The sequence below is a fragment of the Nansenia antarctica genome, assembly GCF_963989245.1.
Source record: "Nansenia antarctica genome assembly, chromosome: 16".
NCBI lineage: Eukaryota > Metazoa > Chordata > Actinopteri > Argentiniformes > Microstomatidae > Nansenia > Nansenia antarctica.
The window spans coordinates 14,067,913-14,133,468 of NC_137686.1; the positions used below are offsets into that span (position 1 = coordinate 14,067,913).

At 44.5% G+C, this 65,556-nt stretch overlaps 5 protein-coding genes across 5 annotated transcripts in view; 3 read left to right on the forward strand and 2 right to left on the reverse strand.

The window, feature by feature from the left end:
- The window catches only part of tnn (tenascin N), a gene marked incomplete at both ends in the record, with an annotated part of 28,468 nt that extends 24,834 nt beyond the window's left edge, over positions 1-3,634 (reverse strand). Inside the window, 2 exons of the mRNA XM_080546892.1 lie at positions 2,262-2,636; positions 3,211-3,634. Of these exons, the coding sequence (XP_080403018.1) occupies positions 2,262-2,636; positions 3,211-3,634 (799 nt within the window). The remainder of the gene's footprint in view (positions 1-2,261; positions 2,637-3,210) is intronic.
- Positions 3,635-21,408: 17,774 nt separating this feature from the next.
- mrps14 (mitochondrial ribosomal protein S14) lies at positions 21,409-23,681 on the forward strand. The gene is made up of 3 exons (XM_080546360.1): positions 21,409-21,483; positions 22,139-22,303; positions 23,354-23,681. The coding sequence occupies exons 1-3, from the start codon at positions 21,415-21,417 to the stop codon at positions 23,534-23,536; spliced, it is 417 nt and encodes a 138-aa protein (XP_080402486.1). The 5' UTR covers positions 21,409-21,414; the 3' UTR covers positions 23,537-23,681.
- Positions 23,682-24,169: 488 nt separating this feature from the next.
- On the forward strand, positions 24,170-32,473 carry cacybp (calcyclin binding protein). The gene is made up of 6 exons (XM_080546732.1): positions 24,170-24,270; positions 24,937-25,144; positions 28,547-28,643; positions 28,956-29,055; positions 30,992-31,086; positions 31,810-32,473. Exons 1-6 carry the CDS (start codon positions 24,253-24,255, stop codon positions 31,979-31,981), a joined length of 690 nt encoding a protein of 229 aa, XP_080402858.1. The 5' UTR covers positions 24,170-24,252; the 3' UTR covers positions 31,982-32,473.
- Positions 32,474-33,826: 1,353 nt separating this feature from the next.
- On the forward strand, positions 33,827-40,986 carry plk3 (polo-like kinase 3; the record flags this gene model as incomplete). Its single annotated transcript, XM_080546792.1, has 15 exons — positions 33,827-34,048; positions 35,131-35,238; positions 35,374-35,490; positions 35,622-35,751; positions 36,006-36,093; positions 36,274-36,369; positions 36,727-36,925; positions 37,334-37,460; positions 37,776-37,885; positions 38,436-38,556; positions 38,955-39,038; positions 39,327-39,489; positions 39,856-39,985; positions 40,138-40,251; positions 40,783-40,986. 15 exons carry the CDS (start codon positions 33,827-33,829, stop codon positions 40,984-40,986), a joined length of 2,013 nt encoding a protein of 670 aa, XP_080402918.1.
- Positions 40,987-42,959: 1,973 nt separating this feature from the next.
- dynlt4 (dynein light chain Tctex-type 4) lies at positions 42,960-43,727 on the reverse strand (the record flags this gene model as incomplete). Its single annotated transcript, XM_080546893.1, has 1 exon — positions 42,960-43,727. One exon carries the CDS (start codon positions 43,725-43,727, stop codon positions 42,960-42,962), a length of 768 nt encoding a protein of 255 aa, XP_080403019.1.
- Between the last annotated feature and the right edge of the window lie 21,829 nt (positions 43,728-65,556).

A 65,556-nucleotide genomic window follows, 5' to 3' on the forward strand; every position in this document is an offset into this window, starting at 1 on the left:
TCGTCAACACCCCCTCCCCGCCCCCCTCCAAGAGACCCGAAACCCCCATTTATCAACCCAACCCCACTTCACAGTGACTCGCTCGCACACTACCTTGTTTTCACACTGTCTGCCATCGCGGAAAGAACATTAAGGTCCAATTCAGGAGGTGAAACTCCAAAACCGGATTCCCCGACCAAATCCTCCACATCTGCATGTCATTGATCCGGCAGGCCATTGATCCTCATACGGCGAGACTAACGATAACACCCGTTAGGTTTTCTTTTGATGATTTATCTACACATGCGTGACTTATTTATCGTTGCGAAAACAGTTCTGATCTGGAGGCCGTGCCCCTGTACGAACTCCTCACTCAGTTCTAGCGAAACGTGAACGTGGCTGCCAGGGGTTTCCTCCCTGGGTGGTTGAAGACAAACATCAGCTGCTGATGGCCTACCTCAACATCTCATCGTGTAACTCAAACACAAACACGTGGGAGATAGATTAGTGTAGGCCTATGCCATCTATATATGTAATATATGCCATGTCGCTGACGCTTTTATCCAAAGCGATTTACATTGCAGTGAGCGCATACATTTTTCAGTGTATATTGTCCCGGCGGGAACCTAAGCGGTGTTGGCTCCGTGCTCCATCATCTGAGCCACAGAGGACCGAAAGGCATCCTTGGCACAGGAGGGAGAGAACCAATTTATTTCTCATCTCATAGAGCCCATTTCAGCTCTTTGTTCTACTGCTCTTCCACACACTGTACCTAGCACCCAAAATCAACACATCCCTCTCGCTCCCTCCCCTCTCTCTACCTCCCCTCTCTCTCCCCCCCACTCTCCCTCCCTCCCCTCTCTCACTTTCCCCTTTCTCTCCCTCATCCCTCCCCTCTCCCTCCCTCCCCTCTCTCTCCCTCCCCTCTCTCTCATTCTCCTCTCCCTCCCTCCCTCCCTCCGCTCTCTCCCCTTCCCCTCTCTGTCCCATTTACATTTACATTTTTGCCATTTAGCCTTTACCCAAAGCGAAATACATTTGACTAAGTAAGTGAATCATCTATCCACCAGTCATAGCAGGAAAAAGTAACGCTCAGGCCAGGGACCATTAGCAGTCGTCATGCTAGAAGAAGGATTGTTTATTTATTTATTTTTTCCCTTTCTCTCTCCCCTCTCTCTCCCTCCCCTCTGTCTCCCCCAATCCCCCACAACCCTCTCCAACTCCCTCGGACACCTCTCTGTTGGTGTTGGGAGTAAATCAACACCTCTTCTGTGTATGTTTGGGTAAATCTTTCCATATTTCACAGCTTGAGGATCTGGAGCTCACTTGACGGTTTTAGTATCACCTGCTACTGTGTTACGGGGGAGGCCCGCGAGGCCAACTGGATTTGGAGCAAAGTAACACCTTTAGACCCCTTGAGTGGCAGGTAAATGGCAGGTAAATCTACCCATTACTGTCACTCTCAGACGTGTGGATGAAGTGTGCTAAGCTGTCAACATGTTTGACCTCTTTCTTTTCTGCCTTTTCGTGAAATTGCTTTAAGTGTGGATGACACCTCTAAACCCTGAGGCCTCTGGCGCAGACACATTCTCTGCATTCCATCCCTGTCAATCACTATGATTAGAGTATAACTAGAGTTATTGATAGAATGTGATAGGACATTAGTGTGTCAGGAATAATATAATGTGATTGACAGGACATTAGTGTGTCAGGAATAATAGAGTGTGATAGACTGAGTGTGATAGATGGATAGAGGTGTGGTGGCCGTTGACCCCACCTGGTCAAAGGGTAGACATGTCTAAGAGAGACAGCAGCACTTACCACTAGACAAACCAATGATGTTTACATACATCAGGGGAGGCTGGGGGAGGTAGAAATTGGAAGACAGGCTCATTGTAATACATGGAATGGAATGAGGAATGGTATCAAATACACAAATGGTGTTTGGTACCATTCCTCATTCCGCCCCATCCATTACAACAACCCTGTCCTCTGATTTCCACCCCCACCTGCCTCCCAACCCTCCCAATATCTACTATAATTATGTCCCCCCAATATCTACTATATGTGACACGGTCTGGTGAAAAGGTCCACATGTAAGCAATTCTCAAATGACCATTTTCTTTTTTTTCGTATCACAAAAGTTTAACTGTTGAAGAGCCCAATCGATATACCAAACAGACATATTATGTGCTATATCATGACATATTCCAACATCTACTATGCCCCCCCCCAATATCTACTATATGTCCCCCCCAACATCTACTATTCCTTGAGCTCACCCTGAGAGCAGTCGTCGCCGAAGAACCCGTCGTCGCAGACGCACATGCCGTCCACGCAGCGCCCGTTCCCCACGCAGTCGTTGAGGCACCGCTGCACGCCGCAGTCGTCGCCGCTGGCGTGGGCGAAGCACACGCACTTGCCGTCCACGCAGTGGCCCTTGTCGTTGCAGTTGCCCGGGCAGTCCTGGTGGCTGCAGTCGTGGCCCGAGAACCCGGTGTGACACACGCATTTGCCGTCCACACAGCGGCCGTTGTCGTTGCATTCGTCGGGGCAGGTGGAGACGCTGCAGTCGGGGCCCTCCCAGCCGGGGTTGCACTCGCAGCTGCAGGTGTCGTGCAGGTAGGTGCCGTGGCCACTGCAGCTGGTGTCCACACCTGGGGGGGATTAAGGGGGGGGGGGTTAAGTGTTTGTGGGGGGGTGGTTATGTTAGATGTGAAGCTTCATGTGCTTGGAGAAGTTGAAATGCTTTTGGTGTTTTGGTGTCAGTCGTTTTAAAAAGGGGGTTAAACTTGACATGAAGTTATCTGTATAACTGTGTTGTGACTCAGTCACTAATAATGATCTTAATAATAGTCTATTAACATGCTGTTACATCGTGTATAGCTTTATAATGACATAGTAATAACACAAACTACTCGACTTGGTAATAGTACACCATGCAATTGCCCGGGACTATTGTGGAAAACTGTTAGATGTATTGCATTACTTAGACATGTGCTATTCTCTCATAGTGATGTCGAACCACACTCCACGAAAAAGTTTTCCGAAAGGGCTATTCAGCTGTCCTTGTGGCGGAACCCTTAAAACAACCATTTTTTGGAGTTCCATATAGAACCCTTTTCCCCACGGAACCCAAACATTTTCAAACGGTTCTAGAACAGGCAAAGAACCCCTTTGGGGTTCCAGGAAGAACACTTCCTTCTAAGAATGACAGTTTAACATCTATACCTCCTGCTCCTCCTTTCCCACAGCAGCCCCCGGCGCACTGGGTCTTCAGGTAGGTCACCTCCTCCTCCAGCCCGTTGACCCGGTACATGAGCTCCTTGAAGCTCTCTGACTCGGCGCAGTCGCACGTGGGGGTCTGGAGACGGATGTTGTGCCTGAAGACGATGTCATTGTCCCCCTGGATGGTGGTTGCCCCCTGGACAAGCTCCTGAGGTAGGCCCGAGGCTTGGTCCTGGGAGGGGAGGGTCTGCATGGCTAGTTTACAGTCACCGCTGTTGGGAAGGTCGATCTTGTAGACGTGACTGAAGGTCACGCCCTTCTCGGGGGCCGCGGCGGGGGGAAACGTTGCTGCACAGAAGTGGGTGAGGGAGCAGAGTATGCCTAAGAGGCATAGGGCTCGGACGAGCCAGGGGAGTCTAGTGGTCATGGCTAGAGGGAGAGATGGCAGGGAGGGAGGGAGAGGGAGGGAAGGAAGGATGGGAAGAGAGAGAGGGATGAGGGAGAGGGTGGGAGAGAGAGGTAGTGATGGAAAGAGTGAGAGAGAGATAAAGAGAGAGAGTGGGTGAAGGATGGAGAGAGAGAGAGAAACCGGTTAAGACTCTCATATCTCAATGTTGAGAAGCGCTGTGCGCTTTGGTGCTTTTTCTAGGTCTATTACACTTTTTTCCCCAGACAGGGCATAACTTTTAATTTACAAGCAGTTCGATTCAGACTGCTGTTTAAGAGGTTACATTACAGTCAATGAGCCAAGCTGCAAATTAACAAAGGAACGATGAAGCATGTCTTCATCCAGCTCTCCTTTTCCTTCTCCTCCGGCAGAAACCCTGCAGTCATCACTTTAAACTAAGCACATTTCATCTGAACCATTAATTGTGTTCAGCCGACCGTGAGCGCTTCAGGAAAGCATGGAACCTTCGTCTGCCCTCAGAAGATGATGTCATGTCTCATGGCAGTGATGTCATACGCAGACTTCTTTTCTACTTCCCCCCCCAGAAAAGAGAAATTATAACCTATCAAAATAACAGGTCAGATATATGTATATATAGACTACTTCACGACTACTTCATTTCGTTCCAAATGTGGTGAGGTGAATTTTTTTCCTTTTTAAAAAAAAACGTGACCCTGTTCTTTGAGCGTGTCAGAATTAACCGTTTTGGTCTTGGAGCGTAATCCTTCCGACGGTGGTGGAGGTAACCTCTAGTTGAGGTCTGACCTTGTGTGGTCTCTGGAAAACTTCAACACCAAAGTGAAGTGACTTTACTGTCGGTTGCATTCAATGCCTCCCAGAGTCAAATGAGAGGCCACAGTGCTTGACAAGTGGAAACTGCACTCTAATAGCCTCCATGTCTTTAATAAATTGCTTGGGGTTACTTTAAAGGGACTGAAGGTTGGTCAATGAAATATGCATGTACTGCAGAAACGCTAATGTGGTGCAGCACTATTGCAGAGTTGTGCTGTACATAGCAACTGACATGGTTGAACAAGACAGTACTCATAGATATCTACTGATCAACTGCAGGGGAGGCTGGTGGAGGTTGAATTCGGAGGACGGGTTCATTCCGTTCCATGCATTATAACAAGTACGTCCTCCAATTTCTACCTCTACTAGCCGATCTACATTTGGATTGTTTTGCTCTTTTTTAAAACGATTTTTTTCTCGTGTGTGTTTATCTAACACTGCCTTGAATGATGGAGGCAAAAGTGATCAGTTGGAACCCAAGAATCAAACCAGGGCTAAGCATCGCTGAGCATCAACGAGGAGAAAAACAGATGTGGAATCTAGAAAATGCTGAAAGAAACAGACTTCGGCATCCCCGCTGGACACAGAAGTACAATTGGCCGGAAGATCAAAATGTCAACCAGCTTTCTGGAAGTGTGCAGATCTTCGCAGCACAATTATCGGATTATCATCCTGCAGTGAGAGCTAAGTTAGCCAAGGTGGCGTGTGTTAGTTTAAATGGCAAACCTTACCCTAAACGGAAACCGTTTATGCAAGCCAAGGTGATAATACGTATTTGAATTGCTAACATTAGCCTAAGCAGAAACAGCTATACTAGCCTAAGTAGCTAACCTTGATTTGAATGGTTAACACTAGCCTAAACATAAACGGCTAATATTAGCCTTAAGTGCCACAACTGAGGGTCAATTTGCTCTCATTCAAATAAACTTTGTCTTGCATGGGCCTCCCTGGATCCTCCCTCAACATCCGCTCTCTTTGGACTCCACAGGAAGAATAAAGCTCAGGAACCAACGGTGCAAGTTTAATGAATGATTCTGTATCATTCTGTGTTGCTATTGATTAGCGATTAAACATGTCCAACATGTCAACATTGAATGCGATGATTCAATGGTTTGTTTGACTAAAAGAGGGAAATCCTTGAGGCCTTCAGAGCGGTCTTTGATACCATTCCTCATTTCCTACCATGCGTTACAATGAGCACTGTACTAAGATTCCGACCTCCACCATCCTCCCCAGCACCCAGACCGTGGAGCCAGACCATGACATCATCTCCTTCTCCGTCCATACAGAGCCCCATTGACTCTCTCAGAGTAATTACAGTAGCTGGTACTTTATCACGGGTATGCGTACCCTACATCAGGCGGGGAGGGGAGGGGAGGGGAAAGACCAGAGGCTCAATGACAGGCTTACAATAACCCACATCACAGACAGGATACGGGAGAGGTGGAATGGCACCAGAACTTGTTGGCGTACGGGGGATCCCTTAACGAGCCTGTTTATAGCACACTGTTAGGGGTTTTATTCGGAGCTCCTCGCTGTGTTCTTTTTATTTGTCTTGGAGGGGATTCTACAGTGACCTTTGCTTCCAGCTTAGTGGAATCTCTGCTACTGTCTCCGCTATGAATTCTTCCTCGTTGCGCGGGCTAGGGTTAGCGTTGAGCGTTGAACGCGGAGCTTCGGATTGGCTGAGAGAGTTGCCTCCGTGTTGGCACCTGATGTTCTGTGACCAAATGACAACATTCTGATTTGCATTCTAAGAATGTTTGTTTGTCTTGGAATGCCAACATGGGGATCAGCAGTGTCCTAAATGTCAAACTGTTGAGTTTGCGAAAGCGGTCTCAGGAAAGTTAGGTTTCTCAGCAGTCAACCAATCCACGCCAAGCATTAAAGACTTGCACAGTCACAGAAAAGCTTTTAGCTGCCTCTCTGTGCTTTCGGAACGCAGCATCTGCATTTAACATTGGCAGGGACACAGAGGAATTCCTTCACCCCCCCCCCCCCCCCCGACCCCCACCACCACCCACCCCCCAGGTAACAAGGGTTTCACACAGTCAGACACTAATAACATCCTGCCCTTTTCATCCCTCTATTCACAGCAGACTTGTTGGCAAGCTGTGAAGTCTCACAAGCTTGCCCGGGAAAGTCCTGAACTGAAAGCACCTGAGCGGTTCCATTGCAGTGTACAGACACAGGTAGTATAACGGCTCAAACACACCCAGACTATATTGGTGAAGGTTCAACAAGGAATAGAAAGAGAAAAACGAAAAAGTTGGAGAAGAAGATGCTGATTTTAGCTAATAGCATGCCAGAAGAGCGGTTTAATGGAACCAGTTGAAAGCTCCCGTCGCTCACTAAAAATAAATACGTTTTATGGTTTTATGGTGTGTGTGTGTGTGTGTGTGTGTGTGTGTGTGTGTGCGTGCGTGCGTGTGTGTGTGTGTGTGTGTGTGTGTGTGTGTGTGTGTGTGTGTGTGTGTCGGTCGCTCACTAAAAATAAATGCTTTTTAACGACTGGGAATCCCATCAGGCCTCTGGTCCTCACAGGGACCACGTTCTCTCTCTGAGATGATGGAGACGGGAGAAGAGGGGAAGAAAGGAAACAGAGAGAGAAAGAGAGAAGAAGAGGAAGGAAGGGAAGGTCAGACTGTGTGCAAATGCCGTGTCATCTCTCCAGAGACACATTAATAAACAGACAAAAGGTGGTCTGTTCCTTTAAAGGACGTTTGGAACAACAAACCTGGGTTGGGAAGACCAATGCACTGAAAACGGTGTGTGTGTGTGTGGGTGTGTGTGTGTGTGTGTGTGTGTGTGCGTGTGCGCACACGTGTGAGTGTGTGTGTGTGTGTGTCTGTGCATATGTGTGTGTGTGTGTGCATATGTGTGTGTGTGTGTGTGTATGTGTGTGTGTGTGTGTGCATATGGAACTTTGTGTGTGTGTGTGTGTGTGTGTGTGTGTGTCTGTGCATATGTGTGTGTGTGTGTGTGTGTGTGTGTGTGTGTGTGTGTGTGTGTGTGTGTGCATGTGGAACTTTGTGTGCATATGTAAGTGTGTGTGTGTGTGTGTGTGTGTGTGCATATGGAACTTTGTGTGTGTGTGTGTGTGTGTGTGTGCATGTGTGCATGTGGAACTTTGTGTGTGTGTGTGTGTGCATGTGGAACTTTGTGTGTGTGTGCGCATATGTGTCTGCATCTGTGCATGTCCACGGGCTGCCTGTCTGTGCGTGTCTGTGTCTGTGTCTCATGTCTTTTATATGTGGTTGGCAAACTTGCAACGTTTGTTGAATTTCCCTTTACTTGCAAGCAGAAGGAGCTGAAAGCAATTACAGCTAAGTCTGAACTAAAGCTCATATCCAGTCTGCTCTGTCTCCTTCTCCTGTCGTCCAAACCGCAGAAACCTTGATAAGGTTCGGAGAGCCCGATAGTCCCTCCATCGCCCCTTCTGTAATTCTCTCATATAAACCACCCATTCATCACTGGCTGCAGGCTACGTTATGTATCCTACATCTGTTGTTCGTTTGAGCGCAGCTTCCGATTCAGCTCCAAGCCAGTACGGTAGCGTTACAAGCTGAGCCGTCGGATCATGCGCCAGACAGGACTCGAGTGAGTTTTATTCTCGGGCAACAGAACTATATTATAGCACCTTGGGATAACAAGAATGATTGATTGGGGAGGGAAAAGAGAGTAATTATTGCTCTAAATCTGTACGCAATAACGCCGTAGGTCTCGGCCGGTGGAGGCTGGTGGAGGTAGAAATCAGAGGACGGGGCTCGTTGTGATGGATGTTTTCCATACAGCAGGGGGAGGCTGGTGTTTGACACCGTTCCTCATTTACGTTCCATGCGTTACAGTGCAGCCCTGTCCTCCGATTTGTATTTCTACCTCCACCAGCCTCCCCCCTGGTCTAGAGGTCATTAAGACATGTCTGACACCGTTGGAAGACGGAGTACAACGGCATTCTGACACCTCAGCCATTACTCTCCAGGGGCCCTGTTTTTTGATTGACAGGAGGGGTTGCCTGGCTGAAATGCCTGGGGCGCCATGCCTGACTGCCCCTCGGATCAGTCTAAGTCGGACGGACCACGTTCAGGAGAGAGACTTAGGAGAGAGACTCACTGGAGGATGAGTGTGAGGAGAGATTGACAGGAGGTCCGGGATAAGTTAGAGGAAGAGAAGAAGAGGTGAAGACATACGCAAATAAATCTCAGATGAAACGGAAAACCGTTCTGGAAGTTTGTGGAAAATAAACAAGGACGTACAGTAGAGGTCGTTAAGTACCGGGTTTCATGTGTGACTTGTATCCCAGCTTGCCATCATAAGCCGACTCCATTATAAGCTGTTTATTTATGTTACAGTCGGTGATGAATATGACAGGATTGGCAGAAGGCAAGTATAGAACACAAGGAGAGGGAGGAATTTTCCTCAAACAATTCTAGAACTTTAGAGCAGAATGTAAACAAGGAAATGGGGTGCAGTGCATACTGGGTCTGATGTCTTACTTGTCTAAACAATTCATGTTGGTTTTTTCAGATTGATGACAATATCGAAATAACTACAGACCACTTTCATAGTAACTACAACAGACCGCTCTTTCATTTCCTTTGCCTGAACTGTACTTCTTGCAGTTGTCAAAACTTACACGTTGGTTTACTGTCACATGATATCTTTAAGGGCTATGTAAATATGTCTACAAAATTGCTCTGGTGAAAACCACATGCTGTTAGGACTACAGGGGAATACTACACATGAATGTAATGTGTCAGTTGTCATTATCAGTAATAAGCAACATTGTAGTCTATAAATGCTTTTCTTAAAATATATATATATATATAAAAATAAAAAAATAAAAATTATAAGCAGGGCTCTGCTGAAAAAGACACCCCTCTTAAAATAAAGGTTTAATACAAATAATAATAATAATAATAATATAATTGGTATTTTCAATATGAAATATAGATCACACAGCAGATTAATCAAACACATAATGCATAATGCTTTGAGTCAAATCAGCTGCACATAATGTAGAAGTCTGAATTATGAACAATAGCAGTCTGATTTATAATTTGTGCAAAATAAAACAAACCCTTTCAACTACATCAAACTATTAAATAACAGTAATAATAATAATAACAATAAAATAAAAAAATAAAAAACTGCTTTCTCTTACCGTTGCAGTTCCCTGGGACTACCTCCACCGTACAGCTCTCTTGAGTTCTTCTTCTCTCTCTTTGTCTTATTCTTCTTCTTCCTCTTCTTCTTCTTCTCCTGACACCTGTTGACTGGACCAGCTCTGGGGCAGGAGTCTGGGGGCCCTTCTGGAACTCTCACTTCAGTATGACACTGCAGAACTCTCCCTCCTTCCCCTAGTTAAATCCCTCTCTGAAACGCCTATGGCCAATGGGGCAGTTTGGGTGTGTCTCTTCTGTTCTACTTCTCCCTAAATGATGGGATGAAAACGGAGAGAGAGAGAGAGAGAGAGAGAGAGAGAGAGAGAGAGAGAGAGAGAGAGAGAGAGAGAGAGAGAGAGAGAGAGAGAGAGAGAGAGAGAGAGAGAGAGAGAGAGAGACAGATAATGAGTGACGTGTTTGTTTTGTTCTCTCTCTCTTTTTGTTTGTTTGTTTTTTGTTGTCAGGCATTTATGACATTCTTAAACATGACCCCCAACTCAGGTTGCTAAGTCCAGTCCAGTCCCACCCCCCTTCTCTCCTGTGCCAGCTTCTAGAAACGCTTTGTTATACGATGTGCTTCCTGTTGCAGAAGCAGAGAAGGGAGGCAATTAATCACTTTAGCTGGCAGGAGTCTTACTCACAGCAACAGAAGAAAGTTCGGATTAAGTGGGACCTAGCCAAGAACAACCTGGGCTGAGGGGACACAGAGTTAGCTACAGGGTTGGGTTCATATCTGAGAAACAGATTAATTTCAACATCAGATTAGTCTAGTCTTATTATTTTATCTGTTTATTATTCTCCTCTTGATGTATTTTTTTTGGTTTAATACTTTGATTTGCCCCTGTTGTATGAAATGTGCCTAGTCATCAAAGTGTCAGTTTCCGGGAAGATGTGAATTCAGATTTCCAGATGAACTTCAGTGATGGTTGCATAAGAATCGAAAACAGGAAACCAGAACAAGTGGTGATCATTAAAGTACTTGGTCAGAAATAAAAGAAAATTGATTCTACAAAAAGCTTTATTTAATCCACATACATACTTGTGAAAGCCTCACATTGACTGGTTTAAGACAACAAGAGAACAAAGAAGCGACATGCTGTGAAGAAACAAGCGTAAGCCGGCATGAAACCACAACCCTCACCATCAGAAACAGAAATAGCCAGACCATGTTGTGCAACCCTTCAAGAATATCATGGCAATAATATCATCATTGCGTAGCGTGAAATTTGGCCTGTTTTGGATTGAACATGCACCCATACACAACCAATTGAGACACTGAAGAAAATGCATAGCCTATACTGGTATACTATCATAAACATGTTAAATGTCCCTCAACCCCCTCACACACACACACACACACACGCTTGCATGCGCATGCACAAACATGCTCACACACACACTCTTGTCTCATCGACAGGCAACATCACCAAAGACTGCAGGTGTCAAGGTTGGTCATATTTTTCTTTGGCATCTGTTTGTCTCTAAATAAACATCCATGGTCTCACATTACTGTGGCGTTAGGGGCTAACCGTCTGGGGGAATACTTCTAGTGAAACTGGAGAGGCTTGGCCTAGCCAGGTGTAATGGTCTTTAAAGGACGAATAGTTATTTATTACTGAACAAGGTTGGGGTCAGTTGAACTTCAATTCAGTCAATACAGGAAATGTATGTTTTTCAAGTCAGTGATCGCAAATAGAAAAAGTTGTTTTGGTTTACATGGCTTTTTACACTTTTTTTTTTCTTTCTTTCTTTTTTTTTTTTTTTTATAGATTCAAATGACTTCCTGGATTGACCCCCAACTCTGCTACTGAAATCACGGGACAAAAATGCCAAAAATTACAGATCAGATAAAGGTTAAATAGACCTTCCCTGTGGAACCCTACAGGACATAATGGCTGCCATTACAGGCAGTTAACACTTCCTCTAAGAAAAAGCACTTTGAGAAAAACACTAAAAATATCCATCTTGAACATTTCATCAGCTTTCCGTGGAAGACATGTCAGCATGTACTGCAGAGGAGGCTGGTGGAGGTAGAAATTGAAGGACGGGCTCATTGTAATGCATGGAATAGAATTAGGAATGTTATCTAACATGCCTGTGAGCGTGCATGCATGCGTGCGTTTGCTTGGGTCTGTCTGGAGTGCCAGATCAGCATGGTTCGCAATTTAGAGAGAATTCCATCGGCTACATTTACGCCAGGCGAACTCAATCAAGCACCGCAAAGTATTTTACTGGAACTGACGTCAAATACTATTTGAACCCAGGTCCGCAGGGTGTCGTAAACCTGAGGCAGAGGTTTCACCTGTGAACAGGAATGCACCACTAAAACTCTAACATGACGTAATGTGGAATTAAGACTGCTAATTTAGCCACGATCTCAGCGAGGGGTCTCCGGGTCGCAGCATGCCCACTGAAATGAGAATGTTATGATAGAAGACTGGGCATGTGGGAGGTCTGGTCCCAGAGGGCCATGCAGGGAAGAGAGAGAGAGGAGAGCTTCATTTCATTCACGTTGAAATACTCACAAACATGGGCTTCCATTTCTCTCTGGTGTAGCCTGAAGGAAATATCATTGATTTAAGGTGCCCCTGTATCTGTGTAATAGGGCACTGTGATTTTTTATTATAATAATTATAATTATTATTATTGCCTTATTATTACATTACCTTAGCGTCAGGTTACATACAATACTGTTTTGGCAGGAGTGGAATATTCGGTTGGATAATATTGTACTTGTATTGTCTGCTTGCTCAGAAATTTGCTCCAGCAAGATAGAAAAGTACTACGTAAAACGCACCGTGACACGTCAACATATTAACACACAGGACACATAAGCGCATTCCAGGATATACACCCACATTGCATTCATATGCACAATCAGCAAATATATCAAGCCAATCACTATACAGGTCAGTTATTTCACATTGTACGGCCCATTATAGTCCTTTGGTCAGTTAGGGACTTGTCTGCTGATAACTGCAATGGAGGCTGGTGGAGGTAGAAAACGGAGGACGGGCTAATTGTAATGCACAGAAATAGCATCAAGCGCATGTGTTACCATTCCTCATACCTCCACCAGCCTCCCCTTGTTTACTTGACTTTTGAGGCGGGTTGCTGATTGAAGGCAAGTTATATTGTATACTCTATTATAAACTCGAAACTCGCAAAAAGGTCAATCCACTTCCTTGACGTTTGAATGAATCCTGAGTATTTGCAGTTGTGGTTTATAGAAGCTCATTTGAATCGTGTGAATCAGTTGCAGATGGTTCACCTCTCTTTCCTCTCGCTCTCGCTCTCTCTCTCTCTCTCTCTCTCTCTCTCTCTCTCTCTCTCTCCCCCTCTCTCTCTCCCTCTCTCCCTCTCGCTCTCGCTCTCTCTCTCCTTCTGCCAGTACCACTGAAATTAAAATAGTCCTTAAGTAGGTGATGAGAGTGGATAACAGGCCCACTATGCACAGCCTTTTTAACTCTGAATAGCAACATGTAAACCTAATAGACCTAGTAGACATTTGAGACCTTATATTCAGTAAGTAAGATTTAACATCCTCCAGCCTGACTCTGATCATCCAGATGGAGACAGCCGGAGGAGGAGTTGTACAGTGTTATTGTGGCACGCAGAACATATCTCCTATAGCGCTCCTATAGAGAGAATACACTTCAGAGGAGTCGCTGTGTCTCGTTTGATGTTTTGTAGTTCTTGGATGTTGATGAGTCCCAGTCAAACAGCTAGAGAGAAGTTCTGCTCTCTGTCAGTCATAACTTAGGTCAACAGTGCATATCTGGGGGCGAATCTTACTTAATATCCTGGAATCCATATTGCTACGCTTTCTCACTTAAATGTGTACGTTTTCGTGTGGCCTGTAGTCGATTTATCCCATGTTCTGTTCATTGTTTGGTCATCATTGCCGTCTCTTTTGATCTCCATGCCGCCCAGGGCTGCGTGAGACTTTGAATCTCAATGCGACGACTAACATAAATCAAGGACAGAAGTTGGCTGCTAAGCAAATATACAGAAATATAATTTATTAAACACCTTATGTATGCTTTCCCCAGAACTTTTTCCCCCCCCAAAAGGTTTCACTCCCCTGGAAGATAAATAGCGAGCCTCTTGGTGGCAGTATATTTCTCGTTAGGACAACCACATGTGGACAACTACTGCAAAGATGATTTCGAAATAGGCAGAAATTCAGTGTCAGCCGTTGCAATGTATCAAGAACATCTATCACCATACAAAAACTCTCCAACAAACCTCATAAATTCAGTCAATTATTGTTTTGTGCAGAGTTTCAAGCTTGCAAACAAGATGCTCATTCCTGATATACTGTCAATTAAATTATGAGTTATTATTATTATTATTATTATTATTATTCTATGGACTTTATATGATTCTATGAACCTGGGTACAGCTTTCCCAATAGTTTCAAGTTTCAAATGTATTGTTAAGTCACTTTACACGTGTTACAAGACAATAAGGCATAATTAAAGATAATTTTAAAAAGTGAAAAAAGGACATAAGTGACAAATAAGACAGGATACAACTCGTGAGCTTAGAATGATAAGGTTCTATCTCCGTTTAGGGCAGTTCAGAGATATTGAGCGTCAAAGTTTTTACATTCCATTATGTTTTGTGAGATGGAACCTTTGTATTTTATGAATTACTAACTAAAACATTTCAACAATTTAAAAATAACACCACACAGGCATTAATAAACACCTAATGGATCAGATTATGTAAAAAACTCAATTTTGACAAAAATGGAGATAGAACCTTATAATTCTAACGTCACGAACTAGCAGTATCCAGACAATTTGCTGACAATAGGGCACTAGGCATAATTCAAGATAATACAAAAAAGAAGTGTCAGTAGTACAGGACAATAGGTAAACCCAGCAACTAATGCTGGCCTCAGGAATATTTATCTGTTGCAAACCTTTAGATTACATTGTCATCCAGCTGAGTGTTAAACAAATAGCAATATGCTGTTTAACGTGATCAGCCTGTCTATACAAACTACACATGCTAGCAATCCATCTAAATCCCAACGTAAACCTGAAAAACCCATTAGCTGTTCTCCTTAGGATGCTACAACAGATTAGCTGTCCTTTGGAAATTGATCCCATACATTGTAAGGCTGTGGGCCATGATGCGGTCACTGGCTGGAGTGAGAAATTGAAACAACATTGATTGCAGGGCCATGTTTCCCTCAGGCGTGGACATCTCTGCTTAAACACTGATTGGGGCTGAAGGGAGGGTGGTCTGATGAGCTGCATGCTAAATGGCGGCTGACAGAATCATCCAAACAGCCCGGACAACATTTAACCTAAAACATCGCATTGTTGTGAAACAAGGCCAACATTTTTGAGGAAAACAAAGCAAAAACAAACTTGGTGGTGGCTTAAGCGATGTCAGTGCCATGCTCTACCAATTTAGCCACTGGGGAACACAAGTGAGGGTGTTGTGTCTTTGTGTGTCCTGTTAAAGAGTAGTGGTGGTCTACTGTGGTGGTCTAGTGGATTTACTAGAGTTGATCTACTGGAGTTGGACAGGTGATCGAAAGGTTGTGAGTTCAAATCCTGAGTGAAACACCACCAGCAGTGTGCCCTTGAGTAAGACACTTAGCCCTCAATTACTCCAGGGGGAATATCCCTGTAATCTGTCATTGTAAATTGCTTTGGATTAGAAGCGTCTGCTGAATGGCAAATTCTAAAGGGTTCATTTGATGTACTCTACAGTGGTCAATGTCTTGTTTGTGATGAAGCAATACTGCTATCCTCTTGTCAACACAGGACACAGAACCAAACATGCGCGGGATACTTTGTGAAACATTAAATTAGAGAGATCTTTAGTCTGTAGACAAATCAACAACAAATCATCAACATCTCATATATTGCTACAGTCTGTGGACTCATAACTAATTTGAACAAGTTTAACTGAGAAAATGATTTCAAAGAAGTAAAAGGCACCTCAAAATACCCTACACCTGATTCTGGTGGTATAGAGTTTCCATCCTGGGTCTTCCTGAGTGACTCAACAGATGTCCCTCTCTCAAACTATCTAGAAGCGTTACGTTCCTCTTATCATTTTGTTTGGCATTATCAATCAAACTAACAAAGCAGTGCTTTGTTCACTGTTTTGATGGTATTAACAGTTGAAGTTCAGGAATTATGTTTTATTGTTATGCTTGGCTGTGAGATTGCGGCTCCCGAATATATATTTTTCGTCGTAATGGAAAAAACAGGTGTGGTACAGGGACAAAACATTCCTAAACTGATGCTTGTGAATGAACCGATGGAGTGCCAACAAATGGTCCAACCAACATAGCAACAGTGGGTTGAAAAACAAAACAGTCTCTGTCAATTTCGCAAAAATTATGTTCTTATCAATAGAGCATAGTAATACCAATGGTTTATTGGAAATCTAGACATGACCCATCAGTTTTACTAGGTCCCGTAAAAATGTTGCATGCATGATATCTTTTGTGACAACACGTTCAAAGCATGTTAACGTTTTATATGCATATCATAATGTGTTTATGCTCTGTACACTCTGTATGCTCGTCAGAAATACTGACTTCACCATAGGCATACTTCAACTAAATCCACTTGTGTCACTAATACAGAAATATATGTATATGTTACGGTACATGTGTAACTAGGGTTAGGGTTAGGTGCTACGTCGATTTGGTACATGCTGGCATGTCTAACCCTAACCCTAATCCTAACCCTAACCCTAACCTTAACCGTAGCACCCTAGCACCTAACCCTAACCCTAGTTTTCCCACATGTACCGTAACACATATATATATATACCATTTAGCTGATGCTTTTATCCAAAGCGACTTTTATTGCAGTGAGAGCATACATTTTTCAGTTTATATGATCTCATCAGGAATCGAACCCACAACCTAAGTGTTGTTAGCGCCACGCTCTACCTTGATAAAGGATCTGTCACTTGAGGAATACATAGGTTTGAATTGATTATATTGTGTAAATTGACTTCCTAATTGATATGTAATTAATGAATTATTATTATTATGTTTTTAAGTCTGAATGTACTTTTATCTGTTTGATATTTTTAAGCAGGACTTATGGAACCTTCCCTGCCTAAATAAAGGTTTACTGTCATTAGAATCAAGAAATTAGAACATTGATACTATTTTCTACACATATAAAACGTGGCTTTAGTGATCCTCACAATCCCATCCGTTCCTGAGAAGCTGACTTTGTCTCAGTGTCAATCATCCTGACAGACAGGTCACGGTGTGATTTCTCAGGACTAATAAACTGAAAGGATCGAGGGGGGGAAAGTGTGTCTTTGAAACCCTGTACTGATTACAGAGGAGGAATCTGACGTCTGGGATCTGTTAATTGGCCTGGGGGGTATTCCATCAACGTCGCTAAAGGACAATCCAGGCTTATTTCCAGGCTTATTCATTTTATTCAATCCAGGCTTATTCTCGCAAGATTAACTCTCGCAAGATTTATCAAAATAAGCCTGGATTTTCCTTTAGTGACGTTGATGGAATGCCCCCCTAGTCTCTCCAGGGTGATGCAGCACATTCCACAGGTAGGCAAGGAGGCCACGCCCCCCCCCTGATGGGGCTTGGCAGCCTTATACTGAACGCAGTGGAGGCTGGTGGAGGTAGAAATCGGAGGACGGCAATGCACAGCTCTTGATTTAGCATTTCACCCACCAAACAGAAACAAACAAAACCTCTTGTTGACATCACTGTTGATATGCTGTGTTGTTGTTGTTGTTGTTGTTGGTTATACTGTATGTTAAAGAAAGGCACACACTGGTGGTGATATAGATTTTCCTCCCCGCTATTAATGAATGGGTTGCTTTGTCAATGTTTTATTGAAAACCTGCAAATAGTCCTGCAGTGTTCCTTTCGTTTGGCAGCCGGTCTCCGGGAGAGACATCGGGATAGGATGGAAATAATGTATGACTGTGTACAGTAGCGCAGCAGACCGGGAATCTTAGGAGCTTTACGACCTCCTCCTCCTCCTCCTCCCCCAGAAAGACACATTTGTCTGACTGTACCGAATCGACATCGACAAATGTGCTCCACTGCCACAGCTAGATTCCCCCTGTATTACTCAGCTGTGTCAGTTGGCTCTAGCTTCTCTGAATGGTGTTATATTGCAGGAAGTCGGCCTTATAGAAACAGCAGCATTACGGTATAGGCCTACGGTACAAGGCCTATGTATGAATGAACCGGTTGAAAGAGAAAGTTAAGTGGTGGATTTATGGCGGACTGGTGTTCTACTTAAAATCTCCTCTATGCATCGACCGGGGCACGCAATTGGGAAGGCCTGCGTTTGTGTAGAGCTAGGTGCATGATTTAATTAAGAGACGTCGCTGCAGAATTGTTAACCCTTTGTGGAACCGCCTATTGTACACATAATATAATATGATGTATATATTATACGTAATGCACAGCTGCACGTTCGCTCAGCGAAGCCACTCAAAGGTAGCTAATGTTGTTTCTGTACCTGCAGGTTTGGTTCTGGGTGGTCTGGTCTGGTCTGGGTCGATTACACCCCGCGCACCGTCTCATGCTGTGTACATTGATGTCAGACCTTACCATGCCCACCCAGCTAGGAGGAATTTTCATTCAGTGTGGACACTCCACTCCTGGAGGCCCGTGGAGGCTGGCGGAGGTAGAAATCGGAGGACCGGAACAAAGAACGGTTTCCTTTGCTTTCTACCTCCACCGCCAGCCTCCCTCCTCTGGTCTTGAGGACCACTGAAGAACGATAGGCTAATTGGTTTCATATGCTACGTGCCTCAGGTTAGCGTTAGCATCCCGATGAAGACAAAGGGGTACAGTGAATATAGACCGTAGCATTCCTGTGTGGGGGACCTGGCGGAGGCTTCTCTGCCATTATCACCATGGGAACAATGGTCAGGCCTGTTCTTCTTTCTACTGTGTTTTCAGAGCAGCGGTCAGGTAGGAATGTATCATATGAGCAGATACCGTGATGGTTTTGATTAAGGCCTCCGCAGGTTCATGACCAGACACACACACACACACAAACACACACACACACACACACACACACACACACACTGTGAAACCGGCCCATTAAGTGTTTTATCCCACGATAGTCACTTACATTTATTGCCACACAACCTAGGTTGAATAACAACCTAGAATTAGTTTTCAGTACAGCAGGATGGGGAACATTACATTTACCGTTTACCATTGTTATTGTTTGGTAGCCCAGAATGCATTGCAGTCTACAGTATTATATTGTCAAATTACTAAACAGTATATTGCTGTATGATTTTTACTGTAATAATTACAGGAATTTGTTACTGTGTAGTTGTTATAAGTCGCTTTGGATAAAGGCATCAGCTTAATGGATAAAATGTAAATGTAACACACACACACACACGTATGCATGCACACACTAACACACACGCACTCACTCATGCATGCATACATGCATACACACTCACGCATGCACAAACGCACGCACACACACACGTATGCATGCACACACTAACACCTGCACAGACTCACGCATGCATACACACGCACACACACACACACACACACACACCTGTAAACTCCACTGTTGTTAGGAAACTCAGACAGTGGGTAGGGAGAGAGGGAGGCTCTGATGTTTTAAGATGCTTGTGAAGATTAGACTGAATGTTTGCGCTACGCATCTTGTTTCCTCCCTCATCAGCCTGTTCTGCTGGGAGGGATTGAGAGGCTGTGGCTCAGTTGGTAGAGCATGGTGCTAACTGCACTTAGGTTGGAGGTTCGATTCCATATATACAGAGAACCATATATACAGAGAAATATATGCTAAATCGCTTTGGATAAAAGCGTCAGCGTCAGCTAAAAGGTATTGATGTCAGATTGTCTGGAGATATAGATAGTGCTGCACTACCACCGTCCTAGGGCCCTTACTGTTCTCCCTCTCTACCGAATCTCTTGGCTCTGTAATTTCCTCACATGGTTTCTCTTACCACTGCTACGCAGACGACACTCAACTCTTCCTGTCTCCCCCCCCCCCCCTCTGACTCACAGGTGGCAGCACGTGCCTCTGCGTGTCTGGATGTCATCCCACCACTTCAAGCTCAACCGTAACAAGACTGAGCTATTCCTCCTCCCTGGAAAAGCCTGCCCTCTCCAAGACTTCTCACCGTTCTCTACTGTGACCTCCTCCCAGACAAGAACCTTGGGGTGGATCCTCGACAACCGCCTATCCTGTGCAGCGGATATCACAGGAGTGACAGCACACTCCTGCAGATTCTTCCTCTACACAACATCAGATGGATACGTCCATTCCTCACCAGAGAAGCAGCTCAACCATTGGTCCATACATTGGTCATCTCCCACCTTGATTACTGCAACGCACTCTTGGCCGGGCTCACCGCCTCCTCCACCAGACCTCTGCAGCTCATCCAGAATGCTGCCGCATGTCAACCTCCACAAATTCTCCCATGTTTACCCCTCTCCTTCGCGCACCCTTCACTGGCTCCCAGTAGCAGCTCGCATCAGATTCAAGACCCTGGTGCTCGCCTACCGGGGATCAAAAGGGAACTGCCCCCTCCTACATGTAAGCAATGGTCAGCCCCCAAATACCTGCCCGTTCACTCCGCTCTTCCATCTCTGCTGGCTAACTGGCACCACCGCCTCTACGGGGATGCCGCAGTCGCGCTACCCGGTCTCGACTTTTCACCGTTCTGGTGCATTATACAGTATGAAAGAAAAGTAATAATGCTAAATGCTAACTTTGAGTGAGTGTGGGTGGGTAGCTGGAGTCTACATCTCATTAAAAGAGACATAAGGCTACAGCATGAGTTTACTGTACTGGCATAGTTAGACCTGTGGGCTATTATAGATTGAAGTTTGTCCTCATAACGTGGCTTTTTATTGAGAAGGCATGGCAGTTTGGCATGTGTTTGTATTTACCCAGGAACGCATCTTTCAAGAGTCTCCTCACAACGATGATTGCCTGGGAACACAGTGAAGGAATTCACTGGGCCTATTGTTTTATGAAAGCTCAAGGACTTGTGTTCTCGACCACTGTGATGCGAAAAGAAGAAAGGACATCAGTGTTGTGGTCCTGATGTCTTTGTGTCTTCGGTAGTTTGGGTTTTAAAAGACGAAGCCTGTCGTGAAAGAAGACTTCCTGGGGTTGTCGCGTGTGATTCCGGCTTGTGATGCTGAACAAACCTCAAAGGTTGACTTCCCGTGGAACACGAGGGGGGACGGGGGACATCGATCTCAGTGTCTCTGACCTGCTGTCTGCTTTTGATTGTGTGTGTGTGTGTGTGTGTGTGTGTGTGTGTGTGTGTGTGTGCGTGTGTGTGTGTGTGTGTAGAGTGTCAAAGGAAGACTTATAGAGGATATAAGGATAGGGACAGCACAGTAGAGGGGTCAAGGGAGGGGGTAAGGTAGGTCAGATGAGGTTAACAGGAGCGCAGAGAGAGAGAAAGACAGACAGAGAGAGAGAGAGAGAGAGAGAGAGAGAGAGAGAGACAGACTGAGAGAGAGAGAGAGAGAGAGAGACAGACAGAGAGACAGACAGACAGACGGACAGACAGACAGAGAGAGAGAGAGAGAGACAGAGACAGACAGACAGACAGAGAGAGAGAAAGAGAGACGTCCCAACATGACTCAACACACAGAGGTACACTGCCATCCTTAGGTGAATGGGGGTTCTGCATGGGGCTCGGCTCTCTGAAGGGCAGTCAATCAAATCATCGCCCTTCACCGCCGGGCCGCTAGGTGGCAGTGCTGCGCACGTTTTTGGCATTACGAGGTCAGCCTCATCCAACATGGCAGCGTACAGGGCTGCGTTGACGGGGTTAAATGTTCTTCACTCCTCGTTTTGCGCACCTAAACAGGTATGATGTGTTTCAAATGTTTCTCTATTACGGATCTCTCAGTACATGGATGTGTTAGTACGTTAAAAGAGAACGATCGACTGTTATTTGATAGATAGATCATGGTCAGTCATGGTCAGTGATCCCCCTGGCTCTGGCGATCCATAGGAGGTGCTTTGGTTTTAATGACAGTCCAGTGATCTAGGGACACTTTTAGGACTTCTGTGTTAGTACTGGGCTGGATCTAAAGCATTTGGGGCAGCAGTCAGCACCCCAGGTTTCCCAGGTAGAGGGCATTGTCTTGCGTTAGTTATCTAATCAGCGTGGATGTAACTAGTATACATTTCATCATCGCCTATTCAATCCATACATGTTTGGCAGTGATAGTGCCATGTGATCAATAAGGAAGGGAGGAAGTGACCATCTCATGTCTTTTTCTCGAAATTGATGGATTGTCTAGAGGTGATGAAAAGTGTACATGGAGAGAGTTGCGCTTATCTGTCCCAAAGACATTGAGGAAGAAGAGGGTTAATTTGTATGTCGTCTTCGTCATCTGTATTTCCAGTCAACTTGACACTCCATCACCATCATCATCATCATCATCATCGTCACCACCATCATCATCAGCATCAATGTGCCGTTCTTGTTCTTGCTAATTCTTCCAACTCTGTCCCAGGCTCTGAGGACCTGCTGGGGTGCGGTGGAGCAGGTCAGGGGTTACTACGTGGACTGGAGGATGCTGCGTGACGTGAAGAGACGACAGATGGCGTTTGACTACGCCGACGAAAGGCTACGTATCAACGCCCTGAGGAAGAACACCATCCTGCCTAAGGAGCTTCAGGTGAACACTGCATGTTGTTGTGCTTCAAAAATCCATTCTGTCAATTAAGAAGATACGTCTTTCCGGGTAGAAATGACGCTGCACCTTTCACCGTTCAGACTTCCTGGGGTTGTCGCTTGTGATGCTGAACAAACCTCAGAGGTTGACTTCCCGTAGAACACAAGGGGAGACGGGGGACATCGATCTCAGTGTCTGACCTGCTGTCTGCTTTTGATTGATTGATTGTGTGTGTGTGTGTGTGTGTGTGTGTGTCTGTGTGTGTCACATGTCACATGATCACAATTGTTATTGCCGTAAATGCATTTTCTGTCATCATAAAATGATAAATGGACTGACTTATATAGCACCTTATTCCAAAGCGCTTTACAATGGCCTCTCGTTCACCCATTCACATACATATTCACACACCATGCAAGGCGCCGGCCCGCTCATTGGGAGCCATTTGGGGTTCAGTATCTTGCCCAAGGACACCTCGACATGTGGACAGGAGGAGCCGGGGATCGAACCACCGACCTTGCTATCATTAGACACCCCGCTCTATCTCCTGAGCCACAGCCTACCTCCACCAGAAAATCCACTCTATGTTTTTGGTTAATTTGTTACAGCAGTGTTTCCCGTTAATTACCCCCCCCCGGTGACGAAATACTTTAGAGGGCCCGAGGTCCACCCACCACAGTCTCAGAAAATCACTGGAACACTGTACCGTATGTTCGAATTGCCCTCAAAACTGTTCCCATATTGCTATTATAATTCTGACTTATTTGACAAAAAACAGAGTCAGATAGTTTGTGAAGTAATGTGGGTAGGCTATGTGAGAGTGAGATTGTTAAATATCTGTACTGTCAGTGTGACATATGGTAACTAGCCTGTTAGCATCTCCACCACGGGAGTTAAGTCTCTTGTGGTAGTGGCTAGCGCGACCGCGACCAGTTTGTAAGCGGAAGGTCATGAGTTCGACACCCGCTTAGGGGAAGCTACTCTACCCCGCCGTTCACTACTGTACTGAGGTAATAACTGTGTTATAACTGTGTTATTACTGTGTGTTTGCAGGAGATTGCTGATAAAGAGATCCACGCGCTCCCACGTGACAGCTGCCCAGTGCGGATCCGTAACAGGTGTGTGATGACCTCACGACCCCGGGGGGTGAAGCGCAGGTGGCGTGTCAGTCGCATCATCTTCCGTCACCTTAGTGACCACAATCAGATGTCTGGAATCCAGCGTGCCATGTGGTGATTGTTGGATGTTATTGACCAATACAATCTGTTGAACTTTATCTTCCCTTCCTTTCCCACTTGATGATGTCATCATCACGCAACTGACAACTGGCAAAGGTGTAATGTAAATGGTGTTGTCGACTGTATCAAACAAATAAAGTATTGTATGTATTTATTGTTGTTGTCTTGTCTTTTATTGAAAGGGGTTGGTGTCGTCCTTTTCTAGTTGTAATCTAGTCTCCATTGGTCATTGCTGAGAAACTCAGAAAGATCAACCTCATAAGACCATTGAGATATATTGGTATAGTTTATTGTGGTCACAATGTTTGGATCTCACACACACACACACACACACACACACATTTTGACTTTGAGAAGTAACAGTGTGCTGCGGTGCATGGAGCCATGATGTTTTAGAGCTCTGCCACTAACTATGAGACTTTCTATAGTACTCCTACCGCATGTCAGTGCCAATGTCAATAGTTAATGTTGTTTCGTTTAAACAATATAATATGCGAGTTCCACAATCCACATCGTGGCAGATGTAAAACGTCAAACATCAACCGTGTTGACTTCGTCAGTCTTTGGGCGGAACCAAAAGTCAAAGATCGGTGCAATCCTCCACACGGAGTTCTTACGCAGTAACACAAGCGCCAGTGTCACCGGTTTCGTTTTTCCCATCAGCTCTTGTTCCCTCACTGGACTTTCCTCAAACGCAACCTTACAAACCCAACAATGGACCTCAACGAACAGGTAGAGAGACTATTGTTTTTCATAATTCAGCCTGCAGGTCATTGAAAAGAATAAGTTGAATAAAAGAACGGTGTTATCAGCTGGCTACCCTGCAAGTGCAATGCGTAAGCTAGCTTGATTAGCCACCGTCTGGCTAATGTCACATGTGTGTTATAAGATAAGAGTGTCTCGTTACCGATCTCATGATGTCTTGACTCTTGAGTGAACACTGTTTATTACACTTTGACATTTTTGATGATCAAGTCTTTCTTTTATGTACCTGGGCCATAAACTGATAAGGTTAAGATACCTAGAAACCTGCAGTGACACAGTGTGATCCTCCATCATTATCCGTGACGTTAGAATTATAAGGTTCTATCTCCATTTTTGTCAAAATTGAGTTTTTTACATAATCTGATCCATTAGGTGTTTATTAACGCATGTGTGGTGTTATTTTTAAAATGTTGACATTTTTGAGTTAGTAATTCCTAAAATACAAAGGTTCCATCTCATAAAACATAATGGAATGTAAAAACTTTGACGCTCAATATCTCTGAAGTTGAACTACCCTAAACGGAGATAGAACCTTATCATTCTAAGCTCATGACAATGTGATCCTCCATCATTATCATCATACATAACTAACCATGCTGGTCTTCTTGTGTTAATGATCAATGTTCTCTCCAGATCAATCAGTTGGAAGCTGACCTCCAGGAGATCACAGGGTTTCTGGAGAAGGCTGAGAGGAACCGTGTCCAGGATCTGCTGAAGGCGGAGCAGGAGAAGGTGGAGAAGGAGATCTCACTGAAGAAGAAACTGAAGGAGCAACAAGCCAAGAGAGACGCTGATCCCACGTCTACCTCCAAAGGATACACAGTCAAGATCAACAACTATGGTACTGTTTGTGTAACTCTCATCATATTGGCTTCAACAGTATTATGCAAATATATTGATTGTAATATGAATAAGGTTAGCTCAGGGGTGCCAACCTGGCTGGAGTGAGATTTGGATGCCATGGGCTTAATCACGTGTACGCGAACGCACTTAATCACGTGCACATTTGGGACTCAATTCTCCATCAGGGTTTAAAAAACAGTATGCAGCTTACACATGTGACGGGAGCGGGAGCTTAGGTCTAAGATTAAAGGATATAGCCTGACCACGCCACCCTGGGAAATACTCACAATTTCACAATATTAGACATACATTAACCCAATAAAGGGCACACAGCAGGTTTGTTCACTAAAGAAAGTCAAAGTCGTGCTGTTTCCAATATCAAAACTACAATGTTTTATTGAATGTTCACAAGTTAAAAAGGCAATAACAATAACAAGGGTTTACAGGAAGAGGAGAATCAGAGTGGCTGCAAGAACCAGAAATAAACAAAAGAACACAAGAACCGATCCTACTCCAGACACAAAGCCAATACATGAACACACACCACACACACAGCCAAATCTACACATAACCACACTTACTCACTCAGCCAAATATATACATGAACACTCACTCACTGGCTCTCTCACACACACACACACACACACACACACACACACACACACACACACACACACACACACACACACACACACACACACATACACACCTATTTTGGCCTAGTACAACTATAAGCAGCAGACTTGGACTTGACTATCATTTCTTCTGGCGGTTTGTATTTGTAGCAGCATGGCAGTGTTTCCTCTACATGCATTTCATCGTGGCGGGCCGCCACGATGGAATTTCCTCCGCCACCATTCAGATTTCTCAACCCCAAAAAAAAAAAAAGATTTAGGCCGCTTTTCAGACCTTCACAGCGCTAGACACACCCACAAGCGCGAAGCGACGCGCTTGCAAAACTGTTTTGTGATTGGTCGAATACATCTAGGCTGCGTCTAGTCTACAAACTACGATCCTCCACTCCTATCACCGTGGACACAGTAAGGAGCGAATTCCCGGGTAGAAATATTTCCTCTCCCCGCTGTCAGCGGTAAGCGGTACTTTCCTCCAGCAGCGGTAAATGAGGCACCCTTTGCGGCTTAATAACTTTGGTTCTCCGGGGGTTACGGTAAAAATTCCAATGTGTCCGGAAAGAGGACAAGCCATGGAATCGAAAAGTTTTTGAATGGAGTCGATCCTCCACTCCTATCACCGTGGACACAGCAAGGAGCGAATTCCCGGGTAGAAATATTTCCTCTCCCCGCTGTCAGCGGTAAGCGGTACTTTCCTCCAGCAGCGGTAAATGAGGCACCCTTTGCGGCTTAATAACTTTGGTTCTCCGGGGGTTACGGTAAAAATTCCAACGTGTCCGGAAAGAGTCGTGGGAGACGATTTTTTTATTGACAACGGAATTACATGCTGGAAAAACATGCAGACACAGACAATAAGAGACACACGGGAGAAGTACAGGAAAACATTTTATTTTTTTGGGCCATCCTCGAGTTTTGGCTGAAATTACGTCGTTGTTTTTCGCGGGCCAGCGCTACCCGCCACCATTGTAAAAATTCCTGGAGGAAACACTGCATGGTTCAACCTGATTACCTTTGATGCACATAATAATAATACATTAGACTTATATAGCGCTTTTCTGGACACTCAAAGACGCTTTACAAACGGAAAAGATTGAGTAGTAACAAAAAACAAAAGAAATAAAAGAAAGTATAGGGGTCTAATTCATTTGTAGATTACTAAATCTAAATCTAAGTGTCTTTGTAGGACAATCTACTCTGTATACTGCAAGTATATCTAGATTTCGGGCGGAGAAGCGGCGAACAAGCAACGCCAGCGTCCTCTCTCGACCGGCATTTTTTGAAAAGTGAAAAGTCTTACGAGTATGATCAATATAATGTTAGCTTGCTACCTTTGTTTGAGAAGACTCTGAAGGCTGTGAACTTGAGCAGCTGTCCAATCAACACGGAGATAAGCATCACGCACCAATCAGAGAGTAATTTAAGATGCAGCTCCATGGAAACACCCATATGAAACACCCGGTTTTCGAATACTCAGCTATCTTTTACAATCAAAGTCGTTCGCTTGGTTTAACCATTACTATACCAGAAAGACTCTGACCATATACGTTCGCCTGTTCATCTCTGTTGCTGTCGCAGTGTTTTGGCGTGACAATTGTTTGGGCAGCGTCAGACTGAAGGTGAAAGCGTGTGTCACACTCCAGAAGCGTCAGAGTTGGCAACCCTGCATTCGCCCATCTATAGAACCCTAGACCAAGGCCCAATCCCGATTCTCTTTTCTACCACTTCGGCTCGTTTTGGAGTCACTCGCTTTTGGAGCCAAGGCCTCCGAACAGAGCCACAAGCCGTAGTGGTTCCCCTAAGAAATGGGACAACCCTTCACGACTGAAACGTCATTCGCGTCATCGCGATTCATTCACAACTTGAATGAACTTGAACGCTATCAATCGATCAAACAAGTCATCAAATAAAAAAGAACAATGCTTCATTATCAGACCATGACAGAATAAGCTCTAACCTGTATGAAACCTGTGCTCCTATCCTGCCAGTCTGCACTGATTTAGGACAACAGTGCAACAACTTCACGGCTGAACTTTAGTTACATTTACGGCGTCATATGTAGGGATGCTCCGATCTGGATTTTTGGGGCCGATACCGATCACCGATTTTTTTCCTCAAGATCAACCGATACCGATACCGATTTTTTTTTAATACATAACTGTAGGCCTACTGACTGGATAGCCTACATATTTTTAGCTTTTTAGACAAAAGTTTTGATCCATTAGGCACCAAGCAAACGCAGACCCATTTTTATGGCATAGTAAAAGTCTGGCCTATCACCCAGTTAGGGCCTGAAGCCCAAGTCAGTCGATATGGCTGTATAAAAGACATCATAAACGTGGCCTTCATGGTTTACATACTGTTACGTCCTCCTATGTTTTCTGTTCAGTTATCTGTCTTCCCCAGGGAAAAAAAAAGAAAAAAGATCGGTTTTTGCGATCGGCCATTTTTGCCGATCAGAGTCATTTGGAGTGAAATCGGCCGATTTAAATCGGTGGCCGATAAATCGGAGCATCCCTACGCAAAAGGGAGATTAGGGTTGAAAACGGAGCCAGAGTGGTGAATCGGGATTGGGCCCAAGAGCCAGTTATGCAGTAGCTTATTATAAAACAGGTTCTGGCTTTGCTGAAATGAAGCAAATTGATCCCAGATCAGCTTTGCCGAGCCCCGTGTATTCCCACTGACAGACCTGTAATCGGCTACGTCAAAACAAATGGATAAATGAATGATGTTTGCTCTCTGTGATTAAATAATGCTCTTCTGTGTTGCAGGATGGGATCAGTCTGAGAAATTTGTCAAAATCTACGTCACCCTCAAGGGGGTTCACCAGATAGCGGCAGAAAACGTGGAGGTCAGCTTCAAAGATAGGTGTGTTTGCTGACTCGTGTGAGGATGTAACTCTTCTGGTTTATCCTGATGTATTCTCTGGCAATGACTCAATCATCATGATTAATCTCAATGTATTCTCTATGGGCAACTAATCTATGCAAAGGAGGACATGTGGATGTCAATCAGTAGAGGCTGGTAGAGGCAGAAATTGGAGGACAGGCTCATTGTAATGCACGGTATGGAATGAGGAACGGTCCCAATGAGCTCAGTCCTCTGATTTCTACCTCCACCAGCCTCCCCTGATGTGGATGCTATCCTGACATGTCAGTGATGGTGGTTCTCTGCCTCCAGGTCTTTTAATTTAGTCGTTAAAGATCTGGACGGGAAGAACCATCAGATGACCATGAACAATCTCCTGTCTGCCGTAGATGTTCAGGAAAGCTATAAGAAGGTGAGTCGGCTCGTCTTTGGTTTTCCACCGCGGTTGTCGTCCTGCTGAATCACGTCATCCTCCGTTTTCATATCCTTATTTTATCTAATCGTTTTTGCAGATAAACAGATACGGTTGTAGTGATGATGTATTGTCTTACAAGGCGAAGTCTGTGTGTTGTCTAAATTCTGACTTACTTATTTACTCCTCTTCATCCCCTATGGGACATAAGCAGGGGTGCACATAACTGGTGCGCCAGTGCGCATGCGTCGCCAAAATGCATGCTGCGCGGCAGATCAGCGGCATGAACGCGCTCTTGCGCACCAAAAGCTGGAAGCGCTGGGAGAGGAATTTACTTCCTCAAAATACAACTGCTGACTGCTGACTGCTGCATCACTGCAAGCCCCACTAAGTAACTATTTGCCGTCCCCTCAGCAATCCATCACAACAGTCGACCGACGACGACCACGGCGACTCCCCTCACGAAAACATTCGGAAAGTATCGTAACTCGTACTTTCATTCCGCGTATCGCGTATCGCACGGTTATCACGGTTATCACGCCGCACGTGAAAATTCAGTCCCGAACGGCTCGTCGCTAAAAGGAAAAACAACACCAAATCAAATCAAATCAAATTTTATTTGTATAGCGCATTTCTTACAAGATGCAACTCAATGCGCTTCACACAATGAAAATGTTCAGTCAATCAGTCAATCAATCAATCAGTACTGACAGAGCCGCGAGCAGGCAAAAGTAAAAAACCTGTATACTATGTAGCCAGGAAAAATTCCCTTGCAGCCCTCTACCAATAGAGCGACTACTAGCCACCAAGGGACTTCACGTTTCTTTTCTCTGAAGCTTTCAAACGTTCAGACGTTTGTTTTACAGCTTCATTATCGCACCTCGACCCCTGACCCAGGGAATATGATGGGAATTCTATTAGAAGAAAAAAAAAAGACTTTGTTGCACAATCAAAATAATGAGCTATTTAAAGTGATAGCCTACAACATCCTCTACCATGGTTGAAATTGAGGACAGTGATAACAGCAGTCAAGAGAGCAGTGATGATGATGATTAAGCTTGTAGCATAAATAAATGCTTAGGCTGTAACTTCTTGTTGAAAAGTTGATTTCAGTGTTTACAGAACAGAGCAGTGCTTAAAGAGATGTCAGTTGATTTCATTGTGTTTAAAGAACAGACATTCAGTTAGTGCTTAAAGAGATGTCAGTTGATTTCATTGTGTTTAAAGAACAGACATTCAGTTAGTGCTTAAAGAGATGTCAGTTGATTTCATTGTGTTTAAAGAACAGACATTCAGTTAGTGCTTAAAGAGATGTCAGTTGATTTCATTGTGTTTAAAGGAGTCTGACAGACTTTCATGCTTAAAGAGCAGTCATTTGATTTTGCATTTGTTTCTTTTGTTTTGCACACAATCATTTGTTCGTTCATCTTTATTTATGAACAAATGTCGTTTTGCTAATATAAGTTATCCATGTATCCCTTTTTCATCCATCCTGTGGGACGGGTCGTGACTCGTGAGCTCGGGGAGCACCAAGCAGCATCCCTAGGTGCTCCTCTGAGCACTGGCCCCAAAAAGTTATGTGCACCCCTGGACATAAGGCTTCAATTAGCTCTCTCCATTGCATTCGGTCCTTGGCAGCATGCTGCGCCTCTCCCCATGACAGGTTCATCCGTTCCAGCTCTTGTGTCACAGTTCTGCGCCAGTGTGTCACAGTTTTGTGTGTTGTGTATAGTCTGCGTGTTGTGTGAAGTCTGTGTGTTATGTAAGGTCTGCGTGTTGCGTATTCCATCACATCCTCAATGTGTCTCTGTCAACCACCACTTAATCTCTATTGTTGCTGCAACGTCGAAGAACCGAAGCCTGATCATTTTACTCTGTTATACTTGTATAATGTGATGTAACAATAAACTTGAAACATGATGTAATTGTTTTCCAGATAAAAACAGATATGGTCTTAGTCATGTGTAAGAAGGCCGCTGCTAAGAAGTGGGACTGCCTGACGCAGGTGGAAAAGCAGGCGAAAGAGAAAGAGTAAGTCCCACCTGTTATTCCGTTATACGATTCCAATGGAACAGACCCCCTCAACCGTACCTCTGACTTGGGCTGCGTTCGTAAATTCGCTCTGGAAATCTGATCAGCACTCATGGAACGCCTCTTGTCAATTACTTGGTGCCTCTATGATGTTGAACCCAGTGTGCACTCCGGTGCTCTCAGAGCGAATTTACGAACGCAGCCTAACTGTGAGGTGTTTACAAGTGAGGAACACTGTCCTGCAGTTAACCCACCAACTGCCAAAGAATTCCGCAACACTCACCACCTGGAATGCCAAGTGTTTTATGTGGTATCTACCTAGCAACAACACTCTGATTGGCTACAAAACTTATGCATTGTTGGTGAATAAAGTCACCCGTGGCACTAACTGTTGACAGTTTAGCAGATGCCTTTATCCAACGTGACTTACAACAAATACATTTGCCTAAGTATGTGAATTATCTATCCATCAGTCATCATAAGAAAAAGTAATCTATGCTATGACCAAGGGCCATTATTATTATTATTTTAATGTATTTATGGTAGAGAAACTGTACATGGGGGGTAGTGGGGATGAGGAGGTCTTTAGGAGGGACAGTTAAGATGTAGACTGAAGAGATGGAGGTCTTCAATCTACGGGGGAAGATAGGTAGTGACCCTCAGTCCTGACAAGCTCGTTCCACCAGAGATGAATAGCCGTCGTGTCCCTTCTCTTCTCCACAGTAAACCCGCCCCCGACGCCAACGCCGACCCCAGCGACGGCCTCATGACCATGCTGAAGAAGATCTACTCAGACGGGGACGACGAGATGAAGCGCACCATCAACAAGGCGTGGAGCGAGTCCCAGGAGAAGAAGGCTAGAGGGGAGGAAGGCATGGGCATGATGGACTTTTGAACTCCAACCCCTATCTATACTAACGAAAAGGAGAAAGAAATCATGAAAATGACCCTATTGTTGTAATCAACATATATGGGTATTTGGATATAAATAAAATCCAATTCTTAATGCTTATTGTCATATAAGGCATGGGCATGATGGACGTTTGAACTCCGACCCCGCCCACCACCCCCAACCACCACCACTACTTCCACCCATTCCATCAGAGCTCTGACTTAGAAATCAACATTCCTCCTTTGTTTTGGGGATTTTTTTTGTTTATTAATGATGTTGCATTGTTGGCGTCTTCAAAGTCCTTGGATGTGAAAGGGACGTTTGTGAACGGATGTTCCTCTCTCTCGTCATTCCAAACTAATGATAATAATGATAATAGTCATGTTGGTCATGTTCAATACACTGACATTTGCTAGATCACCAAGTATGGCTGTGGAAATGTGATGTCGTTGCACTCATGTACATATTATAATACGGACAGTCGAAAATAAAATGTACAAGTTGGGCTTTTTTTCCTGTTTTCCTTTTCCTGTTTTTTCCTCTTCGGTTATAAAGGAAGTTGCCGTCTCTGGTCATACAGTGTGATCAAGTAACAACATACAAAGCCTATCTATATATAAAATATATTAATATACTTTCATACAAAGCATTTTTTAGTACGGTGAGTGCAGGGGAGGCTGTTGAAGGCAGAAATCTGAGGCCTCATTATAATGAATGGAATGAGGAATGGTGTCTAACACGTTTGCCTGTCCTCTGATGTCTCCACTGGGTGAGTGCGTACATCTTTAGTATAGTCCCATTGGGAATCGGACCCACAACCTTAGCATTGCTAGGGCCTTGCTGTTCCAACAACAGACCTACAAACACAGGACCACTGTATGTGGCTATAGCCACAATTCAACTCGTATTACTTGATATTTGGAGAACAGTTCCAGGCCTAGATCGCGCGTTAAACGACAGGGCCTTTGTCGTGCTCTCTGTAGTGTACACTATGGAGTTGGAACCATACCATAGGTGTCCACCAGATGGCGTCTCCAACCACTTTTCAACTTTCACTTCCAAGAGAGCAGACAGCCAGCCACAGCCATGCGTTCAGTCTAGAACGGTGACATTACTATTCTTTAACTGTCAGTTGTGGTCATAGATGGATAGATAGGTACTTTCCATCTGAGGGGAAATTAAGATGTTACAGCAGCTCATAAACAACAACAACAAATTAAAAAGACAATAGAATAATGATCATTCATGTCCATTGGTCAAGAATAAGTGTTTTGGGGACTTAGGAAATGTGTTTTGCTGCAATTGCCATGATGCACGTCACATATGGTAAAATACATCTGATGTTCACTGATATCTGTGTCTATTACTTGAAAGCAGATGACAATGTAAAGTGTATAGCCTTAAGAAACGACCATAATCAATCACTGTGATTGATCAACAATGCTATTTTACTGAAACGGGTACGGCGATGAATAATCAATGGCCATGTTAAACGGTAGGCCTGACAGCAGTGAATAATCAATTTCCCTGTGATGGCATGAATTGTTCATGAGTTCATTCATATTTTCACCCACATAAGAAAATGTAGCCTTGGCTTGTCATAATCTGAGTGGCGAGTGCTTCGAGCCAATAGGGATGGCCCATCTCAGACACGCACCGCCCTTTCACCCGCCCACCCCGTGACGTCAGCGACGGTATATATATCCGAGGGAACCTCTGTTTCTGGCCATGTCAGAATCAGATGGATACAGAATCGCACTGAATGAGCCAGGCGTGGATATAATAGATTATTGAAACCAGCCGCTGTGGGAATTGTCGAGGTGGTGGGGATTTACTCATCGTTGGTGAATGGAAACTGCCTGTTTCACCGCATCCCAGCGTCTCTCCTGTCACACGACCATGAATTCGGATTTATTCAAACCATCACCGGGACCGGTACCGGGAGTCACCCCGGTACCTCGGCAGCCCAACCACCGGACTAAAACGGACCAAATCAAGCCCGAAGTCGCCCAGGTGGTGTTGGACTCCAAGTCGGGAAGGTCCTACAGCAAAGGGAAGCTTTTGGGAAAGGTATATCTAAATTCTTGTCCCCTTTTGATCCGATCCATGGACACATGAACACCTACAAAGGGGAGTTTGTTGATTAAACAATCAACAATTGATCAACAAACTCCCATCAATAATGATGAATTAATTGGTAGCCGGAGTGAAAACGGCTGCGTCAACGTGGTTACAATACCAAATCTGGCACCCATGTCATTCATTCAGTCTGAGATTCTGTTATTTCTCGTTGAGGCATTATGTTTCATGCTACTGCTCACGTCTACTAAGTTACTTAAATTGAAAGTGCTTAAATTAAATTACTGTTAGGATATGACCAACTTGTCTCTCCCTGAAGAGTCATGCTTTCCGCGGTGCGCCCCTGGTCTTTACTGTCATCATTCATTCATATCAGGGTTTATTCTATATTTCTTCCCACCCCCTTATTATTATTATTATTATTATTATTATTATTATTATTATTATTATTATTATATGCTTTTAAAATTGCTTCTGTGTTTCCAGACTAATGGTTGACAGATAAGAACAGATTGAAATCGCAGGCGGGCAGCTGGCTGCAAGCGAACACGTTGTAATTTACACGCCGCTGTCGTTTCTTTGCATTCGGATGTACAGCGAATGTATCGCGATGTACTAATGGATCAACAGGCCTTTGTGTTGATCAGCTTAAGTCTTTTCTTTTGGCTGCCGCATTGTTGAGATTCCATACATGTCAATTTCACCCCAAAAAATCTTGCGCCAATCCCCCTTGCGCCGGTTAGACTGAGTATGATCAAATATGAATGACTGAGAAGAAAAGCACATCCTGTGACAGACAATTTTAATGTATTTTTTCTATTATCATCAGTTTGCGTTTGGTGATGGCAGGCATAACATTTGTGTTATTAATAGATGTGTTAGACCATACGTAATTGATGGATAGGTAACCTTCTAGCATGTTTGTAGGTGATTTATCTATACTATATAGATTCTATAGTAACAAAAGGAGAAAAAAAACATGAAAATGACCCTGTTGTTGTAACTGACATGTATGGGTATTTGGATAGAAATAAAATGATCTTAATGCTTATACTGTCTGTTTTTATTTCAAGGGTGGTTTTGCACGATGCTACGAAATGTCAGACCTTACCAGCAACAAAATGTACGCTGTGAAGGTGATCCCACAGAGCAGGGTGTCCAAACCCCACCAGAGAGACAAGGTATAGCAAACCAGTTGAATATCAACACAGATTATCCTTTTCATTATCCTCCCTTCTCTGCGCCACACAAGCCTATCCGTCACGTCACTGGAATTCTGATTGTTAACTGTCTCATTGATTTTCCTCTCCCGCCAGATAACGAACGAAATCGAGCTCCACAAAACCCTTTCACACAAGCACGTAGTGAGGTTCTCCCATCATTTCGAAGACCAAGACAACATCTATATCTTCTTAGAGCTCTGCAGTAGAAAGGTGAGCCGAGGAGGATGATGATGATGATGATGATGATGATGATGCTGCTGCTGCCACTCTTTGTACATTCTGGAACCTTGACGTATTTTGGAATCGACGGAATCGCTCATCCTCATTCCTTGTCTTTGCAGTCCCTCGCTCACATTTGGAAGACGAGACACACGCTGACAGACCCGGAAGTGCGTTACTATCTCCGACAGATCATATCTGGGTTGAAATACCTCCACAGCAGAGGCATCCTTCACAGGGACCTCAAACTAGGTATGTGTGCTGCAGCTCTGTGGAATTAGCTGTGTCATATGGGTTCACATACCAAACCGTCTGTCGTGCAGGGTTGTCGGGCCATATTCCCTATCTGAGTTGATAACAATTGACATTGGTTTTGTTTGTTGTGTTATTGATTATAGTATTATGTCGTAGTCTTGCTCAAAGTACCTCAAAAATGAACTTCCACTTATTGAATGTGTTATCTGAGTGCTTAGGGTGACACTGACCTGGTAATCTTGCTCTTATAGGCAATTTCTTTGTTAATGAGAACATGGAGCTGAGGTTGGGGGACTTTGGGCTCGCGACGAAGCTGGAGACGTCTGAGCAGAGGAAAAAGTAGGTCTCTCTCTCTCTCTCTCTCTCTCTCTCTCTCTCTCTCTCTCTCTCTCTCTCTCTCTCTCTCTCGCCTTGTGACCCTGACAATGCCCTGTAGCTGTGGTTCCAAGCATTCTCAAACACGGGGAGGGGAATTTGGAACGTTTGCATTCCTAAAGCAAACCTGTTTCTCCTCCTCAGAACAATCTGTGGAACGCCTAACTATCTGGCCCCCGAGGTGCTTAACCGACAAGGCCATGGGACCGAGTCAGACGTCTGGTCACTAGGTTGTGTCATGTAAGTATTTGTTGTACTTAACTTTTTATGTTTGTGTTGGTGGGGTGGTGGGGGGGGCAGGTTGGTTTGTTGTTGTTTTTTTTGCAGGCCAGGGAATGGATGGTTCTTTTTAGTTTTGCGCTCAAGGGTGTTTGTCAAGACTAAGGAACAACAGAGTTTGAGTAGCTGATGGGTTATTTGTTGAGTTTACGTAAGAAATTAGCTTGTTACCTGAAGGCTTATGTTAATGTACTTGTCTACCTGTTGTTGAAGCCTGAGATAAAAAATGTAAACATTGGGAGATTACTTCATGTCTGCTCAAATAATTGTTTTGGCGTTGCACCAAGGTTACATATCGTCCTCATCTTCTTCTACTAGATACACACTGATGTGTGGGAACCCTCCCTTTGAGACCCTGGACCTGAAGGAGACTTACAAGTGCATCAAAGAAGTGCGTTACAACCTTCCCTCCACCTTGACTCCGGCTGCCCAGAAGCTCATCTCTGGGATCCTGCAGAGAAACCCCAGCGATCGACTCACACTGGACCAAATCCTCACCCACGAGTTCTTCACCAAAGTATGTGGCCTTATTTAAATCACTAACTTAATAATAGGCCTAATTTATTTTACTTTGCTGCCTATTGCTAGCTATTGGTTTACACATCGTATGAGGCTCATTGTATGATTCTTCGTTGATTGCTTCATGTGTAAATGTATTTTGAAGTGCTTGCTATCGTGTTTGCAATGCTGCATAGTCTTTTTCCTGTGGTTTGTTTACAATGACCTGGCTCTTAGTTGGGAGTTTTGAGGCATCTATTTTTGTATTGACACAAGCCCAGAATAACACAGCGTACCCACTAAACAGTAGCGTTCTCCCTAGAGGATGGCTGTATTAATTGTGCTAAGTGGTTGATTGAAATGCCGACGTTGCAGTTTCTCACCCCCCCCCCCACTTCCCTCCCTCTCCTCTCTCTTGCTGTTTTAGAGCTTCACCCCAGATAAACTGCCTCCCAGCAGCTGTGAGACGGTGCCAGAGCTCAATCCCCCCAGTCCGGCCAAGAAGTTCTTCACCAAGATGGCCAAGTCTCTCTTTGGCAGGCGGAAGTCCAAAGGTAAGCACAGCTGCTAGACGGCAGGGGGGGAGAAACAACCGACCCTGAAAATTAAAATGGCCGCCCTATTCCCGAATTTGTCTTCATGAGAATGACCTTGTTTTTGAAAAAGTGGTTGTGTGCTAATGAGAGGCTGCTTTTTCACGAACACCGTTTACACATTAATACATCCGAATATTAGAAGATGTAAGGAAGGCGTGCTATTTGGATGTCTGAGGTTCACATGCACAATAATGATCAACAGTGGACTTACTTAATAAGTAATACTCGAAATTTGACCTTTTAGTGAAATGGCCCTTTCTCTTGTGTCTGCAGTGGACAAGAGCGCCAGTGAGGAGAAAGACGAGATCGCCAAGCTGGTCTCGGGCATTGTCAAATGCTCAGTCAGTCGACAGATGAGCTACAAAACCGTGGGACCCAATGAGGTATGTAGCCTATTGTTCTACAGGTAACCGCCCCTAAACAGTCACCGCATTTCCCAAAGGTCTCTAGATGAAATATTATTCAAAAGGAATGCAGCTGTTGAGCAGTTTGTCTTGTTAGGGGAGATGTATTCATGGCCTAGGGGGTGTGAGGGAGCTACCATGTAGTGAATCTCTTCTAATGGCGCTGTGCTATACTACCGTGCTTAGCACAATCCAATTTTGGCTGGACGACTTACGGGGAGAGAAGCAGGTAATGGCTTTACCCGACGTTTGATAGTTTTTTTTTCTTCTTCTATTCAGGACTACAAAATGCAAGGCTAGCAGGGGGGGAGGTGGTGTGTATGTAAGGCACACTGTAAATCCTGAAGTCCAATATCCAACAATGTTGTCCACTGTTTGTTAGAACGGCAATTACGTTCAGCTCATGTGCTGGCTCTTTCTGCGTGGGCAGTTTTTTTTGGGGGAGAGGCGGGGGGTTGAAGACATGCAAGGACAGCTGGTATTTTCGTCTGGTGACGCTCATTAAAGCTGTTTCCTGTTTCCTGTCCAGGCCACACCACCCATAAGCCAGCAGCAAGTGAGTTCCGGCCCGCTGGACACCCCACTGGAAGAGGAGTCCAGGAAGTCGGTGTCACGCTCCTTCAAAGGCACCGTGGCCAGCAGTACTGAACGTACGTTATCATTTTTGATCTATTGTTTATTTAGTGAACCTCAATTACCAACTCAAAGAATTAGATTTCAGTTTTATTGAGGGTTTAGGACCTTGTTTGAAAATGTGGTTGTCCCAATAAGAGGCTTTTTTTCCCCCAAGAGCACACACTTTTCCATAAGTGCACTGCTAATGTAACTGAAGTGGGGGGGGATTACACAACAGGGTCTTTTTTTGTGTGTCTAAATGGATCATATTAAACTGACCATGACTAGGCGCCAGGGTTGCTCTATGACATTGTGGCGCATGGGCTTGACAAGTGGTTGAGTCGGTCTGAGCTGTCTGCCACAACGTGTTGGTAATGAGCTGAACCTCACCTCTCTCTCTCTCTCTCCCGCCCTCCCCCTCTCCCTCCCACAGCGTGTGACGACGCCCTGACCCCTGCCGCTGTTACCGAGTTGGCTATGAAGGTCCTCAACGGCTGCCTGTCTTCCATGCCAGCAGGTGAGCTCTCTCTCCCCCAGCCTCTCTATAAACTACCCTGTCTGAGGGCAAAGAAGAAAATCCCTAGCACCATCCCACCACTTGTGTAGATATGCAAGGTTCGGATTCTTCAGATCTACTGGGGGGGGGGGGGGGCGGGGGGCGGTAGGGGGGATATGGTCTAGGCCGGGGTTGTTTCAGGACAATGCTGATGCTTCAAACAAGATCACAGCAGCTCTGTTCTACTGCTGCTGTTTCCCTTTTTACAATAACAAGTCTCCTAACACCTCCCTCTCCCTCCCTCCCCAGCTACCGTGAACCCCCCCTGTCTCTCCAGGCCCAAGTCCTTTATCTGGGTCACTAAATGGGTTGATTACTCCAACAAGTACGGCTTCGGCTACAAGCTCTCCAATCACAACATCGGCGTGCTCTTCAACGAGGGGACTCACTTGAGTCTCTGCGACCAGCGCAAGTAAGAAACCTCTCTTATTTAAGACTGTTATGGTCCTCTGTGGCTCAGTTGGTAGGGCATGGAGCTAAAAACGCTTAGGTGGTGGGTTCAGTTCCCGCTGGGACCATATATACTCAAATGTATGCACTCACTACAATGTTAGTCGCTTTGGATAAAAGCATCAGCTAAATGGCTTGTATCACACAAATACAGATAACATATTGTTAAATTATTTACCTTGCTTATGAAATTAGGTGTATTACCATGATCAAAACATCAAAAAGTATTTTCCATGTGCAGATTTTAAGTTTTGCTGGTCTGTAGCTTTTCAGATGTCTTAGTTTTGACGTGTTTTCTAATGAGTTTCTTTTCTCGTCTTCCCTACAGGACCGTGCACTACTGCTTGACCAACAACAAACACTTCACCTTCCAGACCAGCGCTCTGCCAGAGCAGCTGCGCGGCCAGAAGCAGATCGTAGAGCTGATGGCCAACTACATGGAACAGAACCTGATGGAGGTACGACACTGGAGATGATGATGATGATGATGATTCCAACAATATTTTGTTGTAATTTATAACTAATTGTTTTGGTTTTGGGCACCGTAACCAGATGCTATGTGGCTGTTTAGTAATGTAATGTGGTTGTAAACGTCCTCCTTTGTCTTCAGGGTGGAGATCTCCAGTGTGAGGACCAGCCTCCTGCCTCCATCTCTCCCCTCCTGCTGCAGTGGGTCAAGACGGACCTGGCTCTGCTCATGTTCTTCAACAACGGCACCCTGCAGGTAAACGCCACACTGACGCACCCTCCCTTTCCAGCCTGTCGAACAGGGGAGGTTGGAGGAGGTAGAAACTGGAGAATAGGCTGATTGGAATGCAGGGAATGTGTTTCATTTGGTACCATTCCACCTTCTATTCCATTCCATGCATCACAATGAGCCCATCCTCAGATTTTCTGCTTCCACTGCTGTATTTATTATTTTCTTTTTTTTTACCGTATATTTATCCAGGTTAGTTTCATTTAACTTTTCTTTTTCAAGACAGACCTGTGAAGGATGTCAGGATTGTGTTTCTAACTTTGTGTTTTGTAGGCCTGACAGGAAGTAACTCACTCAATGACAATATCTTTCTTTCATTCTTTATTCAGTTCAGCAGCAGAGGGCATGACTAAAATGTGTTGTCATTGAGTGAAAAGTTATTTTCCTTTTATTATATGGGTGACAAAGCCTGACATTGGCTTGAAGAAGCTTTACTTGAGTTGAAAATCCCAGTGCCCTTGGTCTCATTGTGTGCTGACCTCCATCTTCCCCTCCCAGGTGAATTTCTACACCGACCACACCAAGATCATCTTGTGCAAGTCATCTGACGGCTCCTACCTACTAACCTACATCAGCCGCTACCGCGTGTCCTACACCTACCTGCTGAGCATGCTGGGAGAGATGGGCTGCACGGCCGAGCTGAGGCAGCGTCTCCGCTACGTGTTACAGCTTCTCCAGCACCAGCAACACTCTGAAGCCTAACACACACACACACGCACACACTTCCTGGCTCGGTCGTCAAGCCACACCCCCCTGCTGCTGCTGTCCTGCTTCCACTGGGAGCCAATCACAGGAGGCTCCACCCCTTCAGGAAGTCCCCCCAACCCTCGACGAGACTTTGGTGCACATCTAGAGATTATTTTTCTTTTTTGGTTTTTGTTTATTTCTTTTTTTTAAATTTAATTAAGCCTATATTATCTGACATCACACTACTGACTTGAACCTCACATGCACACAAAAAACTGGACCCTGTTGGTGTCACAAGCTGACCAAGTGACTACTTCCTCTACCCATCAATGTTGAGATTGAGAAGCTGTGCAGAGATAAAGGATCTTTGTTTAGTTTTTTACGCTTTGACATCACTCGCCTTTTTATTACGAGAATTGAACTTCACTAATTGGTACACATCGTCATAGAAAGGGCATGGGCGTGACACAATTTGCACTATCTCTGTTCGATTTATTTTTTGGAGATCAGTCATTTTTATTGACCCTAGTTTCTTTTATTTCCATTTTTAGCTATAGATACCAAAAGGTAATTTTTTAAAGAAAAAAAAAGATAAAGAAAAAACTAAACTTTTTTTGGGGGGGGGGGTGCGGGGGGGGGTTTGCAGAAGTGAATATGTGCGCTGGAGTTTAAACGTGGCTGTTGGTTGGAGGGGATCTAAGTGCCTTTTAAGGGTATGGTGCTGTATTGTCTATGGTGCAACACCAACCCTTATGAATGTCAAGCTGTGGATACAAGGTGGATGGATATAGGAGAGACACAAATATAGGCAAATACTTTTCTACTTGGAATTGGGTTAAGATGTGTTTAAAAAGCACTACAGTCTCACTCCCTGGTATAAGCTTTTGGTAAAAATGGTATTATAGCCATGTAATATCTGATACGGAGAAAAAAATATACATTGTACCTTCATTGTACTGTATACTCTGCTCTTAAGTTTACATCGCTTTCTCTGTTCAGAGTTGTATCCTTAAAACTGTGACCCTGTGCAAGTATTATACAACGTAACAGGTATTGTCTTTCAGAAACCCAACATTGTGAAAGCCATCTGCTATTTCAGAAGACTTATTATTTTTGGCACATGATGTTCTTGTCTATTTATTTTTATTTATACTTTTGTTTTCTATTTATTATGAATGTAATTGTATGGTCTTGACACACGGGAAATGTTCAATATGATCACTTTTTATGTACTGTATGTGGGAGAACGGGAGTAAAATAAAGTTTATGGAAATTATATTTTGTCTCCTCACTTTGTTGTATTCTACTCAATGTAAACAGCGCCCCAACACTAAAGTAGACACATTTTATTACAGACCATGAAGTGCAAACATATTATGCCTTATCTAACTGATAACAAATGCCATGTTGAAGTATACAATATTGGGTCATATATAGTGCTTTTATTGCCAGGATGGCTGTAGGCTCCAGGAACTAACATTCTACACTGGAAGATGCTAAGTGTGACCCTTGGGACGACCCGTATCCTAAATCTTAACCCTTACCTAAACTGTTTTACATCTTAACATCAATAGGTTGACGTCAGACAAATATGGCAACAGCTGGATCGGAGAGCACCAGACTGGGGAGGATGGGGAGGTTCCATCTGTGGCCCCTATATGTTCCCTAGGGAATTTAAAGGCCTAGGTAAGTCAATTGACGTCAGAGTCTAGTCTTCCCAAGCATCCCACTTAGCATTTAGTATTCAACAGTTCAGACAGCCAGAACAGACATCAACCATAAACTTGGGTATAATTGCTACTGTAATACTGTTTCATTATTCACTCACGGTTAACCACATGGACTATCATGAGATGTTACTGTAATTACTATGACCCTTGCGAGCCTGGAGAACTAGTACTTTGCGAATTTTTACCCGGGTGAACCAGACTCCCTCGTTCCGTCAACTCAGGGGTCTAATTTCTTAGTACAGTACTTTTCATTATCAGTCACTCACAATAAACCCCGTGGACCATAGCTAATGCAAATAGAGAATGATTCTGGAATAGGGCGACTGCAAAGTCATCATGCTGGCTGTCCCATAGACATCGACTAGCGACTCGAATCCCTTGGTTCCGGTTCTGGCCCACGACCACTTGACTGACCAGCTTGTACCGCGGGGGGTTCACCTCCTTGGCTTTGGCCCTCACCGCGTCCGATAACATCCGGCTAAGATGGCTGCCCGTAGCCTCGCTATAGCTGGCCCCGTCCAGGTAGCTGTCCAACGTGGCTTGCAGGAGCTTCTGGACTTGAGCGACGTGGAAACGGCAGCCCGTGTCCGGCTCGGTCCTGTAGGTGTTCTCCAGGTAGATCTCCTGAGCAGGGCGCTGGTGGTGGAGCTGGTGAAGTAGAGGCAGGCCGGAGAAGCTGGCGGCTCGACCGCCACCCTGCAACCAACCCCCGAAGGAGAACCGCTTCCTCAAGGCCACGGAGTCCCGGCGGAGGATGAGGGGTGAGTTGGGGTTGCTGACGCTTGGCCTCCGGCCGTTGGTCTCCGTGGCTGGGGCTCCTCCGCAGGCTCCAGAAAGGCTTCTCAGGACCAGTGGCGGGGGGTGGCCGCTGGACCGGGAGGAGATGCAGCTCTGGCGCCGCTTGGCCGACCCCCACGGTTCTGTGGTCTGGTTATTAAACTGGGCTGAGGAGGAGAGAGGGGGCTGCTGCTGCTGCTGCTCCTCCTGATGGGTTGCCAGGTTGGGGGGACCTTGCTGCGTTGCCATGTCGAGACAAGATCTGAAAGTGAAGTAAAAATTCACTGTGCAAGGAAAACAGTTAATTGACCGTTACCATTTTAATGTATTTATTTATTCAATGAAAACTGTTTACATCATTGTAATTACGCAGAGCACAGCAGAGTTCCCTGTGAGCTAGTGATCCTAACAGTGCAGCTGCCCCAGTTCCATCTATCTACCAGGCACATCATCTTTCATATGGAGAATAGATGGCATTTACATGACATCAAAAGAAGATCAAGAGAGCAGGCAACGAACATGGTGTTTCCATTTGTTTCCTCATTTGCATACTGCACACATGCCAGGGGAAGCACCGTGGCCTGTAGACAATACAGGCTGTCTCTGCTTCTGGCCCTGCACCCTCTGGTGCTCTCAGCCCTAACCAGGGGAGGCTGTTAGAGGTAGAAACCTGAGGCCAGACTTGTTGTAAACGCATTCATTCATTTACCCGTTCTGCGTTCTAGCAACAGCTCTTTATGTAGCAACTTCAGAGATACAGTACCAGTCAACAGTTTGGACACACCTTCTCATTCATTTGAATGCGAAGATGTGTCCAAACTGTTGACTGGTACTGTATGCAAAGTTAAAGGTCAACTGTTTGTTGGGAGGATCTACATAAAGAATGCAACACAACAACTGCTGAGGCGACTCGACAGTCGAGCAAAACAGAGAATGAGAACTGACGTCAGAATGAGATGATATGTCACAGTTAAAAACCTGAAAAACATGTTGTACTACAGTACAGTGTACACTGTAACCTACTATTCATTTGAACTAGGCTGTGAAGTATAGCCTTAGCCTATTAGATTAATCAACAAATGCTCTAGTTGACAACTTTTTAATTATTATTAATTGGATTTCTACAGTATATATCAGACCAAGCACAAGAAGTTAAAGCTGAAATTAGTGACATGCAGCCAAGTAAACAAGAGTGTTGTATCAAGGAAGCTTGGTTCAAGCAATTATTCTATGGGAATGGGAATAGCAATTCACCGCATTGATTTGGAGGCCATCATTTCATTGTTAACTTGTAAAATACCCTATTACTACCCCACTCATTGTTAAAGGACCACTTAAGGGTTTGTTGTCTAGAAATGTTCAGAAAAGCACTAGACTAGTGAGAGCAAGGTGAAAAATAAAGTGAGAAAGATCACATGTCCACATTAGATAAATCGGTAGATTAATCAACTAATAGGAGAACATTGATCAACAATTTGAACCAAATATTTGTAGCTAGCCGGTTTCACAACTGGTAAATACAACAACAACAACAACTACTACTGCAATTACTACAGAGACACATTATTGTACAGTATTATACAGACAATTTCACTGTAAAGCTGCTATCTTGGCCAGGTCTTTCTCTCTAGCTATTCTGCTTATCTCAATTGACTTCCTGTATAAGGAAGAAAACAATATATAGCACCCCTTACCTTTAAAAATCACCTTGAGACAACTGTCAGATGATAGCGTTTCCCGTAAAACCCTGCAAAACACCCTCTCTCTACATCTGTAAGGGAAAGTTATTAGACAAGGAATGGTCTCTCTTGCTATCAGGGGGGTTTATTGGTTAGGTTTTCACAGCGGGCATCTTGTGGGGTAAATGATTGGCTGAACGGGCAGTGGTGTGGGTCTGTAGCAAATACGACGTGCCCTGGGAGGTACGGTAATCATTCTCCCTCCGAGAGGGGGTTGGCCCACATCCTCAGCTGTAGTCATGGAGAATCCTTTTCACTACAGGCCTAAACATTGTACTGTAGAAGCCCCCTGGGCCACTGAGTTCACCACTGTGGTTTCTCTAGTTGGAATCATGAGGTTGAGGGATCTAGAACAGTGGTTCTCTCCTCGGGGACCTCCTAGTCGCTCCACATATTTGATCTGTTCCACCACCAGCACTCCTGATTCAACTTATCAAGTACAAATCATAATTTATTTGTACTTAGTTAGTTAATTAGTTGAATCAGGTGTGCTGGTGGTGGAACAGATCAAATATGTGGAGCGGCTGGGGGTCCCCGAGGAGAGGTTTGAGAACCACTGATCAAGAACGCTCGGTGATAAAATATAGTGGAATGTGATTGGGCATTCTAGATGCTCATTGATGGATCTTGAATTCGAGAAGTCGAGAAGGAAACGTCTACAGTATGGTGTTGATTCATGCATAGCCTCACAGCTCAATGTGTTTCTTGACTTTAGGCTTTACTGTATGTGGTGCAATGGCTTTATCTGCATAAACCAACACAACATTTGCACACAAACACATAATATTTCCATAAACTATGACATCATTAGTGACAACATGGTCTGGCTAAAAGAAACCCGCAGAGAGGGAGCCAGGGGAGGCTGGTGGAGGTGGAAATCGGAGGACGGGGCTCATTGTAACGCATGGAACGGAATGAGGAATGGTATAAAAACACACGTGTTCTATTGCATCCATTACAATGAGCCCTGTCCTTCGATTTCCACCTCCACCAGCCTCCCCTGGGGGCGAACATACTGTATGGTTTGGCATCAATTTACTACATCTTGGTTTCATGCGCCAGAAAAGTAGCGACAGTAGCTGAACAGAGACACCAGCAGGAGACCGTCAACCCACAGGCATCTGCGTGTCTTTGACTCAGGCTAAATGTGCTCATTCCAACGTTTAATTGCAACGTGGCTTTGAATCCCCCCCCTACTCCCCTCACCCCCCCTTCCCCCCCCTGGGCATTCAGTATGACTTCAACCGTGCAGAGGAGGTGAAGAATCCCTCTCGGTTAGAAAGCGGACACGTTGGTTTCCTCTCTAGCGAAGCTGCCAGACTGCCAGACGTCCAGGCATCCAGGAGACTGTGTTCCTGACAGCCGTCTGGTGCTGTCGTCTCTCTCTCCGCCGTTCACGTCTCCCGCGTCACTCAGAGTGAGGGAGGGTCAGGGAGGGTGAGGGAGGGTGAGGGCAGCAGGGGCCTGAGGAGAGCAGCGTCTAATTAATTTTCCTAATTAATGATGCTATCTCGTCACAGTGGCAAGCCCAGGTAGGGTACTGTATTACTGTATGGGGCGTCTGTGGCTCACAGGAGGTAGAGCCGGTGTATAATGATAGCAAGATCGGCGGTTTGAACCCCAGATGGCCACTTGTCGAGGTGTCCTTGGACAAGACACTGAACCGCAAATTCCTTCCGATGAGCGGGCCGGCCCCTCGCAGGGTGGCTTGCCGCCATTGGTGTGTGAATGGGTGAATGAGAGGCCATTGTTAAGTGCTTTGGAATATGGTGCTATATAAGGGCGGCCCATTTACCATTTAGCTGGCCACACGAGACTCCATCCTGGGGTGCAGAAGAGTTCTGACGACGGCTATGGAATGAATGTCCAAACGCATGACTAAGGGATTTTGCAGGGTTGTCGATTACCATCTTGTGATTGAAGAGCAAGAGTCTCTGATCTCTCTCTCTCTCTCTCTCCCTCTCTCTCTCTCTCTCTCTCTCTCTCCTGAGGGGTTTTTACCTCCAACTCTCAGACTCTCCATTTAAATGATTCTCTCCATTTAAATTACACACATGTTCAATGGCATTCCTCCTTACACAGTGCTCCGATTTCTACCTCCTCCAGCCTCCCCTGATCGAGACTGACTTGAGTGTCATCTGGAACGGTTTGTCGCCATAACAACAGCAGTGCAGTGGTTGAGCTGACTGACTATATCCTTGCCTGGACATGCCTGGACATGTCCACTGATGGGGATCAATAACTCTGGAGTTACACAACAAACACAAGTAGGAGGCTGTGGGAGAGGAAGAGGTTGGGCTGGCCTTTGAAGTTAGAATGTTTGTATAGCTGAGGGAACTTTTTTGGCAGACTTGTTTGGATGGTGTGTGTGTGTGTGTGTGTGTGTGTGTGTGTGTATTTAACATATTCGTGTCATGAGGTACAGTGTGTGGGAGGGGACGGGGACTTGAGTCCACTACTTCAGTATTCAATATACTTCTATAGCCCATTTACCACGGGACAAGTGTCATGACAGAGAAAACATACTGTATTCATTTGGAAATCTAAATCAATAAACCCACGAGCTGTTTTCTTAACACAGCTCCTCATCACTCCGTCAAGAGGCTTATGTAACATGAATGTATTAGCATTTTGCTTGTGTATGACTACACTGAGATGGTAATTTCCTAATAATTTTACATTCAAATAGGCCACTGGGGCGGACTAAGATAACGTAGGTGTCACCACAACCCACAGCCTATTTTCTGTTTTGCATGATTCGTTGCACGTACAGCATAAACTTCTCTGCATTTTGCACTACTAGCACTGCTTGAAGAGGCTTTTACATACAAAGTCAACAGCCATCAAAAACTGTAATGTAATACCAACCAACGTACTTCCTCTTTTATCCATCATCACACAGAGTGTTCTGTTGCCCTGAATAATTCACAACACAGTGTTAGATGAACACAGTGTCTAGATGCATTTTGCATTGTGTTTAATCATGGCCTCAGGTGACTTGTGAAGAGGAATCAGAGGTCATAAATGTGTGTCGATACCTGACTTCTGACCTCTGACCTTACTCATGACGTAACTGGCAGCCCCAGTGCATGTGCATGCCTCTCTTTCTGTTATGCTTATATCTCTGGTCAAAGAAGGGAAATAGATAGATTCCTAATTTGTGCAGAGGTATTCTCTGAAAGCCCCGAGGAGAATACAGCATCTGTTTCCATGCTTGGTGTTCTATTTTCTTTTAATTTACTTCATTTTGTTTTGTCTAGCTGTGTTCAGCACTCCGGAGGTATAATCGAAATGCCAAAGCATTGTTGGAAATGTCAGTTCAGTGGTATGTGTCTTGGTATCTTTCTCTGTAACTTTATTTTTTATTATTTCAAAAGAGAAGAGAGCAATACAAAAACATAAAATAATAATAAAGCCAGACATCCATTAAATGTTACGGAACCTGGACCAGATGGATCTTAAATAGGTTGCATAACTTGAACCAATGCAGCTGTGTCTCTTGTTAAGACAAGATGAGCTATAAAAGCATAAAGAATTCCACTAATTGCTGTTTGGCTAATAAAATGACCTGCTGGTCGCGACGCCTTCATGTCGCTTCGTAGCCGTTGCCTAGGAAACGAGCACTAGACGGTTGATCACACTGATGTTGGTAACTATACGAGTCTGACTTGCTTAGCCCACTAGTAAGTATGGCTGATAACAATAGTTGTCTTGAGTTATTTAGCTAGCTATAGCCTATTTCTAGATTAGATTGAGACTAGATAGGAGTGTGTCATCCTGTCTAGTTAGTATATTGGTGGTTAGTATGACTAAATAATTAAATTAAGATTATAAAAACCCATCCTTTTAATATTGAATTTAAATTACAAAATAATTAAATTAAGATTATATAATGATTAAAGCACTTTGAGCTGCAACGTTTGCAGGAAAAGCGCTATACAAATAAAGTTATTATTATTATCATTATTATTATTATTATTTGTGAAAGACAGAGCTAGCTAGCTAGAGACCGTCATTGTTCGCTAGCAGTGCACTGGTGACTTCCAAATGGTTGTTTATCAGTCAAAAGGCAGTTGTAGGATAGGCAACATGAGGTATTTTACAAATGTCATTTAACAACATTTGCGTAGTTAATCTTCTAAAACGAATTACCTAAATAAATGACACCTACACTAGTTGCTAGGCAATGGAATGTGTAACGCTAAATGGGATAATGGGGAGGAACCAACTCTGACGTCACCTCATTGAAATTGAGATTTTAAATCCAGGGACGCGAATTACTCACGTGTTCTCCGTTCTGAATCGTGATTGGTGTAGATCAGATGAGGAAACGGGTGTAACGCTGTCTGTATCCATGCAGCATACTTCATGAGTTCGTGAGTTTAGAATGATAAGGTTCTATCTCCATTTAGAATGATAAGGTTCTATCTCCGTTTAGAATGGTAAGGTTCTATCTCCATTTAGAATGATAAGGTTCTATCTCCGTTTAGAATGACAAGGTTCTATCTCCATTTAGAATGATTGATTGATTGATTGATTGATTGAAAACTTTATTAGAAGATTTGCAGAAGTAGGTACATGAAAGTACATATTACATACAAGGTCAACTAACAGGATAAAAACCCAAGAAAGCCACTGGCTTATTTCAATTGGGGTCCTTGATTCTCAATTCATCGTTACATGTAAGACAGACAAAAAAAAACTAGTACTATCTACAAGATAATACAGACAAATAACTAGTACTATCTACAAGATAAACATACATCCATCATGGGAAGAACAATACAACAAAACATTAGGTATGTACAGCGGGTAGGACAGGTGGGGACATACACCACAGGTGGGGGCGGGGGACAAAACACAAAGTATGTACAGTGGGTAGTTCGGGTCTTTTAATCTGATTTTTGATTTAGAGGGTCCAGTTACGGATTGCAGTAAATGTTTTTTGAGAGTGGTTTTGAAGGTGGGCAGTGTTTTGCACTCCTTTAAGATTATAGGAAGGGCGTTCCACATTTTTACTGCATAGTTTGCAAACGAGTTTAACCCCTTGTTTGTGGTGCAACGCGGTTGAACGTGGTTCGTGGAGCTTCCTCTGGTATTGTATGTGTGGACGTTGTTCACTTTTGGAAGTATGTTGACAGGTACTTGGGTGTCTTTGTGGTGTAGCGTATCTTGAAGACCAGGCCCAGTGCAAGCTGCTGCACTCTGTCAACTACTCGTAGCCAATCAAGGCTCAAAAAATGAGCAGCGGTTAGATGTGTCCTAGGGTTGAGGCCTAGCAGAAGCCTAACCAGTTTATTTTGGGCTGTCTGGAGTCTTGTTTTATGGGCCTTTGTGGTTCTATAGTACCATGATGTTACGGCATAGTCGAAGTGACATTGAATGAGAGCTCCTGATAGGGTCCTCAGTGTGTTTTTACTGACAAGTGAGGATATCCTGTACAAGAATCTAGTTCTATGGTTCACTTTTTTGATTACTTTTGCTGCCATTTTATCTCCGGAAAGATTTGCCTCTAAGATGGAGCCCAGGTATGTAATATCCTCTTTTCTTGTGATATTAATGTTACCCACTTTTATTTTAAAATTTTCAGCCTTTCTGAGTTTAGATGGGGATCCGTATAGGATGGCTTCAGTTTTACCTAGGTGTATTGATAGTTTATTGTCAGCTAGCCAGATGCAGATTCTACTCAGTTCAGTGCTTAGCGCTTTTTCCACCTGCAATATGTCCCTGCCAGAGACCAGCAGATAAGGTTCTATCTCCGTTTAGAATGATAAGGTTCTATCTCCGTTTAGAATGATAAGGTTCTATCTCCGTCTAGAATGATAAGGTTCTATATCCGTTTAGGGCAGTTCAGAGATATTGAGCGTAAAAAAATAAAAATAAATAAACATCACACAGACATTAATAAACACCTAATGAATCAGATTATGTAAAAAACTCAATTTTGACCAAAATTGAGATAGAACCTTATCATTCTAACGTCACGAGTTGTAACCGAAACAGCTGGCATTTGGAAAGCGTCTTCCTAGATGGGCATGCCCTGGGAATATGGAGGTAGATCTTCTCACATTCTTCTCACCTTTTCCACCTCTAACCAGTTTGCATCCCTGTTAAATACATAAACCGGGTAAGATTAAAGAGCAGTTTTAAAAGCTGTAGGAGGAGTAACAGTGTGAATATGAACGTGAAAGTAAAGTCACAGGAATATCAAGAGTTGGCTGATGGCTGATGCCAGACTAATTAAGTGCAAGCTTATGTCTTGTATCTCATTAAATTGTGCCGTTGGCTAATTGCATAATGGCGTTTTTCATGTAGGTTATTCACATGTATTGCCTTATTGTCATACATTGTCTTAGAGGTTAAATCGTACTACCATGCATTACTGGGTTTTTGTTAAACTTGATGTTTGTACAAAAGTGATGTGAATTTCTTGTGATGTGAAACTCTGAATCAACATTGGTGAGAGGGAAGGGAAGGGACATAAACTACAAGGAAATAATCAATTGCTATCTGTACAGATGTACTTACTCTACTGATTTGGGTTATCATGTGTGTGTGTGTGTGTGTGTGTGTGTGTGTGTGTGTGTCCGTGTGTGTGTGTGTGTGTCCGTGTGTGTGTCCGTGTGTGTGTGTGTGTCCGTATCCGTGTCCGTGTCCACAGTGAAATGCATCTTGACTGGCCCATCCCAGAGAGTTCTGGAAGGTTCCAAGGTCAGTTTGTCCTGTAACTTCAGTACATGTCTTCTACCTTAGGATCCTGACTTACTCCCTGTGGCCTGGGAGGTCATCTCCGAGGTAAAACCTTCAAGCACAATAACATCACAACATGGTCGTGCTGTCTGGTTTACTGATGTGATTTGACTGAAACCTGACTTTTGACTCCTTTTTTGTTTTCGTGCAAAAATGTAAACAGTAGGCTAGCTCGTTCATACAGTATCGAGTCTTGTTTACTGACATTGATTGTGCTTCATACACTCTGAATAACAGGATGGAGAGGAGGTCTGTCCGCTTATCTCAAACAACCAAATTGACACCTCAGTAAACCTACTGTGGCGATGGTCGGGAACATCTCTACTGGCGATATGTCTGTCCTCTCACGGTCGGTTACGGTCAATAATAGTGGTAACTATCCGCCACGGCTGTGGCTCAGGAGGTAGAACCGGCGTCTAATGATGGCAAGGTCAGCGGTTCGATCCCTGGCTGGCCACCTGTCGATGTGTCCTTGGGCAAGACACTGAACACCAAATTGCTCCCAATGAGCGGGCCGGCGCCTTGCATGGTAGCTTGCTGACATTGGTGTGTGAATGGGATGCGAGCCCATTGTAAAGCACTTATATAAGTGCAGTCCATTTACGGTCAATAACAGTGGGGTGGTGTTGGTGCTGTGCTGTGTTTCTTGACCTTAAGAAAGCCTTTGATACTGTCAATCACAAAGATCTTCTTTCTAAGCTGTCTACATTCAACTTTTCTAAAGATGCAGTGGAATGGGCGGAAACATACCTCTCTCAGTCCATGTACATAATAATCAGTGTGAGTCACTGAACTTGCCAACTGGTGTCCCACAAGGTTCCATACTGGGCCGTCTTTTATTCAGTCTTTATATTAATGACTTACCATCAGTGTGTCCTGAAGGTGACATCTTAATGTATGCAGATGACAGTGTATGTGTAAGCATGTTTTTCACCAAGACAAACAGCTCTACTGATGATCCACACGTTATTGTATCTGTTTTTTACCAGGTAAAACTTCATTCAAAGTTAGAATATGTATAGATTGGCATTTCATGTTGAGCTTCGAGGGAATGGAAATATTTCGATTATGAAGATGACTGGAAGCCCACAGAGACTCACAGATCTCAGTTTCCCTTACCCGGTTCTCCAGGATCTTTGGCTGCTCTTTCTCTGCTACTGGTAGATAAGAGTAGGGCTGTCGTGTCTGGTGGATAGGAGTAGGGCTGTCGTGTCTGGTGGGTAGTTGCGGTGTGTTCTCCGCCCTGAGACATCTTTGTCTTTGGTTGACGTTTGGCTTTGGTTATTGCACCATACAACATTACACCCACACACTTTTCCACTCATGCACTCACCTACACTGCTGACGCTGATTACACACACCCTATACCTTTCTTTATGTTATTCCTTTTGGTTAATTAACACTTCGATAGTTTACTTGGTTATGTGCATCTCCCTCTTTTTGTCATGTCCGCGCGGTCCGGTTTGTGACAATGTCGCAACCAAATGGCCATGGGTGAGACTAAACCCAACCCAGCAAATGGTTGAAGATGGGGAGAGAAAGTAGTCTTAAAGTAAATGTGGGTTTCTGGAATGTCTATAGATAGAAAATGACTGGTAGGAAGACACACAGAGACAGTTAATTAGGCACATAGATCAAAGCACATTGCTGAGATGATGGATATTCTTTTGTTCTCTTTCAGTGACAGAGATGTAAACACAGAAGTTAGAGAAGAAAAACTGGCTGCAGAATGGAACACGATACCTGTGTGTGCGTGTCTGTGTGTGTGTGTGTGTGTCATTTACATTTACACTTTTGGTGTGTGTCTGTGTGTGTCATTTACATTGTACATTTACAGTTTTGGCATTTAGCAGACACCTTATTCCAAAGCGATTTACAACAAATACTTTTGACTAAGTAAGTGAATCATCTATCCACCAGTCATAGCAGGAAAAAGTAATCTGTGCTCAGAGCTGGGTCCATTGGCATTCGTCGTCCTAGAAGAAGGTTTTTTTGTGTGTGTGTCTGTGTGTTTGTCAATATGTATTTACATACTTGCGTGTGAGAGGGATCTGATCTGTCTTTTTCCTGTGACCAACAATGCAATTGACTCCATGACGCCCATGAGGAAAGATTATCATACTGGCTTCAAAATTAGAGGCTCCAAACACACCATTGTGTAACTCATTTGTACCGCATATGTTATTGCTGTAGTATATTTTGTATTTCTGATGTTTGCTCCTGTTCTGTTTAGACAAGACCTCCTTAGAAATGAGAGGGGCTAGGGTTACATTTGTCAATGAAATTTCATTATACTGTATAACTCATTTTGACCAACAAATAAACCATAATAATCTTATATTTGACAGAAGTTACCCCCAAAGGGTTATGGTTAGTGTTAGAGTTTAGGGTGTGGTCGTACCCAAGGATCCCCCTTAGCATCTACCTCTCCCCTGGTAACTACCAGCTCACAAACCTTCCATTTATTCACATTTATTCTGGGATTCTGTCTATGATGTCACAGCGTGCCAGGAACTGTGCTTGGCGGTGGCCTACTAGGAATGAATCACGCCGGGGAGACGTCACCCTGCATCCCCACAGGAAGTGCGTTTCCTTTTATGAGCTCCCTCTGTTTCTCATTCAGGAAAACATCCAGGAAAAGGCCACCCCCGCTTTGTTTTATATTCTCTCACATGTCATCTGGCAGAGCCTGAGTCCCTCGTTACCACTACTACAATAGGCTGTTGGGGATATGATATTTTTGCGAACCCAAGCCCTCGCCAGGAAGTGTAACATCTGGAAGCAGACACACTCGCAGACAGTTCTGGCTGCTGCGGGAGAATGCTCCTAATTGTTAGCTTGTGTTTTCTCTGCGGCACATGGCAGCACTGAGATCCTAGTCAGAGAGAGAGAGAGAGAGAGAGAGAGAGAGAGAGAGAGAGAGAGAGAGAGAGAGAGAGAGAGAGAGAGAGAGAGAGAGAGAGAGAGAGAGAGAGAGAGAGAGAGAGAGAGAGAGAGAGAGAGAGAGAGAGAGAGAGAGAGAGAGAGAGAGAGAGAGAGAGAGAGAGAGAGAGAGAGAGAGAGAGAGAGAGAGAGAGAGAGAGAGAGAGAGAGAGAGAGAGAGAGAGAGAGAGAGAGAGAGAGAGAGAGAGAGAGAGAGAGAGAGGGAAGTCTGTGTGAGGGTCTGTCTGGTATTGTGCTCCTGCTTTCCCAATAAAGCCATTGCGTGCGTGTGTGTGTGTGTGTGGCCTGACCGACACTAGGGCACTGTTTGCTGTTAAAATGCATCCTCTTCCTCCTTTCCTTGATGACATCACTGACCTGGCATGACATGATTGGTGACAAAAAAAGGCTTTTGCACACCACCTGTATTCTCTATTCGACAGGTACGTAGGAACAGTCAGACTAGTCACTGCTAGTGTGAGTTGTAAACAGTTGTAAAAGGTGCAACATTTTGGTCAGAGACCTTTGTCAGGCATGGCATTGTCGTCGTCAGGGCAACGACAAAGGTCTTTTGACTCAAACCTACTACCACACATGTTTGATACTATTCCTCTCATCATTCCATGCATTACAACAAGCCTCCGATTCCTACCTCCACCATTATTCCCCATGTCTGATATACAGTACATCAGTGTGTAAAGGTGACATGAGCTAGGACAGTCAGTGTGTGCGTGTGTGTGTGTGTGTGTGGGGGGGGGGGGGGGGCGGGTGAGTAAAGAGGGCAGACTCTTTTTAATCTGACCGGAGGTGCTAGATAAGCAGCCATTTTGAGGAGGCTGACAGCTCACGGAGGACTCTCGGAGTGCTTGTTTCTCCACAGCGCACTAACGGAGGAGGCTATGTTTATTTGAGTTTATGGTGGATTTCTCGAGCCGCGGAGTTGATCATGTGAGAGAGAGAGAGAATGAATGGCTTAATTCATTGGCCATACGAGCAGCACAGGCCTTTCGCTGACAGTGTCCAGTCGCTGTCAAAGACCTCATTCAAGGCAGAGTGAGATAATACTGCCTTCACGTTGTCACATGTTCATTATACTCTCTTCATTGACTGACTTTTAGTGCACACATGCACACGGCCACACACACACACTCACAAAGACACACACTCACACACTCACACACACACACACACACACTGTCTTTGTGGTTAGCATTCACTGCACGACAGGCGACTTTATCCTTCCGACGTTAGTGAGTGTGTGTGTTTTGAAGTGTCAGCAGCGAAGCTATTTGCCAAAGACATTAGAGAATTGAATCAGTATTTCACACAAGGTGTCTCTCACTCTCTCACATTATTCAGGGATGGGGTGCACCCTGTTCCAAGAAGTTGTTGTATAATCTTCTCAGAAGATACAGTAGGGATTCTCCCTATGAATAAATACAGTGTAGACTTGTGTAAGTCAGTGTCAATTTTGGCAGGCTTTTTAGTCACGCTTTTTAGATGCACACCAGTTCTAGTCACATCCAGTCACCTCCATCCTTCTTAGTTCCAGTCCAGTTCCAGTTGACGAGAACCTCAAAAACATTCCAGTGTGTTTGTTTCAGTCCACAAAACCAGTTTAGTCTAGCCCTAGTCATCGACGAAAACTAAAATGTTTTGGAGTTTTTGTAGACCGAAACCACACTAGAATGCCTTCGGTCTTCGTCCAACCAAAACCAAGAAGGATAGAAATGACTAAAATGTGACCAAAACCAATGTGCATCTTCGTCCAACCACCAAGACTAAACGACTAAAAAGCCAGCCAAAATTAACACTGGTGTAAGTAAGCTGACAGAAGATATGCCTTCATCGGAACTTTCAAGCCGCACTGTAGAGAAAGGGTTTTTACTGATGGTTTGATGATGAATCATTAAACAAAGTAATCAAGCTATGCCTCAAAGATTCCCATATGTCTAACACAGTGGAGGCTGGCTGGTGGAGTTACACATCAGAGGACGGGCTCATTGTAACAAGATTGTTCTTGGAAGAAGAAAAAAGCAGCATGGCCGCACACTCAAAACTGTGCAAAAATCAATGTTTTTATTGCGCAAGCTTTCGGTCTTTCATCGACCTTCTTCAGACATTACATCAGTAACAATTGATGCAATGTTACGAGTGCTCTTAAAATGCATTGCAGTGAGCCCGTCCTCCGATTTCTACCTCCGCCAGCCTCCCCTGGGGTAATGTCAATGGCACCACACACCAACGCCTTTGCCTACCAACGTACATATGACGTAGCATGTCTCCTTTCCTTGTGCGCGTGGAACTGTGCCGTCCCTGAGCAGACCGAAAGGTCATCGCGTCTCACACGTCTGAACGGTTCTTGACTCCGGCACGCCTTTGGTGGTAGTGTTGTTACGTGTGTGCCCCAGACATACACTTCCTGTTTGCAGAGTAGTAAACAGGATGTAAGGCGATCTTCTTCATTGATCCTCCATTAGCGACTGCACAACCCACAATAGTTCCGAGCCTATAAATAGTCACTATGCTCCGGTACACTAGCCACCGCTTGGCCTTTATGTGTCCGACCTCTACATTATTAATAACAATCTCTGATCTCCAGTGGGTAATGTTATTCATACATTCACCACCTGGACTGTTTAAGTGTATCATAGTGACGCAGGCAGAAATGTGACTAGCATTCTCAATCAGATATATGTGTGTGTGTGTGTGTGTGTGTGCTTGCACGTGTGTGTGTGTGTGTGTGTGTGTTTGTGAAACACTAATATGGACTGTTATAGTGACTGATAGCCTGGGAGAGTGTTGAAGTACTATATGGTCTCACGCCTGAATGCCGTCCTTTGTGTTTTGTTTGGCCTGTGGGGTTGATGTGGAAACCCCCTGGGAGGCCGGGTGGCTTGTTATTAGGCCATAATTCAAAGTCCTGTCTGCTTAAGAAGAGTCTTAAGTCACAGAAAAGGAAAATAAAACGTTGCCCGTCCGAATCTGAGATATCTCTATACGTATTGATGATCAAATGTTAATGTTAGTGTTCCGGGGGGGGGGGGAATAATCCTATTTCTTTTCCTTTTTTCTGTCTTTTTCATCTGAAACCCAAACAACCATCAGAGCCAGAGAGAGATTCCAGACCGCTAGATAAGGGGGGAATTCCCACACTCTGTTGATCATTCTGACAGACTCCCTCCCTCCCTCAGTCTCTCCCTCCCTCCCTCCCTCCCTCCCCCCCCCCTCCCTCCGTCCCAACTGAACGAACCTTAGCACAGATCAAGAGTTCATGTTCCAAGTATGTGTCTGGCCCTGAGTTCTGGCTCTGGAGAAGCAGGGAGATTTAGTTGTCTGAACTGTAGGTTTTATTTTGGGAAGGACACAGAAGGGGAAGTTATTTAATTTACAGTGGTGGGGAAGTTCCTTCTGTGTTTCCCCCTACCTAAGCTAAACCTACCTAAGCTAAACCAGGTACTATACTTATATCGAATTAAGACATATGCCTTCTGTGATGTCTGCCTTTTTGATCTAATACAAAAGTCCCCAGAAATCCTCATTATACACAACAATGTCTGCTAAATGTTCCAAAAAGGAAAAAAAACTCTTTAGTGTACTGTCACCAGGGGAGGCTGGTGGAGGTAGAAATCGGAGGCCTCATTCGGAGGGCTCATTATAATGCATGGGATGCACTCATTCTGTATGTACCCTGTATCCCAGTTCATATGACGACAACGACACACTCGGAACCAGTGGCGGACTCAGGCTGTTTGAAGGGCAGGGGCGAAAAGAAAAAAAGGGCATCTACTGCACAACATGGGACCCCATCAGTGCACATGGTCAAGTTTAGACCATTGGAAGGCCAGCCAATAGGGCACATCCTCTAATTTTGCCACTCAAAAGTGCACTTTAGTGTGACGTTTTTCAACTGTGGGGGCACATGGTCAAGTTTAGACCATTGGAGGGGCACCAATAGGGCACATCCTCTAATTTTCGCCACTCAAAAGGGCATTTTTGCCACTCAAAAGGGCACTTAAGAGAGACGTTTTTCAACCGTGGGGGCACCAGGAGGGGCGGTCACCCCCCTGAGTCCGCCAGTGATCGGAACTGAACTGAAGACACAGAAACTGGAGAAAACCAGATGGAAACATGGAGGGTGTAAAGGTAGAGAGCAGAGTCTGAGAGGAAAGCCAAGGTCAGCGTATGAAAGGCTTGTTCTCATGGCTCAGAGGGAAAGTGAAAGAGCACACCACAGCAACAGAGGGGGATGAACTGCTTTATTGAGTCATCAGAGATGCAGTAAAGATTATATGATCCAAGATCATCACCACCGATACCGATCTTATCAACAAACTTACTGGCAATAGATCTCAATATCAACCAGTGGATATTACTGTCGTATGTCAAGCTGTCGAGATATCAAACCATAAAATGGCTTTAGTGTGTGTGTGTGCTTTAGAGGCTAGTGGAGGTAGAAATCGGAGGGCGGGCTCATTGTAACGCATGTAATGGAATGAGAAATGGTTTTTAAACACAGAGTTTGATACCAGTCCTCATGCCGTTCCATGAGTTACAATGAGCCCGTCCTCCGATTTCTACCTCCACCGGCCTCCCCTCGTACAGAGCCCTAAAGCACTTCGGTGTCTACCCAGCTGACATCAACGTGAGATTAGATCGCTAGATTGTTCAGAACACAATACAAAGGAACTTGATGACTGTGCACCGACATGATCAAACAGTTCCAAGTCCCATGTCAGGTTGTGTGGCTTGTCTTCAGTGGAAAAATCTTCTCGAAAAGGTTTTTTCCGCAGGTTCCGTTCCACCTCTGAAGGTGCTGCTTTGGATGAGACACAATGACACATTTACCACTGGGGCAAGTTTCGGTTTTGGGATATAGGCCTATGAGGGTGCTTTTGGTAGCTTTATGAATTTGAGGGAAAATTTGAGAAGGAAGTTGATAATTCACCACGTCAGATATTACAAACACAACAGAGACAACATTGTGGGAGGGGGACAACAATTTGACTATGAATCAGCAGAAAACCCACACAATTCCCCCCCCCTCCCTTCAGCTTCTCGATGGTATCCTCCTCTTCATGTGTTCCTCCTCCATAGGGCCTCTCCACTGATGAAACGGGGGTGTCAGTAGCATTTCATCCAGTTAATCTGGGGCTGTCCCAAGCATGCGTCCCTCAAAACTCCCCCACACCTTTTCTTGTTAACTTACTTACTCTCACACACAGTATATATATATACTATGTATATATATATGCACAGCTCTGTTTAATAATTTAGATATTCTAGTCATACCGTAGTTTTTTACCTTCACACTTGCTTTGGCAATGTAAACATGCAATGTTTCCCATGCCCTTTAAAGTGGCTGTCACATATCAGCGTCTTTGAGCCTCGGAAAAGCGCTATATAAATGTCATGAATTATTATACCTGTGAATAAGCTTACTGTAATTTGTTGGGGGGGGGGGGGGGGGGGGTGCTCTAGATTTCCCCAAACATAAAGCAGTGGGTGTAAGGTCACCGTGAATGTCACAGGGAGACACAGGGAGAGAATACAACACTCAGAGAGCAATTGAAACTGTCTCAGAACAAGAACTCCCACAAACGCCTCTGTTATGCCGCTCACTGTACACACACCTGCCGTTATGACTATTTTTACGAGTTTGTAGATAAGCCAAGTTATTTACTGCCTGGTAGCACTGTCACTTTGCACCTGGGGGAGGGGGTGCGGGGGGTTTCTATGGCAACCTAAAACACACCACACGTTTAGGCCGAGTTGGCACAGTCTGGTCAGAGTTCTGATAAGGCTCATGTACAGCTATGAGTGGCAGGGGGAGGCTGGTGGAGGTAGGAATTGGAGGACGGGCTCATTGTAAATGAGTTAGACATCCACAAGCCTCCACTTACGAGTACGCTATCGAGTATTTTTCAAATGACTCAGGCATGTAAAATACAGTAACCCCGTTTATTAATATGATTTCCTCAAACTTGTTTATTTCCTTCTCGCTGTCTCCTGTGGTCTGATGGGGGGGGGGGGGGGGGGGGGGGGGTGGGACTATATTTAGATGTGTGAAGGCTGCAGAGCCCCAAAGCAACCGTGTCTTTGCTGAGTAGCTTTAGTCACTCAGACAGTCAGTATCATATATGCTCACCTCACCACCCACATATTACAGCTTATGTGCAGATTTGAGCTCAGATTGATGTCATGGACAGAAGCTTCGTATGTGGAAAATGATCCGCACACTTTCACAACGCACGTTTTGATGGGAATAGACGTGATAGATGTGATCTTATGCGAAGAGCAGGGGAGGCTAGTGGAGGTAGAAACCGGAGGACAGACTGATTGTATTGCATTCTATGCTCATTGATGGATCTTGAATTGTCGAGAAGGAAATGTCTACAGAGTTGATTCCTTGCATAGCCTCACAGCCTTTCTTTACTTTAGGCTTTACTGTATGTGGTGCCATGGCTTTATCTGCATAATCCAACACAACATTTGCACAGGAACACACATAATATTTCCATATACTATGAGATCATTAGTGACAACATGGTCTGGCTAAAAGAAACCCACGGAGAGTGAGCCAGGGGAGGCTGGTGGAGGTAGAAATCGGACGACGGGACTCATTGTCACGGACGGAACGGAATGAGGAATGGTTATGAGCCCGGCCCCCGTCCTCCGATTTCTACCTCCACCAGCCTCCCCTGCGATTACAACGAGCCCGCCCTGCCCTGGTGAGTTGGCTGCCCTTCCGAGCCTTTGATCAGACCATTCAGTCTGACATATTGTTTCAGGACAAAGTGCTATTCTATGTACTTGCTGCAGTGATACCAGTAGTAACTGGTGATTGGTCAGATCTCTCTCTCTCTCTCTCTCTCTTTCTCTTTCTCTTTCTCTCTCTCCCTCTAGTTCTCTCTCTCTCTCTCTCTCTCTCGCTGTCTCATCCAAGGTTATTGGAGGTCATTCCTGTGGAGAAGAATCCTCATTAAGTTTCCAGTCGCACACTAACCCTTTTAGTATTACATCACACACACACACACACACACACACACACACACACACACACACACACACACACTCAGCTGTCATTACCTTATAGCCACTTTACTTGCACGCCATCTCAGCCCGCACCTGCATTTTTCCAGGTGAATTGAAGACCTTTAACCAGTGTCTTTGTGCTCCCAGCGAGAGTGTCAGACTGCAAGCAGGTGACTAATGTCTGGGCCCGCAGGTGAGGCCTTCACCATGGGAACAAGAGTGTCGACATTACTGTCAAATGCTGACCGCAACTGATTAGATAGCAATGTGTAGGAAAGTGGAACCATTTCTGGGAAACCACATGCCATTTTACTTTTCTAGATGGATTGGTATTATGTAAGGGTGTGGAATGAATGTATAAGACAGAGAAGCTCAAACATGTGAAGAATCTCTATAAGTAACAATATAGATAGATAGATACGTAGATAGATAGATAGATAGATAGATAGATAGATAGATAAATAGGTACTTGATCCCTGAGGGGAAATTAAGACGTTACAGCAGCTCACACCACGACAAAACAACAACAAAATAAAGTGAACATGGAATATTAGAATAAAATATTGGAATCAAATAAAATATCGGAACATTATGGTGCATTATATACAGTAAGAACAGTCCAGTATGATTTTAACATCCCCCAACGTGACTCTGATCACCTCGATCGAGCCGGCCGGAGGAGGAGTTGGACGGTCTTATGCCAGTTGTCTATAACCAAGTCTACCAGACAGACAGAGGACTCATTTGATGAAGGCTTGCTGGATGAAGAGCAACACAACATGCTGTGTGGTTTACTGTGCAATGAAAGACCAGAGTATGCAGAGTGACTGTTACTCTCCCACACACACACATGGGGTGGTGCCCTTTGCATGGAACAGGATGTGTTGCTATGGGAAACGCCAAAACCAATAATCAGTGTCCAGGGTTTGGTGTGAGTCACCGACTGTCAATCAATATTTATGTATCCTTCTCCTTGAGTCGTCTTGACATCCTGTGTGCATGCATTTGTGTGTGTGTGTGTGTGTGTGTGTGTGCGTGTGCGCGTGTATGTGTGTGTGTGTGTGTGTGTGTGTGTATGTGGAATTGTAATCACCTGGCTGTGAATTGTCACCATGGTGGGGGGGGGGGTTGTGTTTTTCCAAGAGAGCCCCTCACCAATCAGCCCCCCACCCCCTGGTGTGGCCCCCCCACTGGGTTTACTGTGTGAGGGTGAGAGGGGCTTCAGATCTGGGGACACTTCCCGAGTGAAACACCACACGCTGCCCAGCCAGCCCTCACATGGGGGTGTGAACACCTCACAGCTACGCTCCCAGGAAGAGGGGTGTGTGTGGGTGTGTTTTTTTAGGTGTGTGTGTGTATGTGTGTGTTTTTTTAGGTGTGTGTTTGGGTGTGTGTGTGCATCCTCCATCCCCCTCCACAGAGGTAGATTTTTATTGAGCTGTTGCATGAGGTCAAAAATAACTTTAATAGCTTTGTTTTTGAGAAGTGTAGAGTGCTGTAGCCCTCGTTAACATCACTGTGGAAGCAAGCAAACAGCCTTTTTCTGATTGGTCGACCCGGAGCATTGTCCAATCAGACAGCGACATCCACAGAGTACCTGGTGTGAATCCACCTTCAATGTTTGTCACTTTCCTCACCACGTGTTCGCTGCCAGGAGGAGGAGGAGGAGGAGGAGGAGGAGGAGGAGGAGGAGGAGGTGTGCGTGTGCGTGTGTGTGTGCGCGTGCCCGGAATCAATCTCAGAATGTAGCCGTAGCAAGTGCTTTCCAACCAATCAAATGAAAAAACGGTGTGAGCCAATGATATTCACACTCTCACTCCTTTGATGATGGAAAAAAAACAAAAACTCACAGCAAAGATGAAGAAGAAGGAGATTAGGATCTGGTTGCCTTGACAACTGCAGCTTGGTCACCAGATGTACTATACTGTTTCCCACGGCGACGCAAAGAGACCCTCTGACGCACGTGACCGGTACTGTACGCAGTGCCACGTATTACGAGCCACATACGCGGCAGCCATGACGACAGTCGCCGTGACGATGCTATAGCTACATAGTGATGCATGTTTGGAATGTTGATGAGACATAGGATGTTGACAGACTATGAGGATGGATATGTGATGGTGGCACACCGGTGGTGGTAACTGACATTGATGGAAAGAGGGAGAGAGGGAGAGAGAGAGGGGTGGGGGGAGAGGTGGAGAATGGGGTAGAGAGACATATACTTGCTTTGGCAATGTAAACATATGTTTCCCATGCCAATAAAGCCCTTTAAATTTAAATTGAATTGAGAGCGGGAGAGGCGATGGGGGGGAGTGGGGCAGAGAGAGATGGAAAGGTTGAAAGAGAGAGATGGGGAGAGAGAGAGAGTGAAAAAAGAGAGATAGAGAGAGTGAAAAAAGAGAGAAAGAGTGAGAGAGAGAGTATGCTCCATTGCCTTCCCTGTAACCCTCCACCACTTCAGAGTCCTGCTGTTTGAATAGACAATACAAGGCCTTTGTTTAGGAATTCCTGTCAGCTAATGTGTATGAATGCTTTCAGTTCACTCCACTGACCTCACATTCCTCAAATAGCTAACGGGCAGTCTTAACGCACCAGTTTATCATTAATTATCCGATGAATTATGTGTGCTCACTTGAGGAATTCTAGTATATGCTTATCTTTATTCAGTATTTAAGTAGATGACCGTTAAGGCCACTAAAGATCAGAGGATTCAGAGTATTCCATAAGTAGAGTTGGTAGATATTGAGAAGAACAGGAGGTATGGGGTCTGACCACTGCAGAGAAAACATATTTAATCTAAGAGTTGAGTTCTTATGAGAATTCAATAACAATAATAATAATAATAATAATAATGAACAGATGTATTTGTATAGCACCTTTCATACATAAAATGCAGCTCAAAGTGCTGTACAATTGAAGCATTAAAACAAGAACAAATAAATATGGCAAGAGCAAATAAATCCAACACCATAGATGAAAAATCTAACTAATTAGTAGAAATAAATGTCAGAAAAAAAAGAAAGTTGAAGTGGCGTTAGAGGACGGTTTACAGTACACCATAACTGGTCATGTGTCTGATATCTTAGTCAAGACCAAGGGGCCTCATTTATAAAAAAAAGTACTTGAACGTCATCTTTGACTTTCACGTAAGCACATTTTTCTAAACGGACGTAAGCATTATTTATAAAACGGGCTGAGATGGTTTAAAGTTGCGTACGTGCTTCCTTCTATAAATACCAAATATACTTGGAATTGAACGCAGGTGAATGAGGTTTGTATTAACGCCTGTGATAGAGGCTCAATTATAGCGGCTGAATTAAGACAAGTGCTATAATATAGGGCAGGCGTTCGTCTGGAAGCGGGAGAGGGCAGAGAAGAGTGGCTTCTCGGTAAGTTGCGTTTGTAACGTTTGATCATGACAACTAACCAGGCAAATGCAATACTCAGTAGGCTACTCAAGTTGTAAAAGAAAATCAGGGGGGATGGTGGATTTTATCATATGAGGACAATTTTAGCATCCCCTCAGCGTCAGTGACTTCAGTGTCAGTAAAAATGTCATTGCATGTGTGCGTGCCCCCTCGCACCTTGAAATAGCAGTAATACCACGTTCATTGATAAATTACATAACGTAT

Bases quoted from the DNA above. Each gene is read 5' to 3' on its own strand.
- mrps14 (XM_080546360.1), top strand. From the start codon at position 21,415: ATGGCAGCGTACAGGGCTGCGTTGACGGGGTTAAATGTTCTTCACTCC. The intron at 21,484-22,138 runs GTATGATGTGTT...ACTCTGTCCCAG, and splicing joins CGTTTTGCGCACCTAAACAG to GCTCTGAGGACCTGCTGGGG. The intron at 22,304-23,353 runs GTGAACACTGCA...GTGTGTTTGCAG, and splicing joins TCCTGCCTAAGGAGCTTCAG to GAGATTGCTGATAAAGAGAT.
- cacybp (XM_080546732.1), top strand. The intron at 29,056-30,991 runs GTGAGTCGGCTC...ATTGTTTTCCAG, and splicing joins TTCAGGAAAGCTATAAGAAG to ATAAAAACAGATATGGTCTT. The intron at 31,087-31,809 runs GTAAGTCCCACC...TCTTCTCCACAG, and splicing joins AAGCAGGCGAAAGAGAAAGA to TAAACCCGCCCCCGACGCCA.